This window comes from Mobula birostris, chromosome 23, assembly GCF_030028105.1.
Source record: "Mobula birostris isolate sMobBir1 chromosome 23, sMobBir1.hap1, whole genome shotgun sequence".
NCBI classification, from domain to species: domain Eukaryota; kingdom Metazoa; phylum Chordata; class Chondrichthyes; order Myliobatiformes; family Myliobatidae; genus Mobula; species Mobula birostris.
In genome coordinates, this window is record NC_092392.1 from 11259168 (window position 1) to 11331256 (window position 72089).

The following is a 72089-nucleotide window of genomic DNA, read 5'->3' on the forward strand; positions in this document are numbered from 1 at the left end:
GTGCAAACTTAAAGCACACGGTATTGGGGGTAAGGTATTGATGTGGATAGAGAATTGGTTGGCAGACAGGAAGCAAAGAGTGGGAATAAACGGGACCTTTTCAGAATGGCAGGCGGTGACTAGTGGGGTACCGCAAGGCTCAGTGCTGGGACCCCAGTTGTTTACAATATATATTAATGACTTAGATGAGGGAATTAAATGCAGCATCTCCAAGTTTGCGGATGACACGAAGCTGGGCGGCAGTGTTAGCTGTGAGGAGGATGCTAAGAGGATGCAGGGTGACTTAGATAGGTTGGGTGAGTGGGCAAATTCATGGCGGATGCAGTTTAATGTGGATAAATGTGAAGTTATCCACTTTGGTGGCAAAAATAGGAAAACAGATTATTATCTGAATGGTGGCCGATTAGGAAAAGGGGAGGTGCAACGAGACCTGGGTGTCATTATACACCAGTCATTGAAAGTGGGCATGCAGGTACAGCAGGCGGTGAAAAAGGCGAATGGTATGCTGGCATTTATAGCGAGAGGATTCGAGTACAGGAGCAGGGAGGTACTACTGCAGTTGTACAAGGCCTTGGTGAGACCACACCTGGAGTATTGTGTGCAGTTTTGGTCCCCTAATCTGAGGAAAGACATCCTTGCCATAGAGAGAGTACAAAGATGGTTCACCAGATTGATTCCTGGGATGGCAGGACTTTCATATGAAGAAAGACTGGATGAACTGGGCTTGTACTCGTTGGAATTTAGAAGATTGAGGGGGGATCTGATTGAAATGTATAAAATCCTGAAGGGATTGGACAGGCTAGATGCAGGAAGATTGTTCCCGATGTTGGGGAAGTCCAGAACGAGAGGTCACAGTTTGAGGATAAAGGGGAAGCCTTTTAGGACTGAGATTAGGAAAAACTTCTTCACACAGAGAGTGGTGAATCTGTGGAATTCTCTGCCACAGGAAACAGTTGAGGCCGGTTCATTGGCTATATTTAAGAGGGAGTTAGATATGGCCCTTGTGGCTACGGGGATCAGGGGGTATGGAGGGAAGGCTGGTGCAGGGTTCTGAGTTGGATGATCAGCCATGATCATAATAAATGGCGGTGCAGGCTCAAAGGGCCGAATGGCCTACTCCTGCACCTATTTTCTATGTTTCTATGTTTCTATGAAGGGAAAAGAGAAAATGCTGGAAACACTCAGAAGATAAAGCAGCATCTGTGGAGAAGGAACAGAGGTAACATTTCTATCAATGACATTTCTGTTTCTCTCTTCACACATGCTACCTGACCTATTGAGTATTTGCAGCATCTACCTTAGATTTCCAGAATTTGAAACATATTTTTCTTGTGGACTCATGTCAGTTCTCTTCTCCTTGTTTCTAGGTGACATGACTTGGAATGATGCACTCTGTGACGATAAATATGGTTTTGTTTGTTCTTACAAACTGTGTTGAATTTAGAAAACTCCAGCTCCATCTACTCATCCTTTCCAATGGTGGATTCAGTGCCCTGATTTCTTTGTAGCCGCTCTCTCAGTCTGCGCTAACTGTACTCACTTTGTTTCTCAGTCAATAATAAAGAGAATTGCATCCTGAGCTGTGTGTTTGTTGTTGTGTGGGTCCAGTTTCCAGCAGCCTTCCTGTCCCACTGTTGCTTCCTCCCCACCTCTGCACTCAGAGCTGCTCTCAGGAGAAGGCAGCACAGGCTGCAAAATCAACCCTTTCCCTTTGGCTGTACTTGTTGTGTCAGGTCCCGGTCACCAGACGTGAGAGGTATTCTGCCCTCCAAGACAGTCAGTAAGCTACATGGCATAACTACTCCTGGCACATATGTAGTTTTTTGTGTGGGTTACCCAGAGTTTCCAGCATCTGGAGAATCCCTTGTATTTATGCAAACATCTGCTTCTTTCAGTTGCTCTGTCACTGAACCAAGACACAGACACTGGCAGTGTGTGAGACGCTCACCTCCTCAGAGTGTTCATTGAAACATTTCCCTGCAGCACCCAGTGCACCAACTCTGGATCTATACAGTGTGCAGGATGGGAGAATTAAGGGCTGGCACAGGTACAAAGGGCTGAATGGCTTCCCCCACACTACCTGTCTCTGTGGGTTGAACAGCACATTCAGGGAAGGCCCAGCGTGGGGAGGTACCCACTCAGCCTACTTTATGTTTGACACACGAGAGCGACAGCCACACCTCCTTGTGTAGTCCTCACTCCGCCAGAATGACATTTCCAGATGAAGCACTCCCACCATCTTCTGAACCAAGGTTGCCTGAGGGCCATCCAGGACTTTGAGAGAAGCAGCTCAGGCTCAGAGCTGCCTGTAGGTGAACAGTGAACCATTAACCCCACAAATCGAGTGTATCGTAGACCATAAGACATGGGAGCAGAATTAGGCCATTAGGCCCATCGAGTCTGACCAACATTTCATCATGGCTGATCCACTTCCCTCTCAACTCCATTCTCCTTTCTTCTCCCCGTGACCTTTCACACCGTGCCTAATTGTGAACCAGTCAAACTGTGTTAAATATACCCAATGATCAGGGCTCCACAGCCACCTATGACAACAAATTGCACAGGTGGTGAATACTATTTGATCTACTGGGTCTGCCAGTGTTTAGATGCCAACAGTTCAACTGTTCCTATTCTACACAATTAACTGCCAGTCTCTCTAACCCCATACCCCCACTACAATAAAACCCTCACCAACTTACCCCCTTGATCACTCTGTACAAGTGTCCAGCATGTTGATCTCAATGACTATCTCCTCCTTCATTTTCAACTGGTTCTCATGCACTGAGCCCATTGACTGCCACTGAACTCAGGGAGGTAAAGTCAGGTAAGATGAAGCTGCCGACACATTGGTGAGTTTAATGTTGCTGATGGGGACAAAGAAATCACTTTTGCTGCTCATAGAAGTTGAATTAAAAAATCAGCTTACATAATTCTAAATACCAATTGCGTTCTGCTGCTCAGACTGAGATTAAATAAAGATTCAACAGTTCAAAGTTCAAAGTAATTTTACTGTCAACGTACGTATGCTGTATGACGTCATATAAAAAACTAGAGATTCATATTTTCTTGTGGGCATACTCAATGAATCCATAATAGAAAAATAACCATAATAGCATCAATGAAAGACTGCACCAACTTGGAGATGAAGAGTCCTTGACAGTGAGTCCATAGGTTGTGAGTCATTTTAATGATTGGGCAAGTGAAGTTGAGTGAAGTTATCCCTTTTGGTTCAAGAACCTGAGGCTTGAGGAGTAGACACTGTTCCTGAAACAGGTGGTATGAGTCCTATGGCTCCTGTACATTCTTCCTGATGGTAGCAACAAGAAAAGAGCATGTCCTGGGTGGTGGGGTCCCTGATGGGAAAGGGGAGAAGAGTAAAGCTGTAGTGATAAGGTATTCAATAGTGGAACAGACAGGAAATTCTGTGGCCAGAGGTCAGGGTCCACATTTGTAGAAATAGCTTAGGCAGGAATGGCGACGAGGTCCTGCAAAGTGAGTTCAGAAATTTAGGTGCTACGTTCAAGGACAGGACCTTGGGGTTGTTGAACTCAGGATAGCTACCTGTGCCATGTACAAGTGAGAGTAGAAGTAGAAATACTACAGCTAACATTTGGCAAAGGAGATGGTGCAGGAGAGAGAGCTTCAAATGTTTAGCTAATTGAACTCTTGTCCTGGGCAACTAAAAACCTGTGCAACACACATCAAAGTTGCTGGTGAATGCAGCAGGCCAGCCAGCATCTCTAGGAAGAGGTACAGTCGACATTTCAGTCCGAGACCCTTCGTCAGGACTAACTGAAGGAAAAGTTAGTAAGAGATTTGAAAGTGGGAGGGGGTGGGGGAGATCCAAAATGATAGCAGAAGACAGGAGAGGTCAGATGGAGCCAAGAGCTGGACAGGTGATTGGCAAAAGGGGATATGAGAGGATCATGGGACAGGAGGCCCAGGGAGAAAGAAAAGTGGGGGGGGGGGAGAAACCCAGAGAATAGGCAAGGGGTATAGTCAGAGGGACAGAGGGAGAAAAAGGAGAGTGAGAGAAAGAATGTGTGTATAAAAATAAATAACGGATGTGGTACGAGGGGGAGGTGGGGCATTAGCGGAAATTGGAGAAGTCAATGTTCATGCCATCAGGTTGGAGGCTACCCAGACGGAATATAAGGTGTTGTTCCTCCAACCTGAGTGTGGCTTCATCTTTACAGTAGAGGAGGCCGTGGATAGACATGTCCGAATGGGAATGGGATGTGGAATTAAATTGTGTGGCCACTGGGAGATCCCGCTTTTTCTGGCGGACAGAGCGTAGCTGTTCAGCAAAGCGGTCTCCCAGTCTGTGTTGGGTCTCGCCAATATATAGAAGGCCACATCGGGAGCACCGGACGCAGTATATCCCCCCCGCCAACTCACAGGTGAAGTGTTCACCTGGAAGGACTGTCTGGGGCCCTGAATGGTGGTAAGGGAGGAAGTGTAAGGGCATGTGTAGCACTTGTTCTGCTTACAAGGATAAGTGCCAGGAGGGAGATCAGTGGGGAGGGATGGCGGGGGGATGAATGGACAAGGGAGTCGCGTAGAGAGCGATCCCTGTGGAAAGCAGAGAGAGGCGGGGAGTGAAAGATGTGCTTAGTGGTGGGATCCCGTTGGAGGTGGCGGAAGTTACGGAGAATAATATGTTAGTCCCGGAGGCTGGTGGGGTGGTAGGTGAGGACCAGGAGAACCCTATTCCTAGTGGGGTGGCAGGAGGATGGAGTGAGAGCAGATGTGTGTGAAATGGAGGAGATGCGTTTGAGAGCAGAGTTGATGGTGGAGGAAGGGAAGCCTCTTTCTTTAAAAAGGGAGGATATCTTCCTCGTCCTGGAATGAAAAGCCTCATCCTGAGAGCAGATGCGGCGGAGACGGAGGAATTGCGAGAAGGGGATGGCATTTTTGCAAGAGACAAGGTGAGACGAGGAATAGTCCAGATAGCTGTGAGAGTCAGTAGGCTTATAGTAGACATCAGTGGATAAGCTGTCTCCAGAGATAGAGACAGAAAGATCTAGAAAGGGGAGGGAGGTGTCAGAAATGGACCAGGTAAACTTGAGGGCAGGGTGAAAGTTGGAGGCAAAGTTTATAAAGTCAACGAGCTCAGCACACATGCAGGAAGCAGCGCCAATGCAGTCGTCAATGTAGCAAAGGAAAAGTGGGGGACAGATACCAGAATAAGTTCGGAACATAGATTGTTCCACAAAACCAACAAAAAGGCAGGCATAGCTTGGACCCATACGGGTGCCCATAGCTACACCTTTAGTTTGGAGGAAGTGGGAGGAGCACTTCCCCCCACCCACACCTTTTCTTTCTCCCTGGGCCTCCTGTCCCATGATCCTCTCATATCCCCTTTGCCAATCACCTGTCCAGCTCTTGGCTCCATCCCTCCCCCTCCTGTCTTCTCCTATCATCTTGGATCTCCTCCTCCCCCTCCCACTTTCAAATCTCTTACTAACCTTTCCTTCAGTTAGTCCTGACGAAGGGTCTCGGCCTGAAACGTCGACTGTACCTCTTCCTAGAAGTGCTGCCTGGCCTGCTGCGTTCACCAGCAACTTTGATGTGTGTTGCTTGAATTTCCAGCATCCGCAGAATTCCTGTTGTTTGCGTTTTTAAATTCACTACTGCGAAGCCTCTTCCGGTGATGCCTACACTGAAGAAGTTTAAATCCTCCCTTCGACAGGATTTCAGTGAAACCATCTCTCACTGCTCCCCATCTGTAATTTCTTCAGCTCTTCAACTTTTCAACCACATTTTCACTCAGACTTGCTATCACAGCCATACATCCTTTCTTGGAACGTGCCTCTGTCGCCAACTTACTCCAGTTAGCTTTAGGATTTGTTTCCGAGCCTCTCAATTTGGACCTTCTGAGGATTCCAGGTACTCACATTTTTTTTGACTCTGCCTCTCGTCGCTTCTCCCGTCAAGCTCTGAAGGCGACTCCCTCCGCCATGAGGAGGTACTTGGTCAAGGGAGATGTCCTCCTTTTTTAAAGAAAGAAGCTTCCCTTCCTCCACCATCAACTCTGCTCTCAAACGCATCTCCCCCATTTCACGCACATCTGCTCTCACTCCATCCTCCCACCACCCCACTAGGAATAAGGTTCCCCTGGTCCTCACCTACCACCCCACCAGACTCCGGGTCCAACATATTATTCTCCGTAACTTCCGCCACCTCCAACGGGATCCCACCACTAAGCACATCTTTCCCTCCCCGCTTCTCTCTGCTTTCCGCAGGGATCGCTCCCTACATGACTCCCTTGTCCATTCGTCCCCCCCATCCCTCCCCACTGGGTGGTGGGGATCTCCGATGATGGATACTGCTTTTCTGCGACAACAATTCATGTAGCTGTGCTCAATGATTGAGAGGACTGTACCCATGATGTACTGGGCTGATTCCACCACTTTTTGTATAATTTTCCATTGAAAGGCATTGGTGTTTCCATACTCAGCCGTGATGCAATCTGTCAATACACTCTCTACTGCTAATCTATAGATATTTTTGAAGTTTTAGTTGTCATGTCAAATCTTCGCAGATTCTTCAGGAAGTAGAGGTGCTGCAATGCTTTCTTCACAATTGCACCCATGTGTTGCTTTCCGGACAGATCCTCGGAAATAGTAATACCTGGGAATTTAAAGGTGCTAACCCTCTCCACCTATGAACCTCCGATTAGGACTGGCTTATGGACCTCTGGTTTCCCTTTCCTGGAGCCTACAATCGGTTCCTTAGTCTTGCTGACATTGAGTGAGAGGTTGTTGTTATAACATCACTCCACCAAATTTTCAATCTCCCCCAGTATGCTGATTCATTACCAGCCTTGATTCGTCCCACAAGGGTGGTGTTGTCAGTAAACTTAAATATGACATTGGGGTTGTGCTTAGCCATATAGTCATTGGTGTAAAGCGAGTAGAGCAGGGGTCTAAGCACAGAGCCGTGCGGCGCACCAGTGCTGATGGAGGTCGTGGATGAGGTGCTGTTGAAAATCTAAACAAACTGGGGTCTACACAGGGGCGGTGCTAAGGTGGTGTTAGCTGGTGCAATAGCCCCAGCAGAAATTGCAATAGCACCTGCGTAGCACCACCAAGAAATTTACTGAAATTTCACATTCAAATTACAGCTGCTTTGCTTTCTCTGTATAGTTTTGAATGTAGCTTGTTTCTCCAGTTGATATGGTGAAACAGCGCCCCCAATTACCATAGCACCCATGCAGCAATAAAGTTTTAAACTCTGTCAGATCCACTCTACATTTCTGCTTATTCGTTCGTAGTCAATGTCTTGCCGTTGCTGTCCTCAGATCAGTTAAGCTGATCTAAGATCACTTCAGGTGGTGATGTCACTCATTCTCACTCATGTGAAAGATTGATAGTATACATCCAGGCACAGATCCATGGTCTCGTGAGACTAATGGATGTCACACACACATGCATTGTGGTTTTGAAAGCTAGCGTGGGCCTGGCACATGCATTATTTTGGCGGCGGGAAGAATGGATCGATTTTTAGTGAGAAAATGATCTCATTCAGAGGAATCAGTGGTGTCTCAGCCTGAGCCTGTCTTAACTGAAAGTGACATGCAGAAAGAAGTAAGTAGGGATGAGGACGACAGCAGCTCATCAAGGGTGAAGTAGAGAAACAAGAAATGGAGCGGGATTCGGAAGAGAAAGTGGATGAAGCTGCTCTTAGTGCTAGTGGGAATACTGTTAGCGATGTTAGCCAGCAGCCTGAGGAAGGACCCCGTCAGCCAACATTGAAAAAGTGCCCTTCGCAGCCTGCAACAAGTTTGGCAATCAGCAAAGGAGTTTTATTCGTGGCTAGTTTGACTGACTGGAATATTTGATCATGAAAGATACGACGTTCTGCTTCGCATGCAGGCATTTCCTGTGTGGAGGACATGGGTTCCATTCTGATTCTACCTTCACTGTCACCAGTTACCGCAACTGGCGGAAAGCTACAACAGCTTTCAAAACCCACCATGTAAGTGCAGCTCATAAGTTTGCTATGGAGGCATGGGCCGAATTCAGATTGGGAAAACAACACGGTTTAAGATTGGGAAATATGCTTGACAAAGGACATGCAAAGATTGTCCAAGAAAATCGTGAGTATCTGAGAGCTGTGGTAGAGTCTCTGGCAAGGACAGACAGTGAATGACACAGTGGAATTTCTAGCTCCAATGAGACCCTGCCACGATGCATTTATAGATTTATATAAACTAATCTGCATATTACTGACTCGACCTGTGACATCTGCCTCATGCAATCGGAATTTCTCTTGCCTCAGCCACCTCAAAAACTACCTAAGAAATAGCAGCGGCGATGCTCGGAACAGCAACTTGGCCCTGTTGGCCATAAACAGCCAGAGGACCAAAGCACTTGACATCCAGGAAATCATTGATGCTTTCGCCACCAATCACAACAACAGACGGATTGTGCTTCTCTGAAAACATCAATGGTGAGAGCAGTTGATTTTTTAAAAATTTGGGCCGACTAATGCTGATTATTATAATTATTTTGTGGTGGATACCCCATAGTCCTTATGTTCCCTGCAAATCCTATACTATTACATTTACTGCTATTAAGCCTATTGGCTTTGCTTCGACTTCCAAGCGGTGATTCTGTTGATTTTTGTTTTAAATTCAGTAGTCGAATTAATTGAGGTATTGCTTGGTCAGAGTATGATTTATCCAACTCCTGGTAAAGCCTTGCGCCTGTTGTTTGCCTTATTTGACTTTAATTTGGTGCACCTTTTGGCATTTTCTGTCTAGGTACTGTGAATAGCAGTGGACATTGTGGGTTAGTTCTTCAGTTGAAAAGCACGCATTTGACACTGATTGCGGGATTGGTGCGTGATTCACGTTGTGCGCTGTGGGTTGGATGCTCTGTTGGTTTGTTTGTTGATGCTCTGTGTAGCCCGGGTTGTCTTCAATGCTGTTAAGACTGTCACAGTTCACTTCTATATTATATTTATCAACTGCTGTTGCTTGTGAATCAACAGAGGCATTTATAGTAGGCACATAATGCTTGAAACTGACTTTTAAACGCCACGCATCTGGCCTTGCGAATACATATTACCATAGGGTACATCCCTCAGCACCATCACTGAATAATTCAGCACCACTGTAGCACCAGCAAGAAAAGAATCTCTGGCGCTGCCACTGAGTCTACAAGTGATGAAATCCAAAGCCCAATTGCATGAGGAGGTATTGAAGCCAAGATCTTGGAGCTTATTAGTTCGTTTTGAGGTGGTGATGGTATTGAATCCTGAGCTCTAATTGATAAAGAACATAATGAGATATGCATCTTTGCTGTCCATATGTTCCAGGGTTGAGTGAAGAGCCAATGAGATGGCATCTGCTGTGGACCTGTTGCTCCATAATACACACTGGATTGGATCAAAGCTGCTCCTCAGACAGGAGCTGATATGTTTCATCACCAACCTCACAAAATACTTCATCACTGTGGATGTAAGTGCAACTGGGTGATGGTCATTTAGACAGGTCACCTTCTTAGGCACTGGCATAATTGAAGCCTGCTTGAAGCAGGTTGGTACCACACACTGTCAAAGTGGGAGGTCATGATCTCAATGAACACAGCTGCCAGTTGGTCAACAGCGATGTTTACTATGTGGCCAGTTACCCTGTCTGGTTGAAATGCTTTCTATGGATTCACCCTCCAGAAGGAAGCCTGCACGTCAGCTTCAAAGGTGGAGATCATAGCATCATCAGGAGATGTTGGGGTTTGTGGTGGTTTCTCCACGTTTTTACAGGCAAAATGAGCATAAAATATATTGAGCTCATTTGGAAGTGATGCCATGCTATCTCCAATGTCATCAGATTTAACTTTGCAGGGGGTGATAGCATATAGGCCCAGCCACAGCTATTGAGCATCCCCCATTGATTCAAATTTGGACTTGAATTTCCACTTTGCACGTGGGATAGCTTTCTGCAGATCATACCTACACCTGTTCTAGCTTTCCTGGTCTCTAGACTTGAATGCATCTGATTTGGCCCTTGGTGGATTTTAGATCTCATGGTTCATCCACAGCTTCTGATTGAGGAAGACTTTGAATGGTTTTGTGGGGATACATTTATCTACAACTGTTTCAATGAAATCTGAAACAACCATAGCGTTTTCATACAGATCTCCAGATGAGTGCTTGAATACATGCCAGTCCACTGACTCAAAGCAATCCCATAATCACTCCTCTGCCTCCCAAGGCCACTTCTTAGAAGTCCTTATCTCTGAAGCCTAGCGTTTTAGGCTCTGCCCATAGGCAGGTAGGCAGAAGCACAGCCAAGAGATTTGATTTACTGTAAGGCAACCTGGGCAAGGAATGGTGGGCAGTCCTTTTCTTAGTGTAGCAGTGCTGTAGTATGTTGGGACCTCTGGTGCTACAGCTTATGTGGTGGTGATAATTGGGCAGGATTTTCTTCAAACCAGCTCAGTTGAAGTCTCCTACTATCATTTGAAATGCATTGGCATAGGCTGTCCTTGTTTGCAGATAGCATGCAGTGTCACAAGTGCTTGATTATAGTCAGCTGCTGGTGATATGTAAGCTTCAGTCAAGATAACAGCTGAGAACTCACAAGGTAAGTAGAATTGTCGGCACTTGACCACCAGGTGTTCCAAGTCGGGGAAACATGAGTTCAACAGAACTGCCACATCGGAGCACCAATGGGAGTTGATCATAAAACACATACTTCCTCCCTTTGCCTTACACGACTCCACAGTTCAGTCCATTCTGTGCATAGCAAATCTTTCTGCATCCGGCATATCTGGAGATGACCACATTTCAATACAGCATACAACTGTGCAGTCTTCCATCTGCCTCTGATATATCAATCTTGACCTCTTATTCTCAATTTTACTCTCCATCGACAGTGCATTTGCCAACAAGGTGCTGGATAGAGGAGGCCTCATCATTCTGCTTTTCAGCCTGGCCTGAATTCCCCTTTCCTGCTTCCCTTTTAGCTGTGGTAATGAGCCTTAAAGGCATTACGTCTGACTGCTCCAGGTTCTTCAGCCGATCGTGTGAGACGATTTAAATCCATTATTTGAGCAAAGTTACATTCTACAGATTGCAGTAAACACAATTCAAGGGAAGAATATTTAAGAGGAACTTCGGAAAAATTTTCTGCAGCCCACAGGAAGTTGCCGATGATCGCCAGCACCATCTTGCAATGTTGTCGTCATTAGTGAGACCTGGTTGCAGAAGGGGCAATGTGGAAGCCCAATCTTCCTGGCATCCTTTGTCTTAGACATGTTAGAGCAGGAGGGATTAAAAGGTAGGGGAGGCATTACTCATCAATGACAATGTCATGGCAGTGCCTGGAATGGACCTACTGGAGGGCTCATCTACTGAGGGAATATTGGTGGAACTGGGGAATAAGAATGGGATGACCATGTTCATGGGTGTAAATGAGAGACCTCTCAGTAGTGATACAAGACCTCACCTTAACGAATGAGACAGTGCAGAGGACAGATGTGTATGCAGGGAAATACTTCAGATTTAGTGATCATAACTCTAATAGTTTCAGGATAATTAGGGCAGAACTTCAGATTGGACCTTGGTATAAGATTCTAAATTGGAGTAAAGCCAATTTTGATAGCATCAGAAGAGATCTGGCAGGTATGGATTGGGATAGGTTGCCTTTTGGCAAAGGGATGTCAGGTAAGTTAAAATGTTAAAAAGTAAATTAATGAGAGTTCAGCATTTATATACCTGTTAGAATAAAATGCAATGCTAACAGATTTGGGGGAACCTGGTTTCCAAGGGGTATTGAGACCCTGGTTAAGAAGAGGTAGGAGGCAGTTAGGATCACACAAGGTGCTTGCTGAGGAGTATAAGAAATGTGAGAGAACTCTTATGACAGAAATCAGGAGGGCTAAATGAAGACATGAGGTTATTTTAGCAGGTGAAAGAAAATCCTAAGGTCTTTGACAGCTATAGTAAGATCAAAAGGATAGCAAGGAAATAACTGGGAATCATGATTTTCAGCATGGTCATATATACATGTGGCCAAAAGACAAGGGGATACCTTAAATGATTTGTTTTTTTCTGCATCTGTAGTTAGTTAGTTAGGAGATACCCACAGACGGAGACTTTAAAATAGAAGCAAAAGAGTAGTGCGGTCATGGACCCTATCTAGATTACAGAAGAGGAGGTGTTTGCTATTTTGAGGCAAATTAATGTGAATAATCTTTAGGTCCTGACAAGGAGTCTGCACACATCATGCAGAAGTCTAGAGTTGAAGTTACAGGGGCCCTGTCAGAGATCTTCAGGTCAAGACAGCACCTGCGTACAACACTCCTTTGGTCGACATATTCTGGATTGATTATGAAACCATTTTTTTCACTTCTCTTCTGTCTTTCCTTTGTTTCTTGTCTGGAATGTGATTCTGGAAGTATTGGAGCCTGTGTTTTCCTGTTTGAAGATTGGTTGGGGACTTCAGCGCTCAGCAGTTTCAAGAAGGCTGCAGGATGGTATGCGAACCAGTGTTTGACCCAATCTCACCAATTAAAGCTTCCATTGTTCAGCAATTAAAGCCATGAGGATGATTGAAAATCCAAGTGAGTACAGAAGTCTTGGAGATTTTTTTGGGAGTTCCAGCGTTCTACAATCTCAGAGAGGGTCCGGCAGATAACGTGTGTGAACCTCGTAACGGGCAGGCTGCAGGATGGATGTAAGTCAATGTTTGGCTTCATTTCACCAATTAAAGCTCTCATTGTTCACTGACTGAAGCAACAATGGTAATTGAAGCATTGAAGCAAGTACAGAGAGTGAGCCCTGGCTGCCTGTCTTTTCATCAGTTGCTCTGTACCAGAGAGGTAAAGTGCTGTTGCTGTGTCTGGGCCTGAAGAGAATTATCCTGGTTTTTCTGCATTTTTGGATTTGGACTTTGGACTATAGACTCTATTTTTCAGTCCTATAGTTTTTATATTTTGTGTTTCACCACCTGATTCGAATCTTTTGTGGGGGAAGAGAGATTTGAGGGTCAACGTGCCTGATCCGTTTTGTTCTTTTTGTGCGGGAGGAGAGATTTGGGAGTCAATGTGCCCGATCAATTGAAGAATTTCAGAGTTGAATACTATAGTAATAAAATGAACTTTTGAACCTTTGAACCTTCGAGATATTTAAAATATCCTGAGGCATGTGTGATGTACTGGAGAACTTTAGGAAAGTGAATGTTGTTCCTTTGTTCAAGAAGGGATCTCAGAATAAGCTGAGAAGTTACAGGCCAGTGAGCCTGATGTCAGACATGGGTAAATGGGAGGGAGGGAGAAGATGGTGGCGCGATGGCAGCGCGTGCGGCCACTTCGGTGATGAATATCTGTTATCTGTCAAGTAGGGGACCATGCACAATCCTGATTTGATGGAGACAGATGTGAGAGCACAGTTGAACATCTGGAAAAGTTCCGAAATGCCGCTTTGCTGCCACTGCTACTGTGTGGAAACCGGAATCTCCAGAGCTGAAGGCCCAAAAATCCTCGGCTTTGCGTGTTTCACTAGCCGGGGAGAAGTCGAAGGTGCTCAGCAGAGGATGGCGCTCGGGATGCAGTATGGGAGAGGCTGCTCGGTAGCTCGGAGTTTTCGGATGGATGGACTCAGGGTCGGCTGGGGTCGGCTGCTTCCAAGGTATCGGCAAGTTGATGGTGCCTGGAGGTTTATGGCAGGGAGTTTCTCCCTTTTGCCGCCTGCTATCGGGGACTCGGGAGTCCCTGGACTCGGGACTTTGAGAGTATTTTTTACTGTGCCCATGGTCTGTTCTTTATCAAATTATGGTATTGCTTTGCACTGCTGTAACTATATGTTATAATTATGTGGTTCTGTCAGGGTTATTCTTTGGTCTGTCCTGTTTTCTGTGATATCACTCCGGAGAAACATTGTGTCATTTCTTAATGCATGTATGCATTTCTAAATGACAATAAAAGAGGACTGAGTGTTCTCATAATCTAGAAATTATTAGAAGGTATTCTAAATAACAGGATATATAAGTAGCTGTATACACAGGGCCTGGTTAGGATAGGCAAGATGGCTTTGTGAGTCGGAAGCAATCTAACCAATCTTATGGAATTTTTTTGAAGAGATTACATGCGATTCAGGAAATGCAGTGGAATTTTCCACATGGATTTCAGCAAGGTCATTGACAAAATCCCACATTGGAGGCTGGTCTAGAAGTTGGAGTCATTTGGCGTTCAGGATTAAGTAGTAATTTGGATCAGCATTGGCTCAGTGGGAGAAGACAGACAGTGGTTGTAGAAGGTTGTGTCGCTGACTGGAAACCTGTCTCTAGTGGGGTGTTGTACTTTGGGAGGACAAACCAAGATAGGACTTACACAATGACAGGGCATTGAGATGTGCAGCAGAAAAAAAGTGATCCAGGAATACAGATCTATATTTCCTTGAACGTGGTGTTAGAAGTAGAAAGGGTTGTAAAGTGAGCTTTTCGCACATTGGCTTTCATAAATCAGGGCAGTGACCACAGGAGTTAGGAGGTTCCCTTGCTGTTGCATAAGAGGCAAAATTTGGAGTATTGTGTGCAATTCTGGTCACCTACCTACAGAAAACATGTCAATAAGCTTGAAAGAGTGCAGAGAAAATTGACAAGGATGCTGTGGGGACTTGAGGGGCTGAGTTAGAGGGAAAGACTCAATAGGTTAGGAATGCACTGTCTGGAGTGCAAGAGAACGAGGGGAGATATGATAGAGGCTGATACAAATCTGAGTAGAATAGAGAGGGTAAATACAAAGTGGGCTTTTTCCCTTGATGAGGTTGTATGAAACTTGAACTGTTCATAGGTTTAGTGTGAAAGAGGAAATATTTAAAGGGAATATGTAAGGAAACTTCTTCACTCATAGTGTGATGTGAGTGTGAAATGAGCTACCAGCAGGAGTGGTAGATGTGGGTTCAATTACGAAGGGTTTGGATAGGTATGTGGAGGTATGGAGGGCAATGGTATTGTTATGGGTAGATCAAATTTGGCAGAAAAACAGATCAGCAATGATTAGACATAGTGAAGGGTTTGTTTCTGTGCTGCAGTGCTCTAAGTCTTTTGATAAAGAATATGTAGAGGAGTCATTCTAAACTCTGCAGCCATCAGTACATTTCCTTCCTGACCTCCTCTTACAAACCCTTTTCCCTTCCGTCATGGTGTTACAATCACTGTCACCAAGATGATTATCCTGATGATACAGTACTTGCTCCAGTTGACATGTCTCTTTTCTCAGAATCATGTCCAGTGATGCTGTTCCTCATTGGACCAAAAGTACACTGATCAAACTCTTCTGAAACTTCAGAATTTCCCTGTTCCTGCTTATGATTTTATTATTCTGGTATATATTTTTATAAATCGATTGATTCATTATCTCTGTTCTGTGGTGTTTGAATCTTGGCAATTTCTCTGCAAAATTTATTCCTCAACATCCTTTTCTCTGTCAGTAGACTTCTGTCTCAGTTATGAGATCCCAGTTTTTGTTTTATTGCTAAACATTGACTGTGATCATCTCAGCACTGGAATATTGCCCTCAGAATTGTATCTGGCCTCCCCTATCTGTCCTGAGTATCTGTGTCCGTGAATATTTCCAGCCCTTTAACTGGATGTGGGCCTGCCACAATATCAGAATCCAAGGGTTAGGCTATGCAGGAAACTTATTGTCATCCACATCCTCTCCAGCCTGTCCCTTAAGTATTAAATACCTGAAAAAGGATCTGGTGCTTCTCATCACTGCTCTCATCTTCTCTTCTTTCCCTTCAGTGCCAGAAACCTGATTGCTGTAGATCTCCTCTGTAGGTCGTCCCCTCAACAGTATCCAAAATGATTGAGGGGGAAAGGGTTCAGTGTACCCCACACTGACTACCTATCTTGATGGTCACTTCAATCATTGGAATGTTTGATGGTTGTCAGGAGCTCACCATTCCAGACAGTTTACTTCTCAGCTGCTGGGATGGGTTCAAACTTTTGTCTCTGGGCCATTGACTTTGCATGACCAGTCAGTAACAACTGGTGTCTCCTCATTGACAATAATTCAGTTCATCATTGTAGTGTCAGGAACTGCACAGGAAGCTTAACCCAAAAGCAGAGAAGTAGAGAAAATTTAGCAGTAAATAATATTTTACAAATAAGCTGCAAAATAACAAGCCACCAAGGGCCACAGAACAAAAGAGAGCAGGTACTTAATACAACAAGGTAATTGAGGCTAGGTTGAGTCTGGCTGGTTTGATGGGTGAACAAAGTACTGTGGATAAGATCTAGGTTTAAATAGGAGATGAGTTGGGAATGAGTGGCAGGTGTCTTCTGTTAGCTGGGTGGACGCTACGAGGTGTCTCCTTAGCGGGCATGTCAGGATCCCACAGCCACCATGGCCAGCACTCGACAGCACAATATGAATCAGGATGGGTCTGCTGAAACTCCTCAATAAGTGATGGGTCCACAATGAAACTGGATAGGCAACCAAAACCTCTCCTCAGGCTGTAAAATTATCAGTCACTGTACACCCTATCCACGATGACACAAATCCTTCAACTGGCGAATCATGTACACTGGACCACCTACCACCATCCTTGGTTCCAGGGGTACAGGCTCAGGTGGGTTTTATGGTCCATGGACAGTGGGATAGAGGCAGGACAATTGGAATGTAGGTTTGATCCTGAGGGATGGTGACAACTGGAGGCAGTAAGTCAGCGGTCCCCAACCACCGGGGGGCAAAGCACGCGCTACCGGGCCACGAGGAAACGATATGAGTCAACTGCACCTTCCCTCATTCCCTGTCACGCGCTGTTGAGTTTGAACGCACGCGAGGTCATTATGCGCGCATCATCCGTGTCAGCGCGGGAAGGAGATCAACTCCCCGAGCTTGCAAATGATGGCGACGGGCTGAAAAGTATGTTTGACATAAAACCTGTGCCGGAATTCTGGATGAAAGTCAAGGCTAAATATCCTGAGATAGCCACGAGGGCACTGAAAATGTTACTTCCATTTCCAACGTATCTCTGCGATGAATGCAACAAAAAACTAAATTGTGGAATAGACTGGAAATGAGGAACCCCTTTAGTATCGCTGTCTCCCGTCACCCCTCGATTGGACTGTCTTGTTGCAGGAAAACAAGCCCAGGGCTCCCACTGATTCAGCGATATTGGTGTGTTGCAATGATTTTATATGTTCATATGGGGAAAATATGTGCTGTGTGTTTAATATCCAAACGTTACTTAAAATGTTATGATGCTATTGACTTATAAGTGACTCATATAACCATATAACAATTACAGCACGGAAACAGGCCATCTCGGTCCTTCTAGTCCGTGCCGAACGCTACTCTCACCTGGTCCCACCGACTTGCACTATGACCATAAATCTCCATTCCTTTCCTGTCCATATACCTATCCATTTTTTCTTTAAATGATAATAGCAAACCCGTCTCTACCACTTCTACTGGAAGTTCATTCAACACTTCCTTCAAGCTTTCCTGTCCTCCCTTGTCTGCCTGTCTGTGTCTTGTTTTACGGCGGTTGGCATCCAACTTAATGGTGCATTACCGCCACCTTCTGCTCCGGAATGTGCACTAGACATATATTCTAAATCCCTTCACCCAATCTCTCTCGCTCGCTCACACACACACACACACACACACACACACACACACACGCACACACACACTCTCTCTAACCTACACTTTACCCTCCCATCTTTGACCATCCTAGTACTCTATTCCTGTTTATCCGTCATATCCTATAAAAAAACCCTGTACCCCTTAAGAACGCTAAAATACCCCAACCTGTGCTCTCTCACCCATGCCCAGCAACCCTTTTAATGTGAATTCCTGCACTCCCAACTCCCTTAGTTTATTTCTCATCATCTCTCTCTGTATCCCATACTTCCTGCAACACAGAACTACATGTTCTACTGACTCCTCTTCCTGACATTCCTCACACAATCCTGTCTGGTGTTTCCCTATCATTTTCAATGTTTTGTTTAATGCACGGTGTCCCAGCCTTAACCTAGTCCACACAGTTCCCTCTCTTCTGTTTCCACTACCTACCCTAGTACCTGCAACACTCTTTTGTATTTGATATAAATGCCTTCCTTTCCCCTCCCGGTCCCATCTTTCTTGCCACATTTGGTTGACTTTTTCCCAGATTACACACTTAACCTCTGCTTTACTGATACTAATGTGCATTTCTACATTTTCTTTCTTTAACGCCCTCTTTGCCAACTCATCCACCCTCTCATTCCCCTTCACCCCTACATGTGCTGGAACCCATAGAAATTTTTACCTGACCTCCCTGATTTGCAATTCTTGTAACTAACTGAAGGACTTCATAAAGTACATCTTGCCGACTGTTTGTGTGAAAAGACCTTAAACTTGCTAGAACTGAGGATGAATCTGAACATATCAATGCTTTGGCTTGTCTGGCTTTCTGCACCCATTGCAACGCAACCAACACTGCCAGCATCTCCACTGTAAACACCCCTAACTTATTAGATGTTCTTCTGCTGATTCCAATTTCTTTTGCTGGTATAACCACCCCAAACCCTGTCACTCCTGTTTCAGGTTCCTTCGCACCGTCCTTATAAATGTGAGTGTAATCACTATACTTTTCCATCACATGACAGTTAAATGCATTTACCAAATCTGTTTTATATCTTCCTTTCCTTTTTACCTCTAATAAATGCCAGTCTATGTCAGGCCATACAAGCTTCCATGGAGCTACAACCGGATAAACTACTGAAGGACTTATCCCTAGGTCAAACACTCCACATTCTTTCACAATATCATTCCCTACCCGACTAAAGGTATCTCTCTGAAACCTCCCATTTTCCCAGCACTCCTGCAACGCTCCTTTAGCAGGGTGAGAATCATTGTGCCCCTGCAAGTTAGCCCAGTAGTTTGCCATCAGTTGCATCCTTCTTAGTTCCAAAGGCATTATTCCCATTTCTACCTGTAGGGCTGACACTGGTGACGTTTTAAAAGCCCCACTGCACATTCTCAAGGCCTGAGCCTGAATCACATCCAGTTTCCTTATAAGAGACCTAGCTGCTGATCCATATACTATATTTCCATAATCCAATACAGATCTTACTAAAGCCACATACATTCTCTTCAACACTGAACAACTTGCTTCCCATTCCCTACCAGTCAAACATCTCATCACATTTATAACTTTTTTACATTTCTCCTCAACCTTCCTGATATGGTCTGCCCATGTTAATCGTGAATCAAATATAACGCCCAGAAATTTAAATAACGCAACCCTTTCTAATTCAACCTCATACATCCTTAACTTCTTCCCTATCTCAACTCTTTTCCTGGTAAAAAAAATACAGTTTGAGTTTTTTCTACTGAAAATCTACATCCCCAATCATAACCCCACTACACCACTTCATCAATTGCTTCTTGTAGTTTCCTGATTATATGGTCCATGTTCCTGCCTCTTTTCCACAAGGCCCCATCATCCGCAAACAGTGACCTACCTATATCCACTGGTACCTTTGTGAAGACATCATTGATCATAATCATGAAAAGTAATGGGCTAATCACACTACCTTGAGGTGTGCCATTTTCCACTATGTACTGTTTTGATAATTCTGATCCAATCTGAACTTGAATTTTTCTACCAAACAAAAAATCTTTAATCCAATTAAAAACTCTCCCACCAACCCCCATCTTGTGCAGTTTAATTAATAATCCTTCCTTCCACATCATATCATAGGCTTTTTCAATGTCAAAGAACACTGCCACTACTGACTCTCTATTTGTCTGGGCCGTCCTTATTTCAGTCTCTAACCTTATCACTGAGTCCATGGAATTCCTTCCCTTTCTAAAACCACTCTGATAACTTGCCAGCATTCCCCTTTTCTCAAGCTCATACGATAACCTTTCTGTTATCATCCTTTCCATTATCTTACACATACTTGATATTAATGCAATTGGTCTGTAGCTAGTGGGTTTTGACAGATCCTTGCCAGGCTTCCTTATTGGAATTACTACTGCTTCTTTCCATGCACTTGGTAATCTTCCCTCCTCCCACACTCTGTTATAAAAATGCAGCAACTTCAAGAGCGCTCCTTCTCCTAGATTTTTTAGCATCACAGAGCATATCAGATCTTTCCCTGGGGAGGTTGGTCTCGATCTCTTTATTGCTCTCACCATTTCTGCTAATGTAAATGGATCGTCAATTATATCGTCTGTTCCTTCCCTCCTGTTTAACATACCTAGATGTTGGCTCATTGTTCTTTCCCTTCTCCTTCTCCCTTCTTCAGACAAATTTTCTGAACTGTGTATCAGTACAAATGACTTGGCCATGATCTCAGCCTTATCCCTACTGGAGACTGCAGTTTCCTCCTCAGATATCATTACTGGATATTCCCATTCCCTTCTATCTCCTCCGATCCTCTTAATCATTCCCCATATCTCTCCCACAGGTGTTGTTCTTCCTATCTCGTCGCAAAAACTCCTCCAACTTGTCCTTTTAAGCTTGACGTATAGTCCTTCTCACCACTGCCTGTGCTTTCTTATATTGAACCAAATGCTGCATATTACAGGTTCTTTTAACTAGCCTAAATGCTCTATTTCTGTTTTTTACAGCCTGACAACATTCCTCTGTCCACCATGGTACCAGTTTCCTATTCATCCTATTTTTACTCCTAGGTATAGATCCTTCTGCTGCCATGATAATTGCTGAAGTCATCTGACTGTTTAATTCATCTACATTTCCAGAAATATCAATCTTTGTCAATGCTTCTTCACTCAACTTCTGGAATTTACCCCAACGTGCTTTTCCAAACACCCACTTTGGGATTCCGCCACCTGGTCTTATTTCAACTCTTTCACCCACTGAACACAAAACTGGGTAGTGATCACTGCCACTGTTGAAGCAGTCCAAACTCCCCAGTTACTAATGCCAGTCAAGGTATTAGACACTAACATAATATCTAACACTGACTCAGTTCCTGTTGTTATATCTATCCTTGTGCCTCTACCATCATTCATACACACCAAATCCCTTTCTTCCATCAAATCTTCAATTACCTTTCCATTTGGATCTGTAATCTGATCCCCCCCATATTGTGCTATGAGCATTGAAATCTGCACACCACACTACTTTATGTCTGTTTTGTCCTTGTATCTTTAATAAGCTGTCCAAATCCAACCTCTTACATGGATTGTAGTAGTTAATTATAACCACTCCCTCCCCTCTCTCCCACACTTCCACCACTATGTATTCCTGATCATCTCCTTTTTCCAGTACCCTATATGGTATACCTTGCTTGATTAACATAGTACAACCCCCTCCTCCCCCTAGATTTCTATCTTTCCTTATCATTGTATACCCATATACCACAAAGTCTAAAGTTGGTTTCAACCAAGTTTCCTGAATACACACTACATCCGGTTTTACAACCATTTCTTTAATAAAGTGCTTGAATTCCTGGCTATTGGCCAGTAAGCTCCTTGCATTCCATTGTAAAAGAATCACCATAATTAGTATTAACCAACACATGACACTTCCTGGCTTGACTGATTAGCAAGGTTTTCCCTCGCTTCCTCCCATGTCAGTCCTACTAACCCTAAATGGTTTACTGCTGCTTTTACCACCAGCTGAATTTTGTCACTTTTTGACTTTACCTCAGCCGTACTATTAATCACTCCTGCAATGAATGTTACTAGAGCCTTTTTGTCTACATAAATCCTGTCATTTGTTCTTTGTTGCATCTCTCGTATCCCTATTGCTCCCTGTTCATTAGGAGCATTATTCTGTTCTCTTGACATTCTTACAGTTTCTGCATAAGTGATCTTTCATTTCACTCTTATTTCTTGAATTTTATTCTCCCGTCTCATAATCTCACACCCACTACATGTCACATTATGAGCTCCTCCACAATTGCAGCATTTTGGTTGAACTCCTGTTCCGCACTTTCCATATTCATGATCACCCCCACATCTAGCACATCTCCTCTGCCTTTTACAGTTTTTAGCTACGTGTCCAAACCTTTGACAATTATAGCACCTCAGTGGCTTTGGCACATACACCCTTACTGGCTAACTCATGAAACCCAGGAACACCTTCCTTGGCACTCTTTCTTCTTCAAATTCAATCAATACAGATTCACTTTCCTTTTTCACTCCCTCCTTTGTTGTTTTCAGTCTTTGAACATTCATTACTTTCCCTCTTTTGATATTCCTCTTTAACTCCTCCATATCTATACTCATTGGTACCCCCGTGATCATTCCTTTACAACCACTATTTTGTGCTCCCACCCTCCCAGTGTATTCCACCTTGCATTTTCCTATCTCTTTTAGCTTGAGTGCTTTCTCAAGTTGCTCCTCATTCGCACATCTTACCAATAAGTTGCCATCATTAAGGACTTTTGCAAATACTATTTCCCCTATCTTATTTGCCAGAGTTGTTGTTAGCACAAACGGGTTAATTTTCTTTCTTTCTTTCTTTTTCAATCTTTTTATTAATTTCATAGGATGAAAACATAAAGCAAAAATACAAGTAGTAGGAGATACATTGTTACATTTAAAATGAGTAATTGTAAAACCAAATAGTAAAAATTAACAAAGCTCCCAATCGTGCAGAATAATAATGAATAATACAAAGCAAAAAAAACTGAAGAAAAATCATGAAAAAGAAAAGAAAAAGAAAAAAAAACAAACCCCATCCCCCCAAAAAACTAAACTAAACAGAATTAGTCAACTAAACTAAAAGACTTGGGCAATACTAACAACTTGAAAATGGGAGAGAAGGAAACCTTAGTGTCGACGACACCGTTCCTCTCAACCAACAGTACAGAGAAATAAAACAAGTTTAGAAATGGTCAAATTACATCAAATGAAAATTCTGAATGAATGGCCTCCAAGTTTTTTCAAATCTAATGAAAGGGTCATAAACCGCACTTCTAATTTTTTCCATATTCAAACATACCATAGTTTGTGAAAACCAATGAAATACCGTAGGAGGGTTAATCTCTTTCCAATTCAGCAAAATGGATCTTCTAGCCATTAGAGTAAGAAATGCAATCATCCTACATGCTGAAGAGGTTAAATCATTTGAATCTATCTTTGGTAATCCAAAGATAGCAGTAATTGGATGAGGTTGTAAGTCTATATTCAAAACTGTTGAAATAATGTCAAAAATGTCTTTCCAATATTTTTCCAACAAAGGACATGACCAAAACATGTGAGTTAAAGAAGCTATCTCGAAATGACATCTATCACATATAGGATTTATATAAGAATAATAACGAGATAGTTTATCCTTAGACATATGAGCCCTGTGCACTACTTTAAACTGTATCAACACATGTTTAGCACATATAGAGGATAAATTAACCAATTGAAGAATTTTTTCCCATTTTTCAATCGGTATAATAATGTTAAGTTCACTTTCCCAGTCAGCTTTAATCTTATTGGAAACATCAGGACATAAATTCATATCTATATAATTGCTACAACACTTTTCTGAGAGAGATTTAAATCTAAAATTTTTTCCAAGGTGTCTATTGGATATGGGTGTGGAAAATTAGGAGAAACAGTAATTAAAAAGTTTCTAATCTGTAGATATCTAAAAAAGTGAGACATGAAACAATTATCCAGAAATAGATCACAAAAACGTATTATACCTTTGGCTTTCCAATCAAAGTGAGCTTGATCCATAGTGGAAGGTTGAAAAAGGAAATTAGATATAATAGGACTTGCTAAAATAAATTGATTAAACCCAAAAAATCTTCGAAATTGAAACCATATATGTAAAGTATGCTTAACTATTGGATTATTCATTTGTTTATACAATTTGGAAGAAGTAAAATGAAGCGAAGTTCCTAAAACTGAACCCAAGGAAAACCCTTGTAATGAATTACATTCAAGATTTACCCACTGTGGATTTAAAGATACATCCAAATCTCGTAACCAAAATTTTAAATATCGAATATTAATTGCCCAATAATAGAATCTGAAATTCGGGAGGGCAAGCCCCTCCTCCTTTTTAGGTTTCTGTAAATACCTTTTACATAACCTAGGATTTTTATTCTGCCATATATATGAGGAAATTTTTGAGTCTACGTTATCGAAAAAAGATTTTGGGATAAAAATTGGAACCGATTGAAATACATATAAAAATTTGGGCAAAATGATCATCTTAATAGCATTAATCTGACCAATCAAAGACAAAGAAATTGGATCTGATCAATTAAAGGTAAAAAGTTAGCTTTAAATAAATCTTTATACTTTTTCATAATTGTTATCCCTAAATATTCAAATGAATCAATAACCAGTTTAAATGGTAAACGTCCATAAGTAGGTACCTGCTTATTTAGGGGGAATAATTCACTCTTATTAAGATTCAATTTGTAACCAGAAAAATTACTAAATTGAGCCAACAAACATAGAATAGCAGGAATTGACTTCTCCGGATTGGAGATGTATAATAACAAATCATCTGCATATAGTGATAATTTATGTGTTTCGTTTCCACGGGTAATACCAAAAATATTGGGCGAGTCACGGATAGCAATTGCTAAAGGTTCAAGGGCGATATTGAAAAGTAAAGGACTAAGAGGACATCCTTGCCTAGTACCACGAAAAAGACGAAAAAAAGGAGATCTATGATTATTAGTACAAACCGAGGCTACCGGGGAGTAATATAACAATTTAATCCAAGATATAAATGTCAGACTAAGATTAAATTTCTCAAGAACATTAAATAAATAAGGCCATTCGACTCTGTCAAAGGCTTTCTCAGCATCTAGTGAGATAATACATTCCGGGGTAGTAAGTGAGGGATTATAAACAATATTCATTAACCTCCTAATATTAAAGGATCAATAACGATTTTTAATAAATCCGGTTTGATCCATAGATATAATTTGAGGTAATACCTTCTCTAACCTGGTTGCCAGAATTTTTGAAAAAATTTTTGAATCTACATTCAAAAGAGATATCAGTCTGTATGATGCACAATCAGTAGGATCTTTATTCTTTTTAAGGATTAAGGAAATAGAGGCTTCGTAAAACGATTGTGGTAATTTACTTAAACTGATTGCTTCTATCAATTACTTCAATCAATTAATGAGAACTAGAAGTGATTTTTATATTCATAGTGATAAATTGTTGGCTAATCACTTGAAATTTGATTTGGTTAAACGTCACATCACTAAGATTTGTAAACACGATGATACCTTCACAGTTGATCATGTTGGGATAAACAAAACCTTTCAAGAATTTTATACCTCTCTATATCACTCGGATTTTCCTTATGATTCCAATTTCATGCATGATATTTTGGGTAAGTTGAATTTCCCAAAATTATCACCCGAAGATTGTTTATCATTAGAAACTCCCATTACAGAGGAAGAAATAATAACCACAATCTCATCATTGAATTCTGGTAAAGCACCCGGTCCGGATGGGTTTACAGTGGAATTTTTAAAATTTTTTTCCTCCATTCTCTCTCCGAGGTTGTCTAGAATATTCAAAGAAGCAATCAGTTAATTTTTTTCATATGTCCCTGAGCCTTCCCATTAAACCTAATTATGACAACACCTCCTCTCTGAGCTTGTTCATCTTCCTCACTTTCAGAGCTTTCTCCACTATCATTTCTTATTCTTTTATTCCCTTTGTCTCTGTTTTTATTCATCCGTCCCCTCACTATCTCCTCATTCCCTTTATTTCTCCCTTCACAATAATCCATCTCTCCCCAGCTGCCTACCTCTGATCCCAAGTCCCTCTCCCGCTCCTTCTCCACTTTCTTTCCCTCAATCCCCCCTCATCTTAATGGACCCACACGACCCCCTCCCAGCAATTTCTGTTCCTTCCCCACTCTCTTTCCCTCAACAGGTTCCAAACCACATTCACGCATCAAGCAAAACACAGCCAGTCCCTCCTCCCCGTCTCCATTCCTGTCCTCCCTTGATAATTGACTTCTCACTATATTGATGCAAGGAAAGTATGCACTGTGTGTTTAATACTAAATTCGTTAGATAAACACTTTTAGAAACAAAATTGAGTGTATTAGCCACTTATCTCCGATATTCCGGTTGTGATGAACGTCACCCACCGTCCCCTGGACAGAATCGCCAGAAGCAATTTGTTGGGAAATAAAACAGCAGGTACACGCATGTGTAGGTCACGTATGCACATTGTAGTCTTTTCAGGCAGATCTGGTTCTCTAGATTCTAGATGATTGGGGTGAAAACCTGCAAGGATGAAATGATGTGATGAGGGTCAATCTCCATTTCAGACAATCATGACAGGGCATCCCCACCTTTGTGCTCTTGAAGCTGGGTCAGTAGAAAATGTCAGGGTTCAATTACTCGAAGAAGAGGGTGCAGTGAACCTGACGTGAGTTCAGTTGGTGGGTCTGTTGTGTGGTTATGAGGCTTTGATCAGTCCAGATCAGGAAGAGCTCAGTGTTTCCCATCAGACAATATTTCCATTCCTACGAGGCTCTATTAATGGTGAGTAGCTCCCATTCTCCTACTCCATAATAGTAATGTGTAGACTTGAACTTGTGCAAGAAGAAAGTACCACAGTGTGTCTTCCTGTCTGGTCCTCACTAGGAGTGGATGGCCCCAGCGCCCATGTCAGATGTGCCTCTGCCACTAAAGGTCTGGATGGGTTTGGATGTTGGAGAATGGGGGCAGTGGTAAAGTGCCTCTTGAGCTCCTGGAAAGCGTGGTCCGCAGCAGAGACCAGTTATCTGTGAGGTAGGTGACTTGGGGAGGGAGGTGAGAGAAGCAGCGATCGGACGGTAGCTCCAGATGAAATGGCGGTAGAAACTGAAGAAGCTCAAGAAACAGCGTAGCTGTTTGAGGGAGCACACTTGGGGCATTTTTGGCAGCCTGATTTTCTCTGGGTCCATAGTTATGCCTTGGGGTGAAGTGACGTAACCCAGGGAGGAAAATGGCTCATGTGTGGACCTGGCATTTTCATAACTGGCAGCACAGCTTTTTTTCAAGAAGACACTGAAGCACTGAATGCAAGTGACAGGTATCTTCTTAGGAGTCCTTGGAGAAGGTGAGGATGTTGCCAAGGTAGATGAACACACACCTTTGCAGTATGTGTTGGAGGACCTCATTAATGAATGCTTGGAAAATAGCTGACTGTTGGAAAATCTGAAAGGCATCACCAGGTATTTGTAGTGGCTCATGGGTATTATGAATACCGTCTTCCACTCATCCCACTGGCAGATGTGGATCAGGTTGTATGTGCTCTATTGATCCAGCTTGGTGAAGATCTAGGCTCATAGAAACATAGAAAACCTACAGCATAATACAGGCCTTTTGGCCCACAAAGATGTGCTGAACATGTCCCTACCTTAGAAATTACCAGGCTTACCGATAGCCCTCTGTTTTTCTAAGCTCCATAAACCTATCCAAAAGTCTCTTAAAAGACCTTATCGTGTCCACCTCCACCGTCGTTGCTGGCAGCCCATTCCACGCACTCACCACTCTCTTGAGTAAAACGTTACCCGATATCTTCTCTGTACCTACTCCCCTGCACCTTAAACCTGTGTCCTTTTGTGGCAACCATTTTAGCCCTGGGAAGTAACCTCAAATTGTTTCTAATGTGCTATCCATGAAGGGGAGAGGGTAGCAATTTTTAACCCTTACGTACTGTTTGGGTCAAATTTCACCCGTTTTGACATTTGACAGCAGTAAAAACATCTTAAATGCTATTTTTTTAGTCCGGATTTGATGACTTTGCCTAAAATGACCCAAAATGTGCAAAAATGAAAATATTTAAAAATTTTATACTTTTGTACAGGTGCTACAAATTTTTGTACATTGAGGTTGCTCCGGGTCAAATTTGACCCGTATCTATTGAAATGGATTTTAGATCTCTGAAACATTAATTAAGGATTAATCACCCATTTATTAATGTCAGATAGGCTATTTATACATTCTAAATAGATCTGTGGTTCAAAATTTTGTATAGACCCACTTGTTATGAGTGGATTCTTGGGCCAGGTCACAATTCACCTGGACCAGGTCACAATTGACCTGGACCATACTGTGAAGGAATAGAATATGAACAGGTTGCCTGGGTTAATGGTGATTTTGTTGAGTTCATGGTAACCGATGCAGGGTGGAAAGCCGCTATCTTCCTTTTAGAGAAAGAATAATCTTGCACCAGCTGGAGTCTCGGATGGATGAATGAAGTCATGAAGTAAAACTTTGATGATGTAGTCATTCATGGTTTAGGTCTCAGGAGGGGAGAGGTGGTGCACAGGAAGAGATCTGCTGGCCCCCCTCGGTCCCTAACACTTCCTGGATGGTTGAAAACGTGCCACATCTCAGTGGTAAATTATTTATATTTATTGCAAAAGGTGTATTTTTTTTGCCCCAGGTTGCAGTGACCCAAGTCATATTATGCTCAGTCTGGTGAGAAATCGTGAAGGTAATCTTGGCTCAGTCTGTAGAACCCAGACATGACTGGAGTTCAAAGTGTAAGACACACTGGGATGGGAAATAGCAGCATCAGGTTGGGGAACTATCGAAATGTGTCAGCAACATAATCCGACACTCCAATTGAGGAGGTTGATTGGAACAGGATGGCTGTATTGAGACGGAGAGTTGGTTGGGAGTTGCAAGCAAAAGGACAATGGTTCAGGACCATATCAGCGGGCGACTTCCTTTAGGCAGGCATACTGTGCTGGACCAATCATTGGCTCAACCATCCTGTCAGGAACTAAGGAGGAGGCTTGACCCAAAAGCAGAGCAGCAGGGACGGTTCAGCATTAAACAATATTTCACTAATAAGCTGCACGGTAACAAGCCACAAAGGGCTACAAGATAATAAGATAGAACAGATACTTTACACCACAAATCAACAAGGTAACTGAAGGCCCGAGCAACTGGTTGAGGCTGGCTGGTTTGATGAGTGAACAAAAGACCATGGATGTGAGCAGGGTTTTAATAGGCTGCAGGTGATGAATTGGAAACGAGTGGCAGGTGACTTCTGTTAGCAGGGTGTAGACTGGGAGGTATCTGCCTGTGCAGGCCTGACATATGGGAAATATTACAGTGGGGAAGTAAGGCTAGAGTGACTGACAGGTAATTGTGTTGAATGTGAACAGCTGAACAGTAGTAACTGAAGATCACCACAGTCAGTGGATTAAACAGCATCCGCCACCTATCAGGAACCATAGATATCAGACCCAGTACGCAGGGTTAATAGTATGTCACTGTTTGCCTACAAGGGAGTTCTGAGGCTGGACTACTTCTTTGAAGTCCTGGAGGCCTCTGACAGAATCTTTCTCCAGCAATGCCAGGAGAGATTCAGCTGGAATGTATACTTGTAGTGCAGTGAGGGCTACACCAAGAGTTGTGGCTCTCATGCGTTGAACATAAAGTTGGGTGAGTGAGTATGTACGCACACTGGGCCTTTCCTGAACGTGCTGTTCAAACTACAGAAACAGTTAGTGCAGGGGAAAGTCAGTCAGCCCTTTGTGCTTGTACCAGCACTAAGAACAATCCAAAAGTACAGAGTCCCCCCGCCCCCCCCCCACCACTGGCCCTGTACACTCCCCACCACTGTTTAGAACCAGAGGTGGTGCATTGAGTGCTCTGCACTTAAATGTTTTAGCTCCCACTCTGAGGAGGTGAGCGTCACACACACGGCCAGTGTCTGTGTACTGCTTCAATGAGAACATCTGAAAGAAGCAGATGTTTGCATAAAAGCAAGGGATTCTGCAGATAATGAAAATCCAGAATAAGATACACAAAAAAGTAGGTATGTGCCAGGAGTAATTATGTAGACCCGAGCATCATGTCATTTACTGATCGCCTTGGAGGGATGAACGCCAGCCCAGTAACCAAATAAGAAACAAGACTGAGAAGAGTAAATATACCCAAGTGAGTAAGAATGGTATAATGTTGAGTTATTCCCACCATCCCTTCACTTTTCATTTAAAGTCAGCAAATTTTCAACTCCCTGAGCCTCAGCTTCCTTCATCACACAGACTGGAGAGTTGGTCACAACTTGAGATCACTTAGGAGTGTCCCAGTAGGAGTCAAAATCCAGGATTTTTTGTGATTTTCCTCAAGTCCTGGTTGACCTTCAAACAGATAGCAGAAGCCTTCTCACAGTTGTGTAAAGGAATTCCTGGGCCCAGTTCATCTTCTGCAGCCCACTCATAGCATTGTAAATCCACATTCCCTGCAGCTATTCTAATAAATCTCCTCTGTACGTCTCAACAGTCTTTACTTCACTGCCGTGTGCAGTGACCTGGACCCAACACACCAAGTCTGGATGAAGTGAGTGAAATAATTTTCCACAGTTTGTGCCGAATTCTCCTCAGTGTGGCATTGCATGTCGAGGTGGGGAGGGAGCAACAGTGGGACAGGAAGGCTGCTGGAAACTGGACTCACAGAACAACAAACACACAGCTCAGGATGCAATTCTCTTTATTATTGGCTGAGAAACTAATGAGTACTGTCATCATGGACAGTGAGAGCGGCTACAAAGAAATCAAGGCACTGAATCCACTGCTGAAAATGATAAATGGGGTCTGGAGTCTTCTAAATTCAACACAGTTTGTAAGAACAAACAAACCCAATAGTCAGTTTGCAGGATTCATCATTCCAAGTCGTGTCAGCTGAAAGCATAAAGAAGAAATTTGACGTTTACCTGTTAGTCCACAAGAAAAATGCTTCAATTTCTGCAAGTCTGAGATAAATGCTGGAAATACTCATTAGGTCAGGTAGCATGCATAAAGAGAGAAAAACAAGAAGGTAATTGAAAGAAATGTTACCTCTGTTCCTTCTCTACAGATGCTGCGTTATCTGCTGAGTGCTTGTTCTATTTTCCCTTTAGTGTAAATGTTTCATCTATTTGAGTCAGTATCTGTGAATTTTCCCTCATCTTGATAGTCATGCACTCAGAGAGCAATACAACACAGATCCAGGCCTTTCTGCATATCTAGTCCATGCTGCCCACTGAGCTCGGCCTAATTTCCTGTACTTGGCCCCTATCCCATCCCTCCAAGTGCCTTTCTAAATATTTCTTCAATGATACTGTTGTATCTCTCTCAAACATTTCCTCAGGTGCCTCATTCCTTTTACTCACATCTGCATGGAAATGTTGCCCGTCAGGACCCTTTCAATCTCCTCCCATTCGAAAATTTATGTCCACCTAGCTTTGGACTTTCCTGCCCTGGGGAAAGGACTGTTACCATTATTGATGCCTCTCATAGGTTTTATACACTTCTGTAATGTTGCTCATTCTCCTACATTCCAGGAAATAAAGACTTAGTCTGACCAACTCCTCACTATAACTCAGATTCTCTATTCCTGGCAACATCCTCATATATCTTTTTTCATTTGTTCCAGCTTATTTTCATCTTTACCATAACAGGGCAACCAGAACTGTATACAATACAACAAGTGCGCCCTCTACTGCAAAATAGTGGATCATCTTCAAAACTCAGCACCATGAATGAAGAAGGCCAACGTCTTTTTCACCATCAGTCTCCCACTTTCAATAAATTATGCACATTCACTCTGAGGTCCCTCTGACCCCTCACAATCACTGGTGTTCTACCATTCAGGGTACATATCCTCCACTGCTTTGACCTCCCAAATGCATCACCATACACTAATCCATTCTGAAATAGATTTGTCACCCATTAGCCCAACTTCAACTACTAATCAAGATCTCATTATAATCTCTGCTGACCTTCCTCACTATCGGCAACAGTTAATTTCATATTATCCATAAATTTACTGATGAAACCTTGTTCATTCGTATAAATAATAATATGGGAAAAAACACCAATCATTGCAGAACACCACTTGCCACAGGCTGACATTCCAAAAAACAACCTTCAGAATTTGGAGAAGGAAATCTGAGAATCAGAGCGGGAGCGCGGCGGGAGCCATTTTGATTTTTTCTTCTTCTCATTGGAGTTCAGAGAGGCGGGACTGTGCAGGTATGTGACATCGGGCAGTGAAGCGCGGAAGATTTAAAGGGAACACAGCCTTATACGGTGGGCAGCGTCGTTTTGCGGGTAGTGAAGTGAGCCGGGAGAAGAATGAAGGCTTAAGGGCTTTGGCTCAAGAGGCTTAGACGGAAACAGGCGAGGCAAAGTAGGTTTGGTTTTCAATTTTTCCTGCTATTTGAGGAAAGGGGGAAGTATGAGTGTGAGGGCAGCTTGCCGTTCTTGGTGTCAGATGTGGGAGGTCCTGGAGTCTCCTAGCCTCCCGGACGTCCACATCTGCACCAGGTACGCCGAGCTGCAGCTCCTAAGGGACTGTGTTAGGGAACTGGAGCTGCAGCTCGATGACCTTCGTCTGGTCAGGGAGAGTGAGAAGTTGATAGAGAGGAGTTACAGGCAGGTGGTCACACCGGGGCGACGGGAGGCAGACAAGTGGGTCATGGTTAGGAGGGGGAAAGGGAAGAGTCAGGTAATAGAGAGTACCCCAGTGGCTGTGCCCCTTGACAATAAGTACTCCTGTTTGAGTACTGTTGGCGGGGGACAGCCTACCTGGGGGAAGCAACAGTGGCCGTGCTTCCGGCACAGAGTCCAGCCCTGTAGCTCAGAATGGTAACGAAAGGAAGAGAAGGGCAGTAGTAATAGGGGACTTGATAGTTAGGGGTCAGATAGGCGATTCTGTGGACACAGTCAGGAGACCAGGATGGTAGTTTGCCTCCCTGGTGCCAGGGTCCGGGATGTTTCTGATCGCGTCCAAGATATCCTGAAGTGGGAGGGTGAGGAGCCAGAGGTCATGGTACATATAGGTACCAATGACATAGGTAGGAAAAGAGAAAAGGTCCTGAAAGGGGAATATAGGGAGTTGGGAAGGGAGTTGAGAAGAAGGACCGCAAAGGTAGTAATCTCAGGATTACTGCCTGTGCCACGCGACAGTAAGAGTAGGAGTAGAATAAGGTGGAGGATAAATGCGTGGCTGAGGCATTGGAGCAGGGGGCAGGGATTCAAGTTTCTGGATCATTGGGACCCCTTTTGGGGCAGGTGTGACTGTACAAAAACGACAGGTTGCACTTGAATCCTAGGGGGACCAATACCCTGGCGGGGAGATTTGCTAAGACTACTGGGGAGACTTTCAACTAGAATGGTTGGGGGGTGGAAATCAAATTGAAGAGACTAGGAGAGAGGACGTTAGTTCACAAATAGAGAAAGCTAGTAGACAGTGTGTGAGGGAGGATAGGCAGGTGACAGAGAAAGGGAGCGCTCAGACCGAAGATGTAGGGGAGAAGGAAGAAAAAGGTAATAAAGTTGTTTGCACCATGAGGGATAAACAGAGAGTAAGAGGTGGAGAGTTTCTTAGATGCATCTATTTTAATGCTAGGGGCATTGTAAGAAAGGTGGATGAGCTTAGAGCATGAATTGATACGTGGAAATATGATGTTGTAGCTATTCGTGAAACATGGTTGCAGGAGGGGTGTGATTGGCAACTAAATATTCCTGGATTTTGTTGCTTCAGGTGTGATAGAATCAGACGAGCAAGAGGGGGAGTTGTTGCTTTGCTTGTCAGAGAAAAATATTACAGTGATGCTTTGGGAGGATAGATTAGAGGGCTCGTCTAGGGAGGCTATTTGGGTGGAATTGAGGAATGGGAAAGAGGTAGTAACACTTATAGTGGTGTATTATAGACCACCTAATAGGGAGCGAGAATGGGAGCAAATTTGTAAGGAGATAGCAGATATTTGTAATAAGCACAAGGTTGTGATTGTGGGAGATTTTAAATTTCCACACATAGACTGGGAAGCCCATTCTGTAAAAGGGCTGGATGGTTTGGAGTTTGTAAAATGTGTGCAGGATAGTTTTTTGCAGCAATACATAGAGGTACCAACTAGAGAAGGGGCAGTGTTGGATCTTCTGTTAGGGAATGAGATAGGTCAGGTGATGGAGGTATGTGTTGGGGAGCACTTCGGGTCCAGTAATCACAATGTCATTAGTTTCAGTATAATAATGAAAAGGATAGGACTGGACCCAGGGTTGAGATTTTTGATTGGAGAAAGGCTAACTTTGAGGAGATGTGAAAGGATTTAGAAGGAGTGGATTGGGACAAATTGTTTTATGGGAGGGATGTAATACAGAAATGGAGGTTATTTAAAGGTGAAATTTTGAGGGTACAGAATCTTTATGTTTCTGTTAGTTTGAAAGGAAAGGTTAAAAGTTTGAGAAAGCCATAGTTTTCAAGGGATATTGGAAACTTGGCTCAGAAAAAGAGAGAGATCTATAATAAATATAGGAAGCATGGAGTAAGTGAGGTGCTCGAGGAATATAAAGAATGCAAAAAGAATCTTAAGAAAGAGATTAGAAAAGCTAAAAGATATGAAGTTGCTTTGGCAAGTAAGGTGAAAATAAATCCAAAGGGTTTCTACAGTTATATTAATAGCAAAAGGATAGTGAAGGATAAAATTGGTCCCTTAGACAATCGGTGTGGACAGCTATGTGTGGACCCAAAAGAGATGGGGGAGATTTTGAACAATTTCTTTTCTTCGGTATTCACTAAGGAGAAGGATATTGAATTGTGTAAGGTAAGGGAAACAAGTAGGGTAGTTATGGAAACTATGATGATTAAAGAAGAGGAAGTACTGGTGCTTTTAAGGAATATAAAAGTGGATAAGTCTCCGGGTCCTGACAGGATATTCCCTGGGACTTTGAGGGAAGTTTGTGTAGAAATAGCCGGGGCCCTGACAGAAATATTTCAAATGTCATCAGAAACGGGGATGGTGCCGGAGGATTGGCGTATTGCTCATGTGGTTCCATTGTTTAAAAAGGGTTCTAAGAGTAAACCTAGCAATTATTGGCCTGTAAATTTGACGTCAGTGGTGGGTAAAGTAATGGAAAGTATTCTTAGAGGTGGTATATATAATTATCTGGATAGACAGGGTCTGTTTAGGAACAGTCAACATGGATTTGTGCGTGGATTGGTGGCGTTGTGAAAAATGAAGTAGGTTTTCAAAGCTTGCAGAGAGATTCGGGCCAGTTAGAAGAGTGGGCTGAAAGACGGCAGATGGAGTTTAATGCTGATAAGTGTGAGGCGCTACATTTTGGAAGGACTAATCAAAATAGGACATACATGGTAAATGGTAGGACATTGAGGAATGCAGTAGAACAGAGGGATCTAGGAATAATGGTGCATAGTTCCCTGAAGGTGGAATCTCATGTGGATAGGGTGGTGAAGAAAGCTTTTGGTATGCTGAATTTTATAAATCAGAGCATTGAGTATAGGAGTTGGGATGTAATGTTAAAATTGTACAAGGCATTGGTGAGGCCAAATTTGGAGTATTGTGTACAGTTCTGGTCACCGAATTATAGGAAAGATGTCAACAAAATAGAGAGAGTACAGAGGAGATTTACTAGAAAGTTACCTGGGTTTCAGCACCTAAGTTACAGTGAAAGGTTGAACAAGTTAGGTCTTTATTCTTTGGAGCATAGAAGTTTGATGGGGGACTTGATAGAGGTATTTAAAGTTATGAAGGCGATAGATAGAGTTGATGTGGATAGGCTTTTGCCATTGAGAGTAGGAGAGATTCAAACAAGAGGACATGAGTTGAGAATTAAGGGGCAAAAGTTTAAGGGTAACACGAGAGTGAACTTCTTTACTCAGAGAGTGGTAGCTGTGTGGAACGAGCTTCCTGTAGAAGTGGTTGAGGCAGGTTCGATGTTGTAATTTTTAAAAAAAATTGGATAGGTATATGGACAGTAAAGGAATTGAGGGTTGTGGTCTGCGTGGAGGTCGGTGGGATTAGGTGAGAGTAAGCCTTTGGCACGGACTAGAAGGGCCAAGATAGCCTGTTTCTGTGCTGTAATTGTTATATGGTTATATAGACACCATTCTCTTCTTCCAAAGTTTGATCCAATTTTGAATCCCCTGAACTTATTCTCCCTTTATTCCATGGGACCTGAGCTTTCAGATCAGCCTGCCATGTGGAATCTTGTCAAAGGCCTTGCTAAAGTCTGTACTGAAATCATCTATTACCATAACCTCATCTACCCTTCTGCTTTCCTTTTCAAAAAAAACTCTTCAAAATTCATCAAACATGACTTCTGATACAGAAAGCCATGCTGATTTCTTCGAATTAGACTCTGTCTATTGAAATACTGGTAGTTGCTGCTACTCAGAATTCTCTCCAATTTCTTCCCCATTTTGAATGTCAGGGTAACTGGCCGGTGGTTCTCTGATTTAGCCTCGTTATAAGGCTGCTTTAGTTTATATCCTTTAACAATTCATGGCATTTGTTTTATTGGTATGCCTGTATGCCTGTTGTCTTTATGTGCAGAGTCATAATGTACCTTCCTCTAACTCCAGTACATTCCTTCCACTGCAACTCTCAGTGTGTGTTCCCCTGAACCCTCCCATATATCTCCCTCTAACCACCGGGCACTCAGTCCGCTTCTGTCGAGCGCAAGAATCGAGGAGTTGGTCCACTCCCTCTGTCCAACAGAAGGACTGTTGAGATAACCTCCTGTTCTATACTGCAATGTTAAAGAAAATTACATGTCATTTACTGTAATACTTACGGAAATGATGAATGTTCACACAGTCTTCTCTGCCTCCATAATTATTAGGTTCACCCGTACCAAACCTTTTGTAACTGTACGATAATCCATCAATCCATGTGAAATTCCCATCCTGTGGGATACAAATCAGTGATTATTCCTGTGGGAACACTGAGTAACCTGTCACTTCATGGTACAGGGAGGATCCGGACGTGATCCAGAGTGAGACCAGAATATGCAGAATCTGCCATAGTTGGATGCATCAGCAAGGGAGATGAGGCTGAGTACAGGGCTACGTTAGGAAAATTTGTCACATGGTGTGAGCAGAATTATCTGCAGCTTAATGTGAAAAAGACTAAGGAGTTGGTGGTAGACCTGAGGAGAGCTAAGGTACCAGTGACCCCTGTTTCCATCCAGGGGGTCAGGGTGGACATGGTGGAGGATTACAAATACCTGGGGATACGAATTGACAATAAACTGGACTGGTCAAAGAACACTGAGGCTGTCTACAAGAAGGGTCAGAGCTGTCTCTATTTCCTGAGGAGACTGAGGTCCTTTAACATCTGCCGGACGATGCTGAGGATGTTCTACGAGTCTGTGGTGGCCAGTGCTATCATGTTTACTGTTGTGTGCTGGGGCAGCAGGCTGAGGGTAGCAGACACCAACAGAATCAACAAACTCATTCGTAAGGCCAGTGATGTTGTAGGGATGGAACTGGACTCTCTGACGGTGGTGTCTGAAAAGAGGGTGCTGTCTAAGTTGCATGCCATCTTGGTCAATGTCTCCCATCCTCTACATAATGTACTGGGTGGGTACAGGAGTACATTCAGCCAGAGACTCATTCCACCGAGATGCAACACAGAGCGTCATAGGAAGTCATTCCTGCCTGTGGCCATCAAACTTTACAATTCCTCCCTTGAAGGGTCAGACACCCTGAGCCAATAGGCTTGTCCTGGACTTATTGCATAATTTACTGGCATAATATACATATTACTATTTAACTATTTATGGTTTTATTACTATTTATTATTTATGGTGCAACTGTAACGAAAACCAATTTCCCCTGGGATCAATGAAGTATGACTATGACTATGACTATGACTAATATGAGGAGCCAGGACAAACAGGGCAGTGAATGAGATTTTAAATGATGGACTGTCAGTGTGGGGGAAATGTTATGGAAGTAATAGAATCCTTAGAATGGAAGAAATCAGATCTGAGAGTGATGATCAGTGTGAAGGAATGGTGATAATTCTGACAACGAGGGAAAAAATAGTCACTGAACATGAACACAAATTCTGATCTCTCAAAGAAAGATAGTGAAACAATTCAGAAGGGAAGTTAAAACCCTTGCAGAGGAATGAACCCAGAATTCCAACCAAACAGAAAACAGAGGCAATAATTTGTATCATGGATCCAGATGTGTTTGTAGAAGATTAAAACAAACCCCCACCCCACCTACAGGGATCAGCCCAGATCGGGGGGTGGGGGGGAAATACATCTGGAATATTCACTTCCAAACCCAAGGACTAGAGGGGCTTTGAATGTGTCTGAAAGTTTAATCTATCCTTTCCTCAATGAGGCAAGTATCCTAAAATGTTACTGACCTCCAAACAGATTATTTACATTCAGTAATGTCACTTCTCACTTTAGAGAGGGCATTGATTGGGTTTGTAAGTGGATACAGAATGTTACAAGAAATTACATGTGATAGTTACAGGGAAATTATTGAAGAAACAGAGCGATCAGAGCTGGGTGATTCTGACAGTCACATCATTCCATTGAGTATATTTACAAGGATCACGGCCACAAGCAATAAGCATCCATCATCAAAGTCTCCCACCATCCCGGCCATGCCGTCTTGTCTCTACACCATTGTAAAGTTGAATCAGGTTTGCGGGTCTGGTCAGTGAGACAGAAACTATTCACTGCGAATAGGTGTATTGATCATTTATTTACAAACCGTAAAAATCTGACCAAACATTCATGTTTCCAACGTTACAGAAACTACAAAGTTGAATATTCTACAAGCATATTTAGTTAAATGTATGCCCCGAGTATACTTTGCCAATGGTTATGTGTGCTGCTTGCCTTAAACAAAAGTAGAGAAACAGAGAACCTACCTCAAGTATATTCCCAGGATATTTGAACACAAGAATACAGGAACACAAGGTATAGGAGCAGGAGTAGGCTATCCGGCCCATCGAGCCTGCCTCGCCATTTAATAAGATCATGGCTGATCTGTCCGTAAACTCAACTCCATCTACCTGCCTTTTCCCCATAACCCTTAATTCCCATACTATGTAAAAACCTATCTATCTGTTTCTCAAATATATTTAGAGAAGAAGCCTCAACTGTTTCCCTGGGCAGAGAATTCCACAGATTCACCGCTCTCTGGGAAAAACAGTTTCTCCATATCTCCGTCCTAAATCTTATCCCCTGAATCTTGAGGCAATGTCCCCTAGTTCTAATCTCACCTGCCAATGGAAACAACTTTCCTACTTCTATCTTATCTATGCCTTTCAAAATTTTGTATGTTTCTATAAGATCCCCCCTCATTCTTCTGAACTCCAGAGAGCATAGTCCCAGGCGACTTAATCTCTCCTCATAGATTAACCTCTTCATCCCTGGAATCAACCTGGTGAACCTCCTCTGCACTGTCTCCAAAGCCAGTATATCCTTCCTCAAGTATGGAGGCCAGAACTGCACACAGTACTCCAGGTGCGGCCTCACCAGTACCCTGTATAGTTACAGCATGACCTCCCTGCTCTTGAATTCAATCCCTCTAGTAATAAAGGCCAACATTCCGTTTGCCTTCTTAATAACCTGTTGTACCTTCAAGCCAACTTTTTGCGATTCATGAACAAGCACTCCCAAGTTCCTCTGCACAATAACATGCTGCAATCTTTCACCATTTAAATAATAATCTGTTCTTCTATTATTCCTTCGAAAGTGGATGATCTCGCATTTACCAGCTTTGTATTCCATCTGCCAGACCTTGGTCCACTCACTTAACCTATCTATATCCCTTTGCAGACTCTCCACGTCCTCTGTACAATTTGCTTTTCCACTCAGTTTAGTGTCATCAGCAAATTTTGCTGTGCTACACTCAGTCCCCTCTTCCAAATCATCAATGTAAATGGTAAACAGCTGCAGGCCCAGCACTGACCCCTACGGCACCCCACTCACCACTGACTGCCAACCAGAGAAACACCACCCATTTATACCAACTCTATGCCTTCTATTGGTTAACCAATCTACTATCCATCTATCCATGCCAATACATTTCTTCCGACTCCATGCATCCATATCTTATAAATAAGTCTCTTGTGCGGAACTCAATCAAATGCTTTCTTGAAATCCAAGTATACAGCATCCACCTGTTCCCCTCTATCCGCTGCACTCATTATGTCCTCAAAGGACTCCAGTTAGTTGGTCAAACAGGACCTGCCCTTTCTGAATCCATGCTGCATCTGTCTAATGGAACCACTTCTTTCTAAATGTTTCGCTATATCTTCCTTAATGACAGCTTCAAGGATTTTCCCGACTACAGATGTTAAGCTAACTGGCCTATAGTTGCCCGTCTTTTGTGTACATCCTTTTAAAAAAAAGTGACGTGACATTTGCTGTCTTCTAATCTGCCAGGACCTGCCCAGAGTCTAGAGAGTTTTGATAAATAAATACCAATGTGTCTACTATAACCTCCGCTAATTCCTTCAGCACCCTGGGATGCATCCCATCATGAAGAAGGGACTTATCTATCTTCAGGCCCTCTAGCTTGCTCATCACTATCTCCTTAGAGACAGTGATTTTATCGAGGTCCTCACTTCCCATTTCATCCATAGCATCCTTCTTTGGCATATTAGACGTGTCCTCCACCGTGGAGCCCGACGTAAAATAGTCGTTCAATGCCTCAACCATTTCCTAATCACCCAATATCAATTTCCCCTTACCGTCTTCCAAGGGACCTACGTTGACTTTAGCCACCCTCTTCCGCTTTATATATTTATAAAAACTTCTACTATCTGTTTTTATATTTTGTGCTAATTTACTTTCATACTCTATCTTCCCCTTCCTTATTTCTTGTTTAGTTGTTCTTTGTTGTTTTTAACATTTCCCAATCCGCCAGTCCCCCACTACTCATTGCAACTTTGTACACATGAGCTTTTAATTTGATACTATCTTTTATTTCCCTAGTTATCCAAGGCTGGCCCTCCCCACACTTACTGTCCTTACTTTTGACTGGAATATACTTTTGTTGAGCACTGTGAAAAATCTCTTTGAAAGTATTCCACTGTTCCTCAACTGTCCCACCACATAGCCTGTGCTCCCAATCCACATTAGCCAACTCCTCCCTCATCCCATTGTAGTCTCCCTTGTTCAAGCATAATACACCAGTTTTAGATCCAACTATTTCATCCTCCATCTGAATGCGAAATTCAATCATACTATGATCACTCTTTCCAAGAGGATCCCTTACTACAAGATCATAAATCTTACTTATCTCATTGCACAGGACTAGACCTAAGATAGTATTTTCCCTTGTAGGTTCTGTAGCATGCTGCTCAAGAAAGCCATCACAGATGCATTCTATGAAGTCCTCCTCAAGACTTCCTTGACCAACCTGATTCCCCCAATCTATGTGGAAGTTAAAATCCCCCATGACAACTGCCATTCCGTTCTTACAAGCCTCAGTTATTTCTTGGTTAATCACCTCTGCCGCTGCAATATTTTTATTACGCGACCTATAGACAACACCCACCAGTGATTTTTTCCCTTTACTATTCTTAATCTCTACCCAGATGGACTCAGCTTTCTGCTCCGTAGATCTTATATCATCTCTCACAATCACCCTGATCTCATCCCTAATCAAGAGCACCACCCCACCTCCTCTGCCTTCCTGCCTATCTTTCCTTGGATATTTAATTCCCAGTCATCTCCACCTTGCAACCAGGTTTCTGTAATGGCCACTAAATCATATGCCTTGGTACAGATCTGAGCCACAAGTTCACTAACCTTGTTTCTAATACTACGGGCATTTAGATAAAGTGCCCTTATACTCACTGTCCTTTTAGAATCTAGTGACCTATGTGATTTTTGTTTTTTACTTTTATGCACTCTACTCTTACTTTTTTCTTCACTAACTCTAGCTTTGGTCTCTGCATCACTTCCCTCTTCTTTTCTATGTGGGTTCCCATCCCCCTGCCATATTAGTTTAAAGCCTCTCCAACAGCACTAGCAAACAATCTCCCTAGGACATTGATCCCGACCCTGCCCAGATGTAGACCGTCTGGACGGTACTCATCCCACCTCTCCCAGAAGTGGTTCCAATGCCCCAAGAATCTGAAACCCTCCCTCCTGCACCACCGCTCAAGCCACATATTCATTCTAGCTCTCCTGCTATTCCAATTCTGGCTGGCACGTGACAACAGTAATAATCCTGAGATGATTACCTTTGAGGTCTTACTCTTTAATTTATCTCCTGGCTCCGTAAATTCAGCTTGTAGGACCTCATCCTGCTTTCTTCCTATATTGTTAGTACCTACATGCACCACGACAGCTGGCTGCTCACCCTCCTCTTTCAGAATCCCCTGCAACCTCTCTGAGACATCTCTGACCCTTGCACCCGGGAGGCAACACACCATACGGGAGTCCCATTTGCAGCCAAAGAAGCTCCTCTCTATTCCCCTTCCCATGGAATCCCTGACCACAACAGCTCTGCCACTCTTTTTCTTGCCCTCATGCGCAGCAGAGCCACCCACGGTGCCATGATCCTGGCTACTGCTGCCCTCACCCGATGAGCCACCTCCCCCAACAGACTCCAAAGCGGTATATCTGTTTTGCAGGGAGATGACTGCAGGAGACTCCTGTACTACCTTCCTGCTACTACTCTTCCTGTTGGTCACCCATTCCCTATCTTTCCTTAGATCCTTAAGCTGCAGTGTGAAACTGGACACCAGGCAGCTAACTAATGGGAAAAGCAGCTGCTGTTTCTAAACTAATCAATCACAACAGGTACAACCAGCCCCCACAGTACAACACTCCTACACAGTGACACTTGGTGCATGTTCCCCCAACCCCTGTATGAACATACCATACATCCTTCTCTAACTGCTGGGCACTCAGTCCAGTTCTGCCAAACACAGGCAGGCAGGAGATACAAGAGTGTTTAGTACCATCGCACTGGGCTCAGGAACAGTTACGACCCAACAACTATCAGGATCCTGAACTGGAGTGGATAACTTAATTCACGACTACTTTGAACTGATTCTGCGACATACAGACTCATATTCAAGGACTCTTTACAACTCATGTCCTCAGTATTTGTCTTCCGTTCCACTTTGGTTGTTCAACAGTCTTTGTCTGGTTATATATAGTTTTTATGTAAAATTCTATTGTATTTCTCTTTTCCTGTAAACACCTACAAGAAAATGAATCTCAAGCTACTATTTGGTAACATAGACATACTTTGATATCAAATGTACTTTGAAGTTTGAGATCCTTAATGTGTGCAAATAGAGAGCACATCAGAAATCTCAGAATTATCTGTACATGAAGATATAAAATACATATCAATCAGTCAATAAGGTCAGCATTACCACAAACTCCTGATTGGTTGTAAAAGCATGAATTATGGTAACTCACAGTCGAGAAATACTTCAGCCCTTCATTTCAGTCTAAAACCCAGTGTCATATTTTTGGGGAAATGACACTGGCTACCCACTCTATCTACGCCTCCTCTTATCCTATACTGTATGTCTTTATTAAGTCACCTCTCATCCTGCTTCGCTCTGTAGTGCAAGAGCTTTCGATGGGGTACAACATGTTGAGTGTGTTCAGGAAGGATTCCTGGTCAGTAATCTTTTCTGAACACCTGCAATATCCTCTGGATCTCATTCTAGGCAATAAGTCTGACCAGGTGACTGATCTATCAGTGGGTTCGCATTTCAGAAAGAGTCATCTTAATTCCTTGAACTTTAGCACATCCACGGATAAGAATAGAAGCAGATGAGTCAAATGGAAAGTCACACTTATCGTGTCCGATGAGAGAGGGTGAGAGGAGGCTCACGTGGAGATAAACAGGGGCATAAACATGTGGGATCTTATTTGTTCACAGGACACGGTGACACTGGTCAGACCAGCACTTTTTGTCCTTCCCTGATCATCCTCTGAACATTTCAGAGGGCAGATAAGAGTCAACACATTCAGATGTCATTAACTTTACCTGACAAATGTCATTCAGGCCAATCCAAGCCTTTGGCTTTTTTTGGTCCATGATAGAGATCACATTAGAAATGAAAGTATTGTGTTTGTCTGAGTTCACAGAAGCCAGCTGTCCACAACATACGACTTGATTACAGAAATCCTTGAAATGAAAGAAAGAAATAATTTATCAGTCGGTGAGAATCAGAGTCTTTCATCCTCTTACAGGGCACTCAGTAAATTGCCCAACCTGACAGAACAAATAACAGTAGAACTGAGGAACAGGCCCTGAGATCCACAATGTTGTGATGAGTTAATTAAGGCAACGATGCTGAATTGACATAATCCCTTCTGTATTCACCCAGTCCATGTCCCTTCATTCTCTGTATATTCATGTGATTATCAAAGAGCTTCGTAAACACCTCTATTCTATCTGCTGCCACCACCACTGCAGAGAGCACATTCCAGGCACCCATCACCTCCTTGTCAAAATTTGCCCAACACAGCTCCTTTGAACTTACTCCATCTCAACTTAACTACTGTACATGCCCTCTGGTATAGACACATCGATCATGGGAACATGATACCAGCTATCTACTCTGTCTACTCTCCTCAGCCACATTCACTCCAGAGAAAACAAGCCCAGTTTATCAAAACTGTCCTTAGAGCTCATCACCATAATGTAGGCAGCAGCTGAGGAAACGTATTCTGAATAATTTCCCAAGCCTTCACATCCTTTCTATAGTGGGTCGACAAGGAAGGAAAAGAAATCTCCAGACAGGGCCTATACAGGGTTCAAAAACACTGCAACATAACTTCCTGCCTCATGAACCTAATGCCTCATTTAATCAGAACAAACATGATATACACATTCTTTACCACCTATTAGCTTGTGCGATCACTTTCAGGAAGCTCTGGCCTCCCAAAGTGAAATTCAATATCATGTATCATGAATGGCAGAGATGCTTCACTACCAGATGAACTCAACGCCTACTCTGTCCACTTTGAAAGGGGGAATATAATTGCAGCTGTGAGATCCCTGCTGCACCCGATGACCACATGATCTCAGTCTCAGCCGATATTAGGCTATGTTTAAAGTAGGTGAACCCTCACAAGACAGAATGCCTCGATGGAGTACCTGGTAAAGCTCTGAAAACTTGTGCCAACCATCTGGCGGGAGTAATCATTGACATTTTCAACCTCTCACTGCTATGGGCGGAAGTTCCCACTTCCTTCAAAACCATTATACCAGTGCCTAAGAAGAATAATGTGAGCAGCCTTAATGACTATCACCCAGTAGCACTTACATCTACAGTGATGAAATACTTTGAGAGGTTGGTCATGACTAGACTGAACTCCTGCCTCAGCAAAGATGTGGACCCACTGCAATATGCCTGTCACCGCAATGGGCAGATGTAATCTCAATGGCTTTTCACATGGTCTGAGACCACCTGGATATTACAAGCACTTATGTCAGGATGCTGTTCATCAGCAATTTTTAGGCATCCGTTAATCTTGCGAGACCATGGATCGGCGCCTGGAAAGTCTTCACTCTCCAGGGCGCAGGCCTGGACAAGGTTGTATGGAAGACCGGCAGTTGCCCATGCTGTAAGACTTCCCTCTCCATGACACCGATGTTGTCCAAGGGAAGGGCAAAGGCCAATACAGCTTGGCACCAGTGTCGTCACAGAGCAATGTGTGGTTACGTGCCTTGCTCAAGGACACAACACGTTGCCTCGGCCGGGTCTCGAACTCGTGACCTTCAGGGTGCTAGTTGAATGCCTTAACCACTTGGCCATGTGCCCACACTGACATCAACAATAGCCCAGCATTTAACACCATCATTACCACAATCCTTATTAAGAAGTTATAGAACGTGGGTCTCTGTACTTCCTTCTGCATTTGGATCCTTGACTCCCTAACAGAAAAACCACAATCTGTGGGGTTTAGTGATAATATCTCCTCCATGCCGACGATCGACGCTGGTACACCTCAAGTGTGTGTGCTTAGCCAACTGCTCTACTCTCAATACACCGATGACTGTGTGACTAGGCATAGCTCAAATACTATCTGTAAATTTGCTGATGATCCAATTATTCATGGAGATAAGAGGAGCGAGATATGCCAACCAGTGCAGTGGTGTTGCAGCAACAACCTGGCACTCAACGTCAGTAAGATGAAACAGCTGATTGTGGACTTCAGGAAGGGTAAGACAAAGGAACAAATACCAATCTGCATAGAGGGATCAGAAGTGGAGAGAGTGAGCAGTTGCAAGTTCCTGTGTGTCAAGATCTCTGAGGACGTAATCTAGTCCTAACAGATCGATGTAGCTATAAAAAGGCAAGTCAGCGGCTATATTTCATTAGGAGTTTGAAGAGATTGGTACGTCAACAAAAACACTCAAAAACTTCTATAAATGTACCATGGAGAGCATTCAGACAGGCTGCATCACTGTCTGGTACTGGGGGTGGGGGGGTGGTTGCTACTGCACAACACTGAAAGAAGCTGCAGAGGGTCATAAATATAGTTGGCTCTATCTTGAGTACTTGCATACAAATTACTCAGGACACCTTCAAGGAGCAGTGTCTCAGAAAGCCAGTGTCCATTATTAAAGGCCCCCAGCACCCAGAGCATGCTCTTTTCTTACTGTTACCATCAGGGAGGAGGTACAGAAGCCCAAGGGGACAAACTCAGTGATTCAAGAACATCTTCTTCCCCGCTGCCATTTGATTCCTCAATGGATATTGAACCCATGAACACTACCTCACTCTTTCACCATATTTTTTTGCATGATTTTGAATCAATTCAATGTACATTTACTGTAATTTATATTTTTCTTCTGTATTATGTATTGCATTGAATTGCTGCTGCTGCTGTTAACAAATTTCCCGACATATGCCAGTGATAATAAACCTGATTCTGATTCTGACATCAGTGACGTTAAGGAACCCATCACTAACTAGCCATTGTTCCCTTACATTTAATCTTCCAAAGTGCAACACTAGCCTAGATTAAACATCGACAGTTGTTTCCCCACCCATATCTAGCATGATCATTTGGCAATCTTCCACATTCTCCGCAACACTATCAATCTTTTTATTGTCTTTGAACTTACAAAACCCATCCATCCACATTTTTATTCATGTCACTTACATATATCGCAAACTGCAGATGCCCCAGGACAGTTCCCTATGGAACATCATTAATCAAGGACTACCATCCAGAATAAGATACATTGCCCACTACCCTCTGTCATCTGCATGCAAGTCAGACTGAATCCAAGCACCGTCACCACAGATCTCACTCACTTTTATCTTCTGGATGAGCATCCCATGCAGGAACTTATCAAATGACTGACTAAAATCCATGTAAAACATTATCCACATGTAAGGGGGTTTCGATTTTTATGTTACTGCAGAGGCTAATTAAAATGGCGTTTTTGTTATGTTAATCTGGGGAATGCGGCTTTGTTGTGCTTTAACGTTGAGAAAGTTTGCGCTAGCAGCTTATTGTGGTTTAGAGGGTGATAAGAGGGTGCTATTAACCAATTGGGATAGTTGTTATGGTTTTGGTGTATTTGAAGATACTGTATGCGCGGGGTTTTGGGGCAGAAGGCGGGAGAGCGAGACAGAGGATGGACCAGGTGCTGTGAGTCCGCTAACGGGGTCGGACCCCGAGCGGGACGTTCGGCGAGGAGACGGAGACGGACTCGTGTGGAGCGTCTGGTCGACCACCGTTGTTGGTCCCAGGCGGCCGGTCGAGGTGGCCCGAGGGGTCACAGGGTGAAGAAGAAGGTCCTTGAGCTCCAACGGTTTTGTGCACGAAGAGATTGAACTTTGATAAGTGTGGCGCCTTTTATTTTCCTTTTATATTTTATTCTCTTTTAATTATATAGTTCCAGTAATATCTATAAACTGTAAATCATTTAATTGCATCTGGTGTAATGTCTGTTATTTGGGCGGGGTGGGGTACCTCACACAGCATCCACACAAACGAATTACCCAGTTTGGCGGGGCCGAGGCTGTTTCCCTAGACGACAGCGAGCCGAGCGACCCTGAGGGTGGCCAGGGGGGGCTGCACACAGCTCTGCCTTCATCAATCACTTTTGTCACCTCCTCAAAAAGCTCAATCAAATTGTTAAAGAAGTGACTTGAACTTCCCCTTCAAAATCATTCGTGTCCAAACCCACTTCTGGATGTGGAGATTCCCTTAAAATACAAATATTTCACACTCTGACACAACTGATAGTAACTGGAGTCCACGGCTGGAGTGAAGCACCCCCCGGAGCATCGGGATTCATCATGGACAATTCAGCTAGTGGCTCTGCTGTGAATTAATGGCAAGCCAACATTCACCAAGCCTCCCAGAGCAATCACGGGTTTCAGTGACTTACCTCAGCTTGCTCCCATGTCATTTTGTCACTGAAAAACCGGTAACAGGAGTTTAGAGGAGGAAAATAAAACCACTTTTCATCACAGGGTCCTCTGGATATTTCACGTTTTTCAAGGTGTCGCTGAGTCCTCTCCAGTTCCAAGGAATTGTGTGTCCCTTCAGTCAGAGAATTAAAATTTAAACCAACTGCATTAACCAAAGTACCAGGTCCAAACAGTCACAGAATTTGCTGTCTCAGAATTTGCTTGATGGACACATGGAAGGTCAGGGCTCAAGGGGAGGAAGGAACAGCAGCTGTAGCTGTGGCCGCTCTAGTGTGTAATACAGACCTAATGAGATTTCCTTCAATCCATCTCTTGTAATAGGGGGAATGGGACAGATGGAGGAATGGAGCTTTCAGAAGGATTTGCCTTCCAAAGGAGTGGAAGGTGTTGGTGCGGGGTTTCTTTCAACATGGGGTGGCCATTACACAACAACTACCACTCTGTCTCGACAAAGTGTTTGTCTGGTCTGCTGGCAAAGAGGCCCAAGTCCATTGAACCAAGCTCTGCTGAACAGACAGACAGTTGGATAGACAGTCAGACATACACGCATTTTGACCATCTACTCATCATGATCACTGACACAACGTCTTGAATAGTTTTGTTTTCACCTCTGTTCCTTCCATCTCATCCCACCCTGACCCCTCCCTCAGTCTGTCTTACTTTGGTAAATCTGTCAATCGCTGTTTTTTTTTTGTCCTTTCCTCTGGAGATTTGGTTGCAAATTGACCAATGTTGGGAATTAAATATTTTCAGTCAGGATTTGAAGAGACAGGGAAAATTAATAATGGAGGAGTTGGCCTTGACAGTAAATGATGAGGTAAAGACAGTGGAGAGAAAGGATCTTGGTTCCGGAAATGAAGTACTAACTCCAATTTATTGTTTTTTTCTTTTGCTGGGAAATGGAAATGTGCGGAAGATATTGGGTTTGTCTCTAGGCCCCCAATGGTGGGAGTGTAAAGTGTGGAATACATCAGAACATTAGGGGCATATTTCAGAAGGGTAATAATTCAGTCATGAGCAACTGTGACCTTCATGTAGATTGGGAAATCCACATTAGCAGTATTCACAAAGTATATACAGAATGACTTTCTGGATCCCAATGTTAAAGATCCAAAAACAGTTCAGCAATGAGCAATGAGAATAGTTTATTTCATAATCTTGTCACGTAAGAATGAACATATTAAATTGAAAGTGACTTTCAACATCTGAAGAATGCAAAAGTGAAATAAGCCAGATGTAGATATGAGGCATGGCTTTGCTTTGTTCGGGTGGGTGATGGAGAAAATACAAACAGAATCAGAATCTGATTTATTATCACTGACATTTTGATGAAACTGGATGCTTTAAAGCAGGAATACAGTACTAGATGTAAAACTACACTCAAAGGTATGATTACAGAGAAGCAACGATGAAAATTTGAAAATCAAACCACAGTTTATCACAAACGTGCTGTATATCCACTAAGGGTAAAGGAATCTTGGAGAGAAGTCAATTTTTTTTACACTGCTTGGGGAAAAGAGGCTAGTCTCCACAGGTGCGTGACGTAGAGTGCCAAGGGTTTAAAAAAAAAAGACCACCATATACAGCGGGTAGCATTGAGAGCAGGCAACAGAGTGGGAGGGAGTGGGACGGCTTTGGCTCAACAGGCTTCGGCGTGAACAGGCAGAGGCGAGGGTAGGTTCCAGTAAGTTTTGTTTTGTTTGTTTAGAGTAGAGAGAATGCCAGGCAGGAGGTTGGAATGCTCCTCTTTCAGGATGTGGGAAGTCAGGGAGACCTCCAGTCTCCCTGACAACGACACCTGCAAGAAATGCATCCAGCTGCAGCTCCGAACAAACCGCGTTAGGGAACTGGAGCAGGAGCTGGATGACCTCCGGATCATTCGGGAGAATAAGGCGTTTATAGACAGTAGCTTCAGAGAGGTAGTTACGCCAAAGGAGCAGAGCACAGGAAATTGGGTTACCGTCAGGCAAGAGAAGGGGAAAGGAAAGGCGGAGCAGGGTTGCCCTGTGGCTATTCCCGTCAACAGCAAGTACACCAATTTGAATGCTGTTGCGGGGGGATGACTTACCTGGGACAAGCTGTGGCAGCTGGATCTCTGGCACTGAGTCTGGCTCTGCAGTGCAGAAGGGAGGGTGGAAGAAGAGGAGAGCGGTAGTGATAGGGGACTCGATAGTTAGAGGTACAGACAGTAGGTTCGATGGTCGTGACAGAGACTCCCGGATGGTTTGTTGCCTCCCGGGTGCCAGGGTCAAGGATGTCTCTGATCGTGTGCACAGCATTCTGAGGTGGGAGGGTGATTAGCCAAATGTCATGATAGACATCAGTACCAATGACGTAGCAAGAAAGAGTGAGGAGGTCCTGAAGAGTGAGTATTGAGAGCTTGGTAGGAAGTTAAAAAGCAGGACCTCGAGGGTGGTAATCTCAGGATTGCTACCTGTGCCACGTGCCAGTGAGGGTAAGGATAGGATACTCTGGCAGATGAACACATGGCTGAGGAACTTGTGTAGGGGGCAGGGTTTCAGATTTCAGGATCATTGGGACTTCTTCTGGGGCAGGGGGGACCTGTACAAGAGAGACAGGTTACACATGAACTACAATGGGACCAATATCCTTGCAGGGAGGTTTGTTAGTGCTATTTGGGAGGGTTTAAACTTGATTTTCAGGGGGATGGGAACCAGAGTGCCGGAGCAGATAATGGAGCAGGGGTGAAAATAAATTATGTTAAAAGTTCATGCAAAGTCACAAATAGAAGGGTTGTGTGTGGTGGTAATAATCTTCTGAGGTGTGTCTATTTCAATGCAAGGAGTATTGTGGGGAAGGCAGACGAGCTGAGGCCAAGGATTGGCACATGGAATTACGACATCATAGCAAATAGTGAAACTTGGCTACAGGAAGGGCAGGACTAGCAGCTTAATGTTCCAGGGTTCCGATGTGTCAGACGTGATAGAGGTAGAGGAATGAAGGGTGGCAGGGGTGGGGCGGGGGGTGGCATTGCTAGTCAGGGAAAATGTTACAGCAGTGCTCAGGCAGGACAGATTAGAGGGCTTGTCTACCAAGGCCACATAGGTGGAGCTGAGAAACAGGAAAGGTATGACCACATTAATGGGGTTGTATTGTAGACCACCCAATAGTCAGCGAGAATTGGAGGAGCAAATCTGCAGAGAGATAGCAGACATCTGCAGGAAACATAAATTTATGATAATAGGGATTTTAATTTTCCACATATTGATTGGGACTCCCATACTGTTAAAGGTCTAGACGGCTTAGAGTTTGTAAGATGTGTTCAGGAAAGTTTTCTAAGTCAATGTATAGAGATACCAACCAGAGAGGATGCAATATTAGATCTCCTATTAGGAAACGTGTTAGGACAGGTGACGGAATTGTGGGTAGGGGAACACTTTAGTTCCAGTGATCATAACGCCATTAGATTCACTTTGATCTTGGATAAAAATAGATCTGGTCCTCGGGTTGAGGTTCTAAACTGGTAAAAGGCCAAATTTGAAGAAATGAGAAAGGATCTAAAAAGCGTGGATTGGGACAGGTTGTTTTCTGGGAAGGATGTGATTGGTAAGTGGGAGACCTGCAAAGGAGAAATTTTGAGAGTGCAGAGTTTGTATGTTCCTGTCAGGATTAAAGGCAAAGTGAATAAGAATAAAGAACCTTGGTTCTCAAGGGATATTGGAACTCTGATAAAGAAGAAGAGAGAGATGTATGACATTTATAGGAAACAAGGAGCAAATAAGGTGCTTGAACAGTATAAAAAGTGCAAAAAAAAACTTAAGGAAGAAATTAGGAGGGCTAAAAGAAGACATGAAGTTGCTTTGGCAGTCAAGGTGAAGGATAATCCAAAGAGCTTCTACAGGTATATTAAGAGCAAAAAGATAGTAAGGGATAAAATTGGTCCTCTTGAAGATCAGAGTGGTCGGTTATGTATGGAACTGAAAGAAATGGGGGAGATCTTAAATGGGTTTTTTGCGTCTGTATTTACTAAGGAAATTGGCGTGGAGTCTATGGAAATAAGGCATACAAGTAGTGAGGTCATGGAATCTATACAGATTGAAGAGGAGGAGGTGCTTGCTATCTTGAGGCAAATCAGAGTAGATAAATCCCCAGGATCTGACAGGGTATGCCTTCAGAGCTTGAGGGAGACCAGTGTTGAAATTGCAGGGGCCCTGGCAGATATATTTAAAATGTCAGTATCTATGGGTGAGATGCTGGAGAATTGGAGGATAGCTCACGTTGTTCCATTGTTCAAAAAAGGCTCTAAAAGTAATCCGGGAAATTATAGGCTGGTAAATTTGACGTCGGTAGTAGGTAAATTATTGGAAGGAGTACTAAGAGATAGGTTCTACAAGTACTTGGATAGACAGGGTCTTATTAGGGAGAGTCAACATGACTTTGTGCGTGGTAGGTCATGTTTAACCAATCTATTAGAGTTTTTCGAGGAGGTTACCAGGAAAGTGGATGAAGGGAAGGCAGTGGATGTTGTCTACATGGACTTCAGTAAGGCCTTTGACAAGGTCCCGCATGGGAGGTTAGTTAGGAAGATTCATGGAGAGGTAGTAAATTGGACTAGACATTGGCTCAATGGAAGAAACCAGAGAGTGGTAGTGGAGGATTACTTCTCTGAGTGGAGGCCTGTGACTAGTGGTGTGCCACAGGGATCAGTACTGGGTCCATTGTTACTTGTCATCTAGATCAATGATCTGGATGATAATGTGGAAAATTGGATCAGCAAATTTGCTGATGATACAAAGATTGGAGGTGTAGTGGACAGTGAGGAAGGTTTTCAAAGCTTGCAGAGGGAATTGTACCAGCTGGAAAAGTGGGCTGAAAAATGGCAGATGGAGTTTAATACAGACAAGTGTGAGGTTTGCCCTTTGGAAGGACAGACAAAGGTAGAATATACAAGGTAAATGGTAGGGCACTGAGGAGTGCAGTAGAACAGAGGGATCTGGGAATATAGACACAAAATTCCCTAAAAGCGGCATCACAGGTAGATAGGGTCGTAAAGAGAGCATTTGGTAGATTGGCCTTTATAAATCAAAGTATTGAGTATAAGAGTTGGAATGTTATGGTGGGGCTGTATAAAGCATTGGTGAGGCTGAATTTGGAGTATTGTGTGCAGTTGTGGTCACCAAATTACAGGAAGGATATTAGTAAGGTTGAAAGAGTGCAGAGAAGGTTTACAAGGATGTTGCCAGGAGTTGAGAAACTGAGTTACAGAGAAAGGCTGAACAGGTTAGGACTTTATTCCCTGGAGCATAGAAGAATGAGGGGAGATTTGATAGAGGTATTTAAAATTATGATGGGTATAGATAGAGTGAATGCAAGCAGGCTTTTTCCACTGAGGCTAGGGGAGAAAAAAACCAGAGGACATGGGTTAAGGGTGAAGGGGGAAAAGTTTAAAGGGAACATTAGGTCGGGGGCTTCTTCACACAGAGAGTGGTGGGAATGTGGAATGAGCTGCTAGATGAAGTGGTAAATGCGGGCTCATTTTTAATATTTAAGAAAAACTTGGAGAGGTACATGGATGAGATGTCTATGGAAGGATATGGTCCGTGTGCAGGTCAGTGGGACTAGGCAGAAAATGGTTCGGCACAGCCACGAAGGGCCAAAACGCCTGTTTCTGTGCTGTAATGTTCTATGATTCTATGGTTCTATGGGTACGAAAAAAAGCTGAAAGAGCTATCCAACCATTGGTAACATTCAATGACAAAGATTAAAAGAAAATTGCAGAGCAGCAAGCTCGAGATTTGAGATAATTAAAAATGCTCTCTTTTACATCAAAACAAAAGAAAGCGAGATTCACCAGATAAGAACCCTGTTGCTGCCAATGAAAGAGGAAGCCATGTTTCAGTGACATCTCTGGGAAACAGAATAAATCTTTCTCCGGAAAAAAAATGAAAAGATGAACAAAAACTGTTGTGAGTCTTTGCAATCTGACCATGCCCTCTCAGGCCTTCATCCTTATCCTCACAGGTGACAAATACACTGCACTCAGTGCATTGGACCCGTGCCTGCAGAACTTTCTTCTCTTTATCTACTGAGTTCCTCACAGGTAGTCCCATACCCCTCTACCCGCAACTTTGCTATAAAACATCACTGTGGATTTTTCTCTGTCTCCTAATCTCTAGGACAATTTCTGACTCATCTTCCATATCAATAGTTTGGAAATGAGTATCCCAGCCAAATGAGAATTCCTACCACATCCCAACCAGTCTAATGTCAACAAATTCCCATGTCCCACGGTCCCAGCACAATGCCTGTGTATTCATTCCTCACAGCAATATATTTATAAAGCTCCTGGAATCAACGGACCTTACCTGTCACATCACTGACAAACAGTGCAGTCACAACCAAAACACACATCAGCATCATGTTTCTTCCCTCAAACCTGAAACACAAGAAAATAATTCATCATTACTGTCAAGTTTCGCAGTGAACGTAGAGATATCCTGCCGCCATTCGCACCTCTCTCTCTCCCAGCCCTCTGTGTCAATAAAGTTTCTGAAAGTGTTGCATCCCCTTGTATGTGTAGATTTAGATCTTAGAAGTTTCAGAAATATTTCACGAAGCACAATTGGCTTGACTCACCAATGGAAATACCAATAGACTGATAAGAACAAAATTAACAGGAAACCACAGAAATGACTGAGTTCCGTGTGACTGTAGAATGTTACTCTGTAACTGAAAAATGGAGGCTGCAGAAAGCATTAATGGTAACGTGATGTGTCTGTGATATTGGAGCTTAATGAATGTTATCAGTATGAACAATTAGGATGTAATATTCAGTTGAATCCTTAAAAAAAACAACAGGTTATTTACATAGATCTCCTCACTCACTAATATACTTCATCTGGTCTGTTTCCCCTCCATTTCCCATCATGGGGAATGATCTCTCCCCGTCACTGACTCTGGAAACTTTGTAATCCATTTGTGAGGGATGGGTTTAATTTAGAATGAGGACCACTTTCCAATAAGGAGCTGAAATGAAGTCTGCTCAGAAGGGACATGGACATTTGGGGAGATAATGAACGGGCTGATATTTGATGCTTCTCCGGGGACATTTCAGCGAGATTCCTGAGCTTATATGATGTGGGAAGAAATCCAATCGATCTCCAGTGGAGTGGGACTAATGGGTCAAATTGCTCTTTCTTTCTCTTGTTCTTCAGAAACTTCACTCTCACAGGCAGAGCAAGTGATCTCCAAAATTCATTGTACATTCTGCTCATCCTCATCCCCTGCTAGAACAAGAGAATGATGCAATGATACTGCTCAGGAGGACATTATTTGCCCCATTTTATCTGTACTATCTCTTTGATTGTGCAATCCATTTAGTTTAATTCTCCTGTTCTTTCCCTCTGCCACTGGGAATTGTTCCTTCGCACATTCAGCCAAATCCTTTGATAGCTATTATTGACTCTGCTTCCAGCAGCCTTTCAGTCAGTGATTTTCACATCATGACAACTTCCTGAGCAAAATGAATTCCTCCTGAAACATCTGATCCATTTGCCATCTTAGATTGCCTTGCAGAACAATAACCATCATTGGCCTGTGCTGGTCAGAGAGACTCAACAACATGGGGTGTGGGTGGTACATAAGAATACGGAGAGTACTTCACAACGTTCCTGATCTCAAAACTTACAGATGATGGAAAGGCATTGGCATGTCAAACATGGATCATTGGATGAGATACATCCAGCCTCTGAGTGACTGTTACTGCCACAGAATCTGTCTGTCTGATCCAGCAGATTTTCAGGTCAATGGTGACTCCCAAGCTGTCGATGGTGGTGGAACTTTTGACATTAATGTCATTGGCTGTTAAGAGACAGCTCTCACTTTGAGAGGTAGTATTTGCCTGGGAAAATTCTTGTACAATATCTGAGTATCTTTGCCTGATGGGATGCTCTATTTTCTGAAGAGCTGTGAATGGAACAGAACATCATGCAGGCATCAGGGAATGGCCTCGCTTGCAACCTTCTGATGGACAGAAGCTGCTGATGATGGTCGTGTCTGGCACGTTGACCTAAGGAACTCCTGCAGTGATATCCTGGGCTGGGATGGTAGACCACATCCATCCGACTTAATGTGAGGAATGAATTCAACAACTGAAGAGTTTTCTCATTGACAACACTTGTCTTAGAATCACCAGGTCTCCTTGATGCTGCACTCTATCAAATGCTGCCTAGTTTTCATGGAGTGTCTCTCTGACTTCACCTCTGGAATCCAGCTCTTTGTTGTGTTTGGACCAAGGCTATGATTTGGTTCAAGGCTGAGTGATCTTGGTGAAACCAACACGGAATGTGGGTGAGCAGATTATAGAAAGGGAAGAGACAATTTACCTCATTATGGACTATTTCTCTCTCTTGCACTGGATTTATTCTTCATTATTGTGGGATACACTGCTATTTTATTTCTTCACACAATATGGATTTTGCAAGCTGAGTCAGCATTTCGTTTGTGGCCATCACTGAATTGTGGCTGAAGGATGGTTGTAGTTGGATGCTGAATGTGCAAGGCTATAAGTTATACTGGAGGGATAGAAATGTAGAGACCTTTTCAAAACAGAGTTGCAGAGAAATTTCTTTAGCCAAAGGGTGGTGAATTTGTGGAATTTGTTGCCACATGCAGCTGTTCAGGCCAGGTCATTGGTTGTATTTACGGCAGAGATTGATAGGTTCTTGATTGGACATGGCATCAAAGGTTACGGGGTGAAGGCCGGGAACTGGGGTTGAGGAGGATGTAGAAAAAAAGGATCAGCCATGATTGAATGGTGAAGCAGACTCGATGGGCCAAATGGCCTAATTCTGCTCCTATGTCTTATGGTCTTACGGTCTTAATTCTAAATTCCTAATTGTCCTTGGGAAAATGATGGTGTACTGTATTCTTGAGCTACCAAGGCAGACCTCAGATTGTTGAGAGAAGGAGTTTTGCACAACTTGTTATGTGCAACTTACTTCTTCCTGTGGGCAGGTTCATTAGTATTTCTCTGTAAACATCTGAAATGTGTTAAGTCTGGTATTATCTTATGAAAGTGTTTACTAAAGAAGAACTTACTGACCAGAACTTGTTACTTAGAACTTGTGTTAGAATAACATTTTGCGATATCACTGTGTCTCGTTTTTGACATGCCAGAGGCACCTAATAAGTTAGAAGAGTAGAATAAGGCCATTTGGTTCATCAGATCTGCTCCAACATTTTATCATAACTGATCCACTTTCCCTGTCAGCCCCAATCTTTTGCCTTCTCCCTGATAAGAAAATATTTTATGTAATTATTGAGGTACAGTGCAGAATAGGCCCTTCCGGCTCTTTCAGTCACCCCTAATTTAACCCTAGCCTAATCATAGGACAATTTACAATGACCAATTAACTTATCAACCGGTACGTCTTTGGAATATGGGAGGAAACTGGAGCACCTGGAGGATGGAGAATGTGGGACAAGCACTTTGGATAGGTGCAGGGGTCACATAGAGGTCACAGTAGTAATGACCCACAGGTTCCCATCCATAGATGCTTCACTGAGGAGTTGTTTATTACTGCTGACTTAGTTTTAATGTTAATGAGGACAAACTGGACACTGGGTATCTATCAAATTCTCTAGCCAGTTATACCATGAAAACCTCTATTAGACTAGCGAGCTTGGTTTTTTCTTCACAACCCATGTTGGCTCTGCATGATAAGTCATGATTTTCTTAGCACTCTGTTCCATGTCCTACCTGGTGGATTCAACATTTTTATTGGTTAAGATGTCCCATTTTAATGGGACATCTCTTTACTCTGAGCACATGACCTGAGATCCTGGACTTTCCTCCTGATGGAAATATCCTTTCCATATCCAATCTATCCAGGCCTTTTAGGATCCAAAAAATTTCATTGAGATCTCTTTTCTTCCTCCTGAACTCCACAGATTGCAAGCCCAGAGATAGCAAATATTACTCTTCTGTTAAGTCTTTCATTCCCAGGATTATTCTTGTGTACTTCCTCTTGACCCTCTGCAAGTTCTACACGCAAACTTCCTCGGATATATGGCTGGGTTATGGTTCGCTAAATTGCTCTCCTTACTCTACTGAAACATTGTTAAATTTGGAAAGTTAGTTTTCAAGTAGAAAAATTGAAATACCTCAGACAAGATAAATTCAGAGGAGATACCTGGAGATGTTTGTGAAGAAAAATGATGTGACTAGGTTAGGAGAGTTGGGAGAAAGATGGACTGTGTGTCTGTGGATAGTGGGTGAGTGCTGGATGTATCTGGGTCACTCTTGTACAGAGTTGGTACAGACTCCACAGGTTGAATAGCATCCTTTACAGCTGTAACCATTCTCTTGAGCCTGTGACCAACATGGATAGAACTGAGGAAAAAGAAAGCTATAATCATCCAGAGAGGTAGAACTTCAGGATCCCAAACACTCAGTGGTTTTGGGTCTTGATCATAATTGAATTTGGATTTAGTCAGACATTGAGCAAAGTGGTGTCTGTCCAAATGCATCAACCCCATTCCAGTACAGTCTTTCAGGTCCACTGAGATATTTCAGTACCATGGAGATAAAGGTGAATTAAAATATTTCAAAGTAATTGTTTTGCAAAATATATTTGTCCGGTATTCCTTACACAGTGTTTTTTTTTTGTAGAATTTTTATGAAAAGCTCACAAAGGGTTGATTGATCGAAAGCTGAGCCAGTTAAATAAAACAATTGCTGATCTCATGTTGTTGAAGGATGGGAGATTTACATGACATTTATCTGTATTTCTCAATTTCTTCTGAGAGCAGATATGTTCCTTTTTCTCTGTCACACACAAAATGTATTATTTCCCCATTTCTCCATATTGTTGATAAAACTGGAAATTGCGCATCTCAAATTTTTGAGGTGTAACTGTGACTTCCTTGTTTACTTCTGAAGACAATCGATGAAGGTAGAAGCATGCAGTGAAGATGTGGAATCACTCAGAGGCCAGAGAGTCAATGATCAACAGGATCCAACTAAAGGGGCTTCACTCAGGAGCTGGGTATTTACTGCAGACTAATCGTTCCACTTCTTGAGATGTCCTACAATATAATAGTGGGAGTCTGTATATTCTGGTCACACACAGTCCTCTGTGACACAACTTTTAAAAGATTCTCAACCCTTTGCACAAGGGAATTACTCCTCTCTAAATCCTAAAATGTTAATTGTACCCCAGTTCTAGGTTCTCCAGACTGAGGAAAGAGCATTTAATTATCTAAGCCTCAGTTCCTCTCAGAATCTGACACTCTCAGTGAGATCATTTTCAGTTTTTTATTCCAAATTCTTGTGAGTTTAGTTCAAAGTCCCTCATTCTCTCTTCAGTGGACACTTCACTCATTCCAAATTTCATCTGATTTATCAAAGCTGCACTGACTCCAAGACAGGTATTTCCTATCTTAGGCATAGAGACCAAAACAACCCCTGATCACCAGATGAAGTCTCATTGTAACATTCTGGAATATCATCAAGACTTCCTTGAATTTGTTCTCCAAAATTCTTACAATAACAGACAATGTGTTATTTCATTGTACCTGCAGATTAACATTTTGCATCAAATTCCAAATCAGAATCAGATTTATCATCACTGAGGTAAGACCGTAAGATCATACGATATTGGAGCAGAATTGGGCAATTTAGCACATTGAGTGCTCCATTTTATCAAGGCTGATCTATTTATCCCTCTCAGCCCCAATCTCCTGTCTTCCTCCTGTTAGAGTAATTTTTCGATTTAGCACATTTAACAGATAACCTCAGCCAGCACTCTTCAGATCTGAATTGTGGATAGAGTTTAATACAGCTCTGAACAATAGGTTCACAGACCAGGCAGGCCAGGAAACAGGCATTGGTTGATCGTCTAACATGTGCACGAGTCCAATCAACGTTCCATTGTATGGATGCGATAGCGACTAACACTTGCTTTGGGTGTGATGGTGGGAAGATTGTAAATATGGAATTGTTTGACTTGTCAAAACTACCTGCAATTCCACCTATCTTCATATCATCTGCTGTGTTTTCTCATTAAGCATTTGCCAGAATCAGAATCAGAATCAGGTTTATTATCACCAGCATGTGACACGGAATTTGTTAACTTAGCAGCAATGCAGTGCATAATAGGAAAGGTACATTGCATCTGGAGTTTCTCCGGTTAGCGGACGATTTCCCTCCAAGCCTCTCTGACGTAGTGGGGAACCGCGTACGGGGCAAGTTACAGCAGTGGTTTGCCATTGCCTTCTGCTGGGTGAGTTTCCAAAGAGATCACCAGCTCGTAACCCAGCACGGATGGAAAGCGCGCAGGGAAGCCGGCTGGAGCTGGATTCGAACTCGGGACCTCTCGTCGCGAAGTCTGATGCTGATGCCACTACGCCACCAGCCGGGTTATGCAATACATAATATAGAAGAAAAAAAACACAAAATAAATAATAAATTAATAAGTAAATCAACTATGTATGTTAAAAATCATGCAAAAAATCCAGGAATAATATATATCAAAAAAGTGAGGTAGTGTCCAAGTGTTCAATGTCCATTTAGGGATCGGATGGCAGAGGGGAAGAAGCTGTTCCTGAATCGCTGAGTGTGTGCCTTCAGGCTTCTGTACCTTCTACCTGATAGTAACAGTGAGAAAAGGGCATGCCCTGGGTGCTGGAGGTCCTTAATAATGGACACTGCCTTTCTGTGACACCACTCCTTGAAGATATCCTGGGTACTTTACAGGCTAGTACCTAAGATGGAACCAACTAAATTTAACATCCTCTGCAGTTTCTTTCGATCCTGTGCAGTAGCCCTCGTCCCATACCATACAGTGATGTAGTCTGTCAGTATGTTCTCCACGGTACATCTGTAGAAGTTTTTGAGTGTTTTTGCTGACATACCACATTTCACCAAACTCCTAACGAAGTATAATCACTGTCGTACCTTCTTTATAACTGCATCAATATGCTGGGACCAGGTTAGATCCTCAGAGATCTTAACACTCAGGAACTTGACACTGCTCACTCTCTCCACTTCTGATCCTGCTATCAGGATTGGTATGCGTTCCTTCATCTTACCCCTCCGGAAGTCCACAATCAGCTCTTTCATCTAACATCGGCCTCTGCGACAGAGATCACAGGGTCATCAGGTGCAGCAGGGATCTTCACAGCTGTAATTATATTCTCCCTTTCAAAGTGGGCATAGGAGGCTTTGAGTTCATCTGGTAGTAAGGCATCGCTGCCATTCATGCTATTGGGTTTTGCTTTGTAGGAAGTAATGTCTTGCAAACACTGCCAGAGTTGTCGTACATCCGATGTCGCCTCCAACCTTGTTTGAAATTGGCTCTTTGCCCTTGAAATAGCCCTTCGCAAATCATACCAGTTTTTCTAGTACAGGCCTGGGTCGCCACTTGAATGCCACAGATCTAGCCTTCAGCAGACGACATAGATTCTGGTTCATCCACGGCTTTTGGTTTAGGAATGTACGGTAAGTCTTTGTAGGCACACACTCATCCACACAGGTTTTTTATGAAGTCGGTAACAATATGATCATTTTTGTTGCAGCTGTGCTGAGGGACACAGATCAAATTTAAACATAAGCGATTGCCAAACAACACCATTACCTCTAATTCTTTTAACAGCTGCATGGACAAACCATCAATCTGAGCAGGAAAATTTTCTACAGCCTGAAATCTGCAAATAACAAACATGAGAAAGTCTGCAGATGCTGGAAATCCAAAGCAACTTCCACAGTCCAGAAGAAAGGTCTTGGACTGAAAAATGTACTGCTTATTCCTTCCATAGATGTTGCCTCACCTGCTGAGTTCCTTCAGCATTTTGTGTGTATTGCCCTGGCACTTCCGTTTTATTTGTAATATGCATACTATGATGGCGGGGTGGAAATAGGTGCTCCTTCCCTCTGCTAGCCTGCAGATCACCCTTGGGCAAGCATTCTTGAGCTTTTACTGCAATACACACAAAATGCTGGAGGAACTCAGCAGGGCAGGCAGAAACTTTGGAAAAAAGTACGTTTTAGGCCAAAGCCCTTCAGCGGGACACCTGGCTTATATGAGGTCAGTTTAAGGTAATTTAAATTAACATTTCACCCTTCCCATGTGCACCCCTCCACCCTCTGTCTCCTTGGGAGCCTCTGCCTGTAGTAGGGCACCGGATGACACCAGCCTCGCTCAGTAGTTAGGAGACACCACTTAGCATTGGCTTTGTTGAAACTGTGCCTGGGGCAAGGCCTGCAAGTTATAATTATCTAGTTCATATCCAGGTAGACACAATTAACTTTTGCCTCTTCTGTTTAAAGTTTTCCTCTTTTAACTTCTGTTCACTTTCTCTGCTCTTTATGAAAGATTCATCTAATTATTTATGCATTTCATATCTCCATTGAACAAATGCAGACCACCCAACAGTTTTCTCGCACTTGCCTTTTTCAATCAATATGCCTGCAAGCACTTACTTAGTCAATTCCACTCACTTCTCAATATACTTCCTGTTTTCAGGTCCATAATATAGAAACACTCACACTACTGGAGTCCACTTCTAGGTCTGGGACAGGAGATTTTCACACTACCATTCACATACACCCAATCAAGCCACTCACATACAATTTGGAATTGCCTTTTCTCACGTGCATAACAAACGCTGGGAAAACATAACATGCCAAGTAATCCATTATCTCCCCATGCTCCCGTGCTTCTGAGAAGTCTTCACTACAGCTCCTAGCTGGAAAATGGCCATTATTCGAAATTGAACCTGTTCCTTACAAAGAGATTGCAAACTTTCCACAGCCAGTGACAGGAGGACATCTTCACCCATGATGGGAATTGGAAAGAAAACAGACCAGAGCAAGAATATGAGTGAGAAAGGTGGTCTGTGTAAATAATTAATGGATTTTGAAGTATACACCCGAAAATTGCATCCTAATTGTCACCTCTTTCGATCATATGGGACAGCTAGAACCGTCAGGCCATGAATACAAGCCTGCTCAGGCCAACGTACTTGGCAGCTCTGATCTCTGAGGTACTCCAGTGGGTCCACTCCTCAATGCTCTGCAGACATCCAGGTACACAACGGACTCTGGATTTCCTGTGACACTGGTTGTGGTGGCCACCGTGATCGCAGATGTACGTCAGTTTGTTGCTGCCCAGTCCAATTTCAACAGCCAGCTATCTCTAAGTTTTTGTAAACCCTATAGGTCCCTTAACATCTGTGGTCACACATCACCATAGATTTCATCACAGGTTTGCCACAGTGATCATGGCAGTGGTACTAACCTGATCAGCACTGGGCTGAACTGTCCCCCGATCTACACACCTCCTCTACCTCGGTATGTCATACTTGGAGATGCTTCATGGCTACCAACCCTCATTGTTCCCATAGAGTGGCCAAAGGTGGAGGTTCTGTCCAGCCGGGCCCTGGTCCACCACTGCTGGAATGCTTGGAAGCAAAGAGGAAGGGCCTCCTGCCACCAAGCTAACTGCTGTCAGCGTCCAGCCAGATTACTCTCACAAGGAACCATGTCTCTTTGTTCACATTGCGCACCGACTCCTGCAAGCCCTCGCCCTTGTTCATTTCATTTGCCCCTTCAGGATGACCCATCAAATCAATCCAGTCATTTACCATCTCCAACTGCCACTGTCCCTCAGAATTACATCTACCTTCCACGTGTCCTGCCTCAAGACCGTTGTCTATGGACTACTTAACCCACCTGAGACTTTCTCTGGGACCAAGGATGGTGGAAGATGGTCCAGTGTACACAGTTCACCAATTGATGGATTCATGTTTTCATGGCCAGGGCGCACATTACCCAGTCGCCTGGATAGGGTACAGCCCAGAGAAGAGGTATTGGATACTGTCCAGTCTTATTTTGGAACTCTTGCTTATCAAGGCATTCAGTTACCTTGTTGCCTTGTCAGGTTAAGTCTCCATTCTCTTTTGTTTTTGTGCGACCCCGTGGCTTGTTGTTTTTCACTTTATGGTTGAAGTTATTGCTCACTGCTAAGTCCTCTCCGGACAGCCGGGAGAGAGAGAGTGGTGGGAATGACAGTAGGATATCCCCACCTTCACTGGGAAACTTGACATTAATGATGGATTATTTTCTTGTGCTTCAGGTTTGAGGGAAGAAAAATGATGCTGGTGTGGGTTTTGGTGGTGACCGGACAGTTCGTCAGTGATGTGGCAGGTAAGCTCCATTGATTCCAGGAGCTTTATAAATATATTGCTATGAGAATGAATGTGCAGGCACTGTGTTGGGACTGTGGGACATGGGAATTTGTGGGTATTGGGTCCGATTGAGATGTGGTGGGAAATGTCTCTTTACCGCATTCTCGCCTATTGCAGAAGAATTGGAACAATTGAAAAATTCTGAGACAACGGAGATAGTGTACCATCAGTACACTCTCGCAGGATCGGAGGAAAACTATTGCTGAGAGGGAGACAAAATTAGCCTATTGGTGTTGGTGTTGGTGTTGGTGTGGGTGGAAATTCAACATGACCCTCCTCATACAACCGAGTCCACAGCACTGCTGGTCACAGCTCAATAATACATCTCCGTGTCGAAATATTGTTTAATGTGATGAAGGTCTCTACCTCTACTGTGCAATCAGGAAGACAGTTCCCCACACCCATCACCTTCCAGGTTAAATAAAACCACAGTTGTATCAAGTTGTTTCTTGAGTATCTAACAAAATTTACATTTCTACTTAAAGCAGCCATGATGTCCTTTCTCAAATATTTAGTTAAAATCTTTGCTTTCCACATCTAATATTCTATCCTGACTGATACTTTGATTAAAGATCTCATTATGATAATTGTTCATCAAGACACAATTATGTGTTAACAAACTATGCTATCCTTGAATAAACTGCCAAACTCTAAATACTATTTCTTCCCATGCATCAGAACCATTTCTAATTATTTACCCACCAAGGATGCCTTACTGTGATCTGTAGTTGCCTGGTTTACCCCTGTCCCAATTTAAAACAGGGGTGCCCCTCTGAAAAACTCTCAGTCTCTGGCACCATGCTGTGGGCAAAGAGCATTGGCTTCTCTGGCTCTCTCAAGTTCCTGGTGTTGTGACCATTTGGGAATAGTGCTTCAATTATTCCACTTGGTTTAACTCTTAATTCCCTTTTAAAGAGATGGCCAATTCCATGGAAGTACTGCAGGCCCTTACAGAACCAGTCTGAGGACCCTGTGAGGAAGGTTGGTTTGGAATTCAGCCTGCAAGATCCTGTTACCGTTGTTTCAAATCCATGAAAACAGGATGACACTGAGGTAAGCCCCTGAAACCAGTAGCTGATCCTAAAGATCTGGTGAATATTGGTCTCTGATGATTCTTTCCCAGGAACTCACAGCACAAACTCTAGTTAATTTATCTGTGATGAGTCACTGTGTTCTCGGGTATGTTTCACTACATTTGTAGGCTTCAGATTCTATCAGTCAGATCAATGGGTGAAATATTGCAGATGTTATAGTCATAGGTCATATAGCATGGAAATAGACACTTCAGCCCAACTTACCTACACTGACATTACTGCCCAATGAGCCAGTCCCATCTGTCCACCTTTGACCAACAGCCCTCTAAGCCATGTAATTATCTAGATGGTTTTTGAAAGCTGCTAATGTTCTTCCCTCAAGCACTATTCCTGAAGCTCATTTCAATCCAAATGCCCAACACTCTGTGTGTGAAGAATCTGCCTCTGATGTTCCCTTTGTATCCCTTCCCTGTAATCTTAAAACACTGCCCCCTCGTTTTGGGGGGTGGGGGGGAGAGAGAGAGAGAGAGAGAGAGAGAGAGAGAGATCATGTACTTTTACCTGTTCTATGCCCCCATGATGTTACATACCTCAATCTCCTAAAATTTCAGGGAATGAAGTTCTACTCTACATCACCTCTCCTTGTAACTCAAGCCCTCAATCTTTTCTGCACTCTTTCTTTGTTTAATAACTTCTTTCCTATAACACGGCAACCAAAACTGTACACAATACTTCTGGAGCAGCCTCACCAACATCATACTTAACTGCAGCATAACTTCCCAATGCCTTTACTCAATGGCCTCTGTGATGCTGTGCCAAGCACTTTCTTCACCACCTTTTCTACTTGAGATGCAACTTTCTGCAAATTGTGCCTTGTACTCCTCAGTGCCTCTATTTCATGACACTCTCCAGGGAACAAACATTTATGATTTTAGTCTTGCGCAGCTATGATCTCCTAATGTGCAATGTGGTGAGTCCCTATGTTCCAGGGTGTACTTTCCTGCAGCCTTAAGTTCTGATTTCTGTTTCCTGTATCAATGGGTGAAATATTGTAGAAATTAGCACCAGAGGTCATATGACACAAAAGTAACCCTTCAGCCCATCTTGTCCATGGTGATTTAGCTGCCCAAGGAGCTAGTTCTATCCACCCCTGTTTGACTCACAGCCCCCTAAGCCTCTCCTATACATGTGCTTAACTCAATGGCTTCTGAATGTTGTTAATGTGTCCCCCCGCTCCACTTCAATCACTGTTTCATTCCAATCCAAGTACACACCACTCTTCGTGTGAAGAAGCTGTCCCTGATGTTCTCTTGAAATCCCTTACCTCTGATCTTAAAACTATCCCTTCTTATTTTTAGCACCTTCTCCCTGGAGAATTTCATATGCATTCCCTTGATCTGTGCTCCTGCCTCCATGATCTTCAACTGTCCAGTCACCCCTCAGTCTCTGAGATTTCAGGGAATAAAATCCTTGTCTACACAACCTCTCCTTCTAACTCAGGCCCTTATGTCTGGGCAATGTCCAAGTGAATCTTTTCTGTGCTCCTATTAGTTTAATAACTTCTTTCCTGTAACAGGGCAACCAAAAATGTGAACAGTACTCTGTGTGTCCTCGCCAATGTCTTATTTAACTGCCACATAACATCTCAGTGTCTTGTGGGATGAAGGACATTGTGCCATACACCTTCTTCACCACCTAATCTAGCTGTGCTGCTGCTTTCAGCGAACTATGACCTGCCCCTCTGTCCCAGTACACCCCAAGGCCCAAATATTCTTCATGTACTTCCTACTCTGGTTTGACCTCCCACAACGGAATGCCTGATGTCGGATTCATTTCCCTGTTTCTAGGTCCCAGTAGTTGGATTCATATTGATTGCAATTCCTGTGCTTGCTACATTTATGCTTACAAATATTGTTGAACTTATCAGTGCCTCAATTTCTTTGTAGCTGTTCTGTCTGTGGTGACTGTACTCACTTAGTTTCTCAGCCAATAATAAAGAGAATTGCATCCTGAACTGTTTGTTGCTGTGTGAGTCAGTTTCCAGCAGCCTTACTGTCCCACTGTTGCTTCCTCCCCACCTTTGTACTCAGAGCTGCACAGAGAGTAAAGTGGCATAGACTCTTTCCGTATGGCCACACCTGGTGACTTGGGCCTCTGTCACCATATATGACTAAGGCAATTGACCGCTCCAAAGAGCGCTATATGAGGTCATTCTTACCCTTAGCCATTAGGCTCTTTAATGAGTCAATCTATAGCTGGGGACTTATCCCCTTGGCCTGAGTCGACGTAGTAGTAGTATAGCCGGGGATGTGATGGCCCCTTCCTGTTAGACTGCTTGATGTAACTTATTTTTTATTCTTTCTTACTTCTCTTCTAATATTTGTATATCTGTGCACTTGTAATGTTACTGTGACGTTGTAATTTCTTTTGGGATAATAGAGTATATAACTATCCATCTTTCTATCTATCTATGGAAACAACAGCTGATGCTCGACAGCTTATGGCAGAGTTTCAATGGCATAACCTGATACAAAGTTAAATCAAATGACGTGAGGGATATCAGAGCTTCACTTCCAGATGAGTTCAATGCCTTCTATGCTCACTTTGTCCACCAGAACAGGAAGGACTATCACGCACCCCCATACCTCCCGATGGCCCATTGTCTCAGTATCTGAAGATGACGTGCAGGCTACTTTCAAGAGGGTGAATCCAAGGAAAGTATCCGGCCCGGATAGAGTACCTCACAGAGTACTGAAGACCTCGCAGAGTAAGCCGACAAACTGCCTGGTGTTTTCACAGATATCTTCAACCTCTTGGTCTGGCAGCGTGAAGTGCCAACCTGCTTCCAGCAGGCTTCAATCATACTGGTGCCCAAGCAGAGAGAGGTTATCTGTTTCAATGACCATCACCTATTGGCACTTATATCCAGAGATGAAGTATTTTGAAACATATCAGCTCCTGTCTGAGTGGGAAATTTGATCTGCTCCAATTTGCTTCCCAGAGCAACAAGTTCGCAGCATCTCATTGACTCTTCACACAACCCTGGATCATCTGGACAGCAAAGGTGCATACATCTGGATGCTTTTTATCAAGGACAGCTCAGCACTTAATATCATCATCCCCTCAAAACTAATCAGTAAATGCCAAGACCTGGGCCTCAATACACACTTGTGCAATTAGATCCTGGATTTCCTTACTAGCAGACCCCAGTCAGTTTGGATCGGCAAAAATATTGCTTTCGCAGTCTCCATTAGCACAGGTGCAGCACAAGTATGTGTACTTAGCCCCCTGTTCTGCTCTCTTTACACTGATGACTGTGTGGCTAAGTACGGCTCCAACACCATATACAAATCTGCTGAAGACACCACTGTTGTGGGCTGTATCAAAGGTGGCGATGAATCAGCATACAGGAGGGCGATTGAAAACTTGGCTGAGTGGGGGTAATAAGATACAACCTCTCACTCAATGTCAATAAGGTCAAGGAACTGATTGCAGACTTCAGGAGAGGGAAACCAGAGGTTCATGATCCAGTCATCTTTGGAGGATCAGAGGTGGAGAGGGTCAATAACTTTAAATCCCTCGGTGTCACTATTTCAGAGGGCCAGTCCTGGACCCATCATAGAAATATTCTTGCAAAGAAAGTACATCAGCACCTCTTCTAATTCAGGAGTCTGCAGGGGTTTGGCATGTCGTTGAAAAGCTTGGCAAACTTCTGTTGATGTGTGGTGGAAGGTGTGCTGACACAGGTCCAGCACAAAATTACTGACTATATCAGTGCTCTGGATTTCAGAACTCATCAGTGTGAAAGAAAATTTAGTTTCAGCAAATATTTTATCATCAGTATCATTTGGTGCCTTTGCTTTGCTTTCCAGAATGCACTGCTGCCACTTTGAAACATCCCTGACTCTTGCAACTGGGAGGCAACGCATCAACCAGAAGTCTCGTTTGCAGCAAGGGAAACTCCCTTGAACACAGAATCTCCCATTCCCATTCTGACAAGTTGGTCCATGGTCTCCTTTACTGCGATGATCAGGCCACTCTCAGGTGTGAGGAGAAATACTTCCTATTCCATTTACAATGCCTCCAACCAGAAGGAATGAACATTGATTTGTCGAATTTCTGTCATTTCTACCTCCTTTCCCTTCTCTCTTTTTTTCAATTCCCATTCTGGCACAATTTTAAATCCTTCTCTTCCCTGCAGCTGCCCATCATTTCCCTTTAGTGACTATCCGCCTGCCCGTTCTCTCACAGTCCACTATCCTCTTCTATCAGAATCCTTCTTCTTCCCTTTAACTCTTCCACCTATCACCTCCCTTCTTCTAACTTCATCCCCTATCCCTTTCTGGATCTTTTTGTGCTGATGCTATCTGATCTTCAATTATTTTCAGTACTGGGAATTTTCATTTCAGTGTCTAAATACTGACCCAATGCAGAGTGTGTGACATCATTGACTGGATGATCAGACATGGCTTTCTCTTCACAAATCCCAGTTGGTTCTCTCATCATGCCCTGATTTTCCATCTACCTGGCACCCATTTCCTCTTTGGTGGATTCCAGTGTTTATTGGACAGCTCCTATCAGCCCAACTGGTTTATAGTTCCTGATATTTCTCTTTCTTTTCTCCATAGAATCATGCTGACAAAGAAGATGAAATATGAATAAAAGCCAACACGGATCTTACAGCTCAAACAAACTGATTACTCTGTGTACACAGAGGGAGATGAATTACACAGAAAAATATTTTATAATTTTTGCATAACGAGAAAACTCAGTGGATCTGAAAGACAGTATTGGAATGGGTCGATACACTGGGACAGACACCACTTTGCTTAGCTATTTACCACCTCTAAGTTCATTTCAGATCAAAGTCCAAGATTGTTGAGTGTTGCAGTGCAATTTCTCAAGATGATAGTGGTTTCTGGTTCCATGGCTGTGGGATCTTAAACTTACAGAATGGTTGCAGCAGCTGAGGAGGTGTTCAGCCCATTAAGTCTGTACTAGCACTAGTTAAGAGTGAACCAGATGCTTTCACTCCCACATCCACTGCCCACAGCCCTGCACATCCTTTTTCTCGTCATCACTCACCAAACCAGTGACATCTTTTTCCATGGAAAATGTCCCCAGTGGGGACGTCACATGATGACATGGGATTGAGACGTGTAAATCCAGCTGTCCCGTAAAAAATCAGCAATGTACCGTTTAAACAAAGCAAAGTTAATAAATACTTTCTGAAAACTACTTATAAGCTTCTCAAGACTATTTTACGATATGCCTCATAAACCGCAACAGGAGAAATCTGTTGTTGCGAAGTCGCCGCGAGATGGGAAGAAAAAAAGGCCTACTGCAGCGATGAAGCCTCGGATTCAGGTTGGATCTCCTTCGGAGGAGACACATTTTATCTCTGGCGTAGAAGAACAGGGAGCAATGGCGGCGGTAGCGGTCCCTGGGAAGAAGATACCGGAATTGCGCATGCACAATGATATGTTTGTCTGGAAAACGAAAAGAAATCGACTGTTGGAGAAAGTGGACGTGTTGGAAAATTTTAGTAGATGAAATAATATTAAGATTGTTGGTCTTAAAGAAGGTATAGAGGGAGACAATCCCATAGAATTATTTCAAAGATGGATCCTGGAAACTTTGCAAATGAAAGAGGAAGTCCGATCAATTGAAATTGAGTGGGCACATAAAGCTCTAAGACCAAAACCACAAGATGACTAATATCCATGACCAATTTTAATAAAATTCTTAAGATTTCAAGACAAAGAAAGGACTCTACAGGCGGCTGCCCAAGCTGCCAAGAATAGAACAGGGCCATTGATGATAGAAGGGAAGAAATTTTTTTCCCACCCTGACATAAGTTGAGCTTTTGAAGAGAACGAAGAAATATAATCCAGTGAAAAAAGTCCTATGGGATCACGGTTATCAATTTATATTGCATTATCCAGCAATCTTGAAGATTTTTTTTGGCGGAGAAAAAAGATTTTTTGACAATTACCGGAAAGCGGAGGAGTTTGTGCGAGATTCTTTGAATATTCACCAGATACAAGAACAAACCCAGGGGAGCGAGATGGATTGAAGATGAAGACTGGGTCAAGGAATAGACCTGCTGGATTTTTAAAGGCGGATGAATATATAAATATATTATTAATTATATGAGGGAGGGGAAGAAAGGTTAAAATTTGAGGAATATTAGCTGGGAATAGCGACATTAATTTATATATATACACAAATTTTTTTGTTACGGGGGAGCTGGAAGAAATACTGACCAATCGCTATGCTATTCATGTGTGCAAGTGTGGCAATAGCCACGACCCCAAAAATGGAGGGGGGTAGTGTTGTGTATCTTTTCATTCACAACATTAGTAGGGGGGTATTTTGTTATTTCTCTTTTTGTATCATATCTATCTTTTATTTCTTTCTTTTTGCCTGGATGGTTGGGAGGGAAACACATAGCAACATGGTGAAGTTCAAAGAGATTCCCCAAGGAACTATGAGAGTTGAGAAGCTAAGTGATGTTTTAGATTGGAGTAACTTTGTGAAGAATAATGACTAATTTATTGAATTTTTTGAGTTTTAATGTGAATGGGCTTAATGGACTGGTGAAAAGAAAAAGAATCTTAACACATATATTAAAAATGAAGGTAGGTTTAGCCTTCTTACAGGAAACACATTTAACAGAAACAGAACATCAGAAATTAAAGAGAGATTGGGTGGGTAGTGTTGTTGCAGCTTC

General features: G+C 43.1%; 2 protein-coding genes across 2 annotated transcripts in view; one reads left to right on the top strand and one right to left on the bottom strand.

Moving 5' to 3' along the window:
• LOC140186759 (C-type lectin Cal-like) overlaps positions 1-1567 on the top strand; it is a 24655-nt gene extending 23088 nt beyond the window's left edge. The window contains exon 6 of the mRNA XM_072241295.1: positions 1368-1567. Coding sequence (XP_072097396.1) covers positions 1368-1438 — 71 coding nt within the window. The 3' untranslated portion in view covers positions 1439-1567. The remainder of the gene's footprint in view (positions 1-1367) is intronic.
• A 28831-nt stretch (positions 1568-30398) lies between these two features.
• LOC140186721 (echinoidin-like) lies at positions 30399-54653 on the bottom strand. The gene is made up of 6 exons (XM_072241232.1): positions 54588-54653; positions 54440-54510; positions 48071-48225; positions 43700-43840; positions 36496-36607; positions 30399-30600 (listed from the first exon to the last, which is right to left on the bottom strand). The coding sequence occupies exons 2-6, from the start codon at positions 54492-54494 to the stop codon at positions 30530-30532; spliced, it is 534 nt and encodes a 177-aa protein (XP_072097333.1). The 5' UTR covers positions 54495-54510; positions 54588-54653; the 3' UTR covers positions 30399-30529.
• Positions 54654-72089: the final 17436 nt, after the last annotated feature.

Bases quoted from the DNA above. Each gene is read 5' to 3' on its own strand.
- LOC140186721 (XM_072241232.1), bottom strand. From the start codon at position 54,494: ATGATGCTGATGTGTGTTTTGGTTGTGACTGCACTGTTTGTCAGTGAT. The intron at 43,841-48,070 runs GTAAGTCACTGA...TTTCATTTCAAG, and splicing joins TGACATGGGAGCAAGCTGAG to GATTTCTGTAATCAAGTCGT. The intron at 36,608-43,699 runs GTAAAGTTAATG...TGTATCCCACAG, and splicing joins GCCTGAATGACATTTGTCAG to GATGGGAATTTCACATGGAT.